Below are 68,506 nucleotides of genomic sequence, written 5' to 3'. Positions count from 1 at the left end.
TCCTCTATGTAACCCATTTTTCTCACAGATAAGGAGAAAAAACACGTAAGTGCATCAAATTTCCAGCACAACTGCTGGTTAAACCTTGCTTTCATTGCAGAATTCAAGTAAGGAAAGATCAGGCTGCAGGCAGAGGCAGCTGCTGCTGCTGGTTGAGACAGGCACGAGCAATGACTTAAGGATGTGAGAGGAAAACTACCCGATGTGAAAAGGCACAAAATCGTAAAGGAAATCTGGTGCTGGAGGGCAAGAGTTTGGTACCACTGGGGACCTGTGTAGGGAGCAGCGGAGTGGATTGATGCCTGCTGGCCTGCAGGGGCTCTTTGGATGTCTGCCCTGGGAGTGCTGAGCATCTTCATGCTCAGTCTCTCAGGCTTTGTTGACTTTTATCTGTGTGAATTTCAAAACAACAGGTTTATGCTTTCAGGTTGAGCGTATTCTGCGTGCAGGGTCTGCACACAGTAAAAAAGACCTGTCCTGTGTCACTGGGCATTTGAGACGCTGCCTGTTGAAACATGGTGTTACCCTGGGGCTGGTTTTGCCTCTAACAGGTGAAAAAGTGGCAGGGAAGGAAAAGTTCATTAACGGCTGGATAAACAATAAATGCTTGGCACTCATATCTTTAAAATGAGTTCTTGCAAAATTTTGGGCAGGGCTCTGAAACCAAGTAGCATGCCAGCTTCTTCTGGCAGGACGCAGGAGCCTCCAGGCTGGGGTCAAACCGACTGTGCATAAAAATTAGAGGTTTTGGATTTCCAGAATAGGCTGCTATTCCTACTGAGCCTTGTAAAACGGTTTTTTCAGTTTATGCAGAAGTTTTTCAGTTGTGAACAGTAAAAAATCTAATGTAGGACAACATGCAAACAGGAAAGGCCATAAAGTAGCAGTAATGCAGCATCAAGGGACAGGACCCCCGAAGCTGTTTGGCTTCTGAAAAGTGGACAAGTACAGAAAGCGACACAGAGCCTGCTCCAGGAAACACAAATCACAGAATCACAGAATCAATCAAGTTGGAAGAGACCTCTGGGATCATCGAGTCCAATGTGCTATAGTGTGCCGTTAGCGACCATCAGTCTTGCAGATTAAGCTCTTTTGATTTTGAAGAGTCACGCAAGGGCTCTTGAAAGGGCAAAGCTTTATTTCTTAGCTCCTCTCTCAAGTGGGGGGAACCCTCCATTAAAAGGACTGTGTTGTCCCTGTGTCCTGCAGATTATGAGTATGAGCCATAGGCTGTAATGGGGCAGTGAGGGGATACACATAATATGGGTGCCCAGAGCTGTGGGGATGAAGCAGTATTGGGAATTTTTTTAACAATGATCCCTCCTGTGAACAGATCTGTGCTTCCTCCCAAGACAAACAGCTTTGTGGCTTCTTCCAGTAATGTGTTCAGGAGCAGACAGGTGAGACCAGAAATGGTTCTTGGGGTATGTCACGGTTTAAAGCTGGGCCGGCTATTAAACCTGTGGCAGACGGTCTCTGTTAACCCTCCCCGCCCCCCCCAAAGGGAAAGGGAAAAGGGAGAGAGACTTCCGGGTTGGAAAGTTAAAACAGTTTCAATAAACTATAATAATGAAAAAGAGTATAATAATAATAATAATAATAATAGGAATAATCAAATATATACAAATATATATACAAAACCAAGATCGAGCTCCCCCGATGTTGGCCACGTCACCCCCGGCACTGCAGGGCAGGCTCCGGGAAGGCCCAGGCTGGGCCTAGCGACGGTCGAGAGCTGGATTCAGGGATGCACGGATCGGGATCGGGGGCAGCAGGAAAACAGACGGAGTCCTCCTTGGACACCGGCCATAGCAGAAAAAAGAGGGAGACCCTCGTGATCCCCCCCGCTTTATACTGAGAATGACGTGTATGGGATAGAATACCTTCGTTGGTCAATTTTGGGTCACCTGCCCTGTCCGCTCCTCCCTGCAGGTGCGACCCCCCTTCGGCTCTTCACTCGTAAGCAGTGAGGAATTTAGCAGTGACCTTGGTTTCTCTAAGAACAAGTACAGCAAGAGCCTTTCTGCACAACATCCCTACTGGTGCCTCAGTGATAACTACAAACTTCGAGCGTTATCAGTCCTGGAAGCTGACACTGTCTGCAAAACATGCAGTTAGTTTCAGAAAGTGCAGTTACTTAGAAAAGACTTAGCTGAGAGTAAAAATCACTGAAAGGAAAATTGGCCTGGTTTAGGCCAAACCAGGACAGGGTATAGGCAAACTCCCCAAGTTTTCTTGCAGAAAAGTAGAGACTATGAGGTATACAAAAAGCTGCAACCTTGGTCAATGCAATACGTGTAGCTGGCATGATGAGCTCACTCAACAAATTCATGTGAGTAGCCCACAATCAAGTTTGGAATACTCCAAAGGTGAGATAAAGGCAAAACCCTGCATTCTCTTGCTTATTATAGCACTTCTGCCCATATTTGCCTTGTCTGCAGACAGTCAGCAGGCAGGAGTGAGGGGCAAAGCCTACTTAAGTTTTGCAAGGGGCTAAAGCCTCTCCTTGCCTGTAGCGGCTGGGAGGGGACCATGCATGGCCACCTCCCGGAGCTGTTCACCTGCGTGAGGATGCCCGTCCTGGGACTGGGGAACTCTCCTCATCCCTGTGCCTCTAGTCACACAGGTGACTCCAGGAAATTGCTGAGAATCACGTTAAGAGTTTTACTGCAATCTCCTCTTCAGGTCAGGAAAATGCAGCAAATCCTCTATGGGGCATTCCTTGCCTTTTGAAATATTTCAGGTATTGCAGATATTTACACCTGTCCTTCAGGAAATTTTTTGAGTAAGTGAGCAAGTAGTGCTCACTTAGTGCAGGTAGTGAGCAGGTCGAGGGAGATTTTTCTTAGCTATGGAAAAAAGTTACATACTACAAAAGTAAAAGCTTCTGCCTAGCTTGTTTTTCTTTGTTTTTTTTTTTTTACTTTTGGCACTGGGTATTAATATCCCAGTATGTCATGTAGGTGTCACCTTTGATGAGCACAGTAGATATAGGAACTTAAGTGGCAATGAGTGGATTTGGAAATGGGAACTTACATTAACTCCTTAGAGCCTGAGGATACTTATTTGTGTGACAACAGATGAGTATGCAGCACTTTGCAGGAAAATAGTTTGGGTAGTTCTTTACCTGCAAATGTTATCTAATGGACTTTTGGTAAGAGAGAAGATTTAAGGATATACTGAATTACAAACATAAAAGGAGTCTGGAAATGAGCTGAAAATTTTAAGAAAGTGAGCTTCTTAAGAAAGAAAAAAAAAATAATAGTGGATTGTTCCCTGGATTTGAGACTGGAAACTAAATATGTTGAATTGCAACCTGCCAACTCTATGAAACACTGTCCAGTCAGCACAAAAATATCTTGAATTATTCTTGCTTAATTTTTGGGTCAGCTGCTGCTAATCGTCACATAAGTTATGCACAAATGGGGCTGAATTTGTTTAACCCTTTCAGTCTTGATTGCTCTGATGGCAATAGTCACTGAGAAGCCTAAAGTAAATAAGCAGGCTTTAAGAAACCAAAGTGTGCCTTGCATGAAGCCTCTTAGGGCATGGATGCTGTGATGGATGAGCTCTGAAGGAACCTGTTAGGACACACTCCTCTTATGAGGAGCGGCTGAGGGAACTGGGGTTGTTTAGTCTGGAGAAAAGGAGGCTCAGGGGAGACCTTATCGCTCTCTACAACTACCTGAAAGGAGGTTGTAGTGAGGTGGGTGTTAGTCTCTTCTCCCAGGTAACAAGCGATAGAAAGAGAGGAAATGGCCTCAAGTTGCGCCAGGGGAGGTTTAGGTTGGATATCAGGAAAAATGTCTTCACCAAAAGGGTTGTCAAACAGTGGAACAGGCTGCCCAGGGAAGTGGTTCGGTCACCATCCCTGGAGGTATTTAAAAGATGAGTAGATGTGGTGTTTAGGGACATGGTTTAGTGCTGGACTTGGCAGTGCTGGGTTAACAGTGGACTTGATGATCTTGAAGGTCCTTTCCAACCTAAATGATTCTATGATTCTGTGACACGAACAGGAACTAGTTAGGACTAAACAGAAGGGAAATTTTGGACACATGACCCCTGCCACCACAAAAATCTCTTGTGTTACTGCAATGACAACATGGCTCAAACCCACTGCAATTACTTAATCAAAGCTATTCCATCTCAAGGTTCCCACAGCAACTTTAGCTGCGACTCCCTTTGTTTCGATGCAGCACTGGGGCCTCTCCTTTACCCAGTCACTCTGACTTGAAGTCCCGTTCAGTGAGCACCATGTAAAATGAAGCAATGGATTAATAATTTTTCTGCAAAACGTCTCACGTTATAGAGTTTTGTATAATCACAGGGTATACCGTCACCTTTGCTCTCCACCGACGACTCCTCCACTCAAAAGCAATGCAGGTCCCTCCCTGCTGTGGTTCTGTTCCCCACGGAGTGCTCACTCCTGCACAGCAGCAGTCCCGTGCCGCAGCAGCACCCAGAGATAAGGTACTCTGTAATGCCCGGTGTTTGGCCGGTGCTGCCCTAGGAGCTGCAGTGTTCACACATAGGAAGGGGTGGGGTGGGGAAAGGGGCTGCAAAAAGGAAAACTTGTAAAATTTTAAACTGGCTATTTGGTTGTGTGTGGCCTTGTGGAAAAAAACACTGCAGTTTCTATATATTTTTTTTTAATTTAGATGAACCAACCAAGAACCCTTCGACTGGAAATACTTGGAGAAGTGAATAGTTTAGTTAAAGAAAAAACCATGGTGGATGGGGATGTAACACACTCAAAAGTAGGAGGTGGGTCACGGTTTTGAATCATATTTCTGTTTGAAGTGCCATTTTCCAGAATTGGTATCCAGTCACCAAACAACTCTTCAGTGTCTCCAAGCCAAGGATCTGAAGTGATTTACTTTGCTATAAATACCAGGTTGTGGATTTTACCCAGGAGGTGGCACTGTCTGTAGCATTTTGTGGTCCTCTCACCTCCCTCGTCCTGCGTCAACAAGAGGCAGCTTGTTTGTGTGCAGGGCTAGCAAGCCTTCCAGAGGTGATTCATTTCCTCGTATCGCCAGTATCTCATACTAAAATTGCTTTTAATTTCTGGGCAAATTAGAACTTATTTCGAGATAGCCTGGTGTCCGAATTTGAACATTCAGTCCTTAGAAAAGGGCAGCTCAGCTCAGGCAACTCATCAGTGACTCCCATGGACATTTTATTCCAGAAAACTAATGAAAGCAAGATCCAGACTGGAATGCCTCATTATTTGGGGGCTTAAAGTCTCCAGATTTGGAGAACACCAAACTTCTTTTTCTGCTATTTACCGAATTACTGACTTTTCCTCTTGTTTCAGTCTCTCCAAGGAACAGCAAGAGATGCAGTGAAGTTTGCCATCGATGTTGGGTACCACTACTTTGATTGTGCCTACCTGTACCAGAATGAGAGCGAGACTGGGGCTGCACAACAAGAAAAAATTAAGGAGGGGGTTGTGAGGCAAGAAGACCTCTTTACTGTCAGTAAGGTGTGTCCTTGGATACCTTGTCTCATGTGAGGCCAGCTCTCAGGAGGACAGACAAGGTCCCAACCTGCAAAGCGCCAGGGGATGAAGATGGTCTGGGAATTAACTCCTCTCTATCAGGGCAAAGCATTTTGCAGATGGAGGGAAGGAAGAGGTCAACTCTTAAAAAAAAAAAAAAAAAAAAAAAGGCTTGATTTGAGAGGGATTTTTTTATAGTCCATATCCATTGTCAGCCACGGAGACAGGAACTGAGGCTGTGCTCTCAGTTGCCTGAGATAGGAAGCAGGGCTATTGTATTCGTGGTCACTCCTGCTGCGCTGCCGGCCTCAGCCTGTTAACTCCTGTATGTTATGTTTTGTTTTGTTTTTTCCCCCAACAACAATGGTAGGAAAAATAAAGTAACTTCTATCTGCTGGAAGCTGGCGGGTCGATTTTCACCAGTTTTCCTTTTTTTCTTCATTTTGTTTAATTGATGTATGAATTGATGGAATGTTAGAGTATCTCAATCTCATCTCACTTAACTGACAGTACCGCAAATAAAATAAGGTGCACAAAAGTGGCACTTTCTCAAGATAAGACGATGTGCTATATCGTGAGCTGCATCTGTGTCTGCACCATGTATTTCCCTGCCAGCGATGCTCTGTGGTTGTGAGGCCAGGAGAGCAGCTCCCAAGCTTCACGTTACCCCCGCAGCTGTGGTCCACCTTCCACAAGAGATCCCTGGTGAAGGAGGCATGCCAGAAAACACTTGCTGCCCTCCAGCTGGATTATTTGGATCTCTACCTGATGCACTGGCCCATGGGATTCAAGGTATTGAGACTTTAACTCCTGGGAGCTGTCTGTCAGAGCTCTCCACTTTTTCCTTTGGGTCTGGACATGCCCTTAGTCCTCTCTAACAAGGAGTGATGTTGAACCTCATTAGGACATAATGACAAAGCCCTGCACAGAGTGCCCTGGAGGAAAGGTAAGGTCATGGCTACTTATACTAAGTCTTGTAGCACAAAAATCACCTTATTTTACCCTGCACAGCATTTCCATGTCATGGATCAAATTATCATCCAACTCACATTCCTCTTAAAGCCTGGGATTTGGCTGTCATTTGCTTATCCAGGATCAAACATCTGTGAATTACTTAGTTCCTGTTTTTTTCGTCTCTCTTTACCCCCAGGTTAAATAAAATCCCCATCGTGTCACATCCCTGGCCTTCCCCCAACCTGACTGAGGCACATAAAGGTGTCTGTCCTCCCTCTGCCTGCAGGACAGATTCTCAAGAAGCCAAATATTACTCTGTTTGTACAGATTACTGTTTTTGGCCACCTCTCTCCCTAACACAAATGTAAGCCAGGATATCCAGCACGTCTCCAGCTCCACTCCTTGTAGAATTTCTAGGTCATTTCTTTAACTACTTAACGATTCAGCCTGCCTTAAGCCTGCTTTTGTGATGATAAGCAGGAGAGGAGTTTTTTCCTGCCGATGGAAATGGCATGATCATTCCCAGCGATACAGACTTTCTGAATACATGGGAGGTATGTTCATGGAGAGGCCGAAAAATTCTAGCTAGTTTGAAATAACAGCCTGAAAACTTTAAGGCTTCCAGTCTGGGAATATGTTTTGAGAAGATTTCTGATGCAAAGTATTCCAGATAGCTCAAGGGCATGTAGAAATTGGCAACTTTTTGTGTTACTTTGCCAAAATTGATGTATTTACTGGAGTTTTGTATTTAGGAGAAAAAGGATCAATTGGTTGGTGAAAGTAGTGAAGATAACTCTTAATTGAGCTGGGGTGAGCTTATTAAACATGTAACAGAACTTCCAAACTAAAAAAAAAACTAAAAACAAAGCAGCACATGCTTATGAAAATAGCAACTTGGCAGTCCTGCTGAGACAAATGGGTTAGGATTTTAAATGGATGACTTGAATAAATTTTGCTTTTACGCCAGTCTTCATGGCTTTCTCCGACCTGGGACAGGGTGTTTCCCAAAGCAGGTGTGCTTGTGAAGGACATGACAGCTGCCCATTCTCAAGATGGAATTTTCTGGATCTGGACCAAAGAAATTCCCAGCCTGATCCCAGGCTGGACTGAAATGTGTTACAGTGACCTGTTACACTAGAAACCACAGCCCTCTTCTCATCTGCCAACCTGCGATAATAGAAAAAGAATGAAGGCAGGGACTGGAGCAAGGAGAAGATAGTGAATCAAAGTGTGCAAGATAATGCTTTCTTACAATTTAAATAATATTCTTACACTACAGTGCTTGAGGGAGAAGACAGTGGGCCATTCAAATGCTGAAGTCTGCTTTTTATTTTCACAGGTCCAAGCCTGAGGATATTTCCCTTTTTGATGATTCACAAATTAAAGAAATTGCATTCAAGTACAACAAAACCCCAGCTCAGGTTTAATACAGGTCATAGTATTTTCCCTGGTGACATGTATTTTTCCTACTTGTGCTGAAGTAACTATTTACAGAGGTCTGATGGAAAGCTGAGTTCCAGCTGTGTCTCACACACATTGTAATGCTTTAAAAAATATTATCTCTACTCTAACACTGGTTTTAATGATGGACAGAAGATTACCAATGGCTTTAGGCTTTAATTGGCACACTAACCACTTCTACACACTCTGCCAGTGGAACAAAGTGCCCCCTTCATACTCAGAAACGGGAAAACACCTTGTCTGTCAGATACCACATAGGTTATTTCTTTATGAATGCAAAGTTACTTTAAGGTCAAAATATATGCTATATTTTAGTTGTTAATATATGACAATCCCTTTAACATCAGAAGATCTTTATGAGATAAGACAATATGCTTCTTGAGATTCTTAGTTCAGTAATTTCAGTGTAACAGACTGAAAGCTCTTTGGAGGACACTGCTGAATAATGTTTCAGGAGCCGTTTTCTTAATGAGGTTTCCTATTTATGAACTGCTAAAAACTAACAAACTGGTAGGAGATTTGTATGTTTGGTTTATCATATCTACAAGTGTATATAAATACTGCCTTTATCAGTAGAATGGCTGCAGTTAGGACTGTGAATCTCTCCCAGCAAATCCAAAGTCTATAAAGGAGATAGAGGAATTATTTTGTTTGGCAACTGTCTTATTTAACAAGCAAAAAAGTTTGGCAGCTTCATACAAGCCAACAGTAGATTTTCACTCTCTTGCACTACTGCCTCGATACTGTCTGCTTGTGTTTTGATTCAAAGGATGTCACTGGATCTTTTCTTCTCTGGTTAAAAAAAAAAAAAAGTCTGTGCTAGTGCAGCCCATGCATCTGCTGGAGTTTTAATGAGGTGTCTGTTAATCAAGACTTCATGTGACTTAAAACTCCTGTAATTGCTTTAGGCTGTTCCAGCCCCGTAGAAGAACAATGTGGATCAGCACTGCCTGCAGAGAGGAAGGATGATTGTGTAATTAAGGTTCAGGGCTAGGATACACAGTTCATGGATATCCTTTTCCAAACGATTTTCTTTGTAGTTGAGGTTTTTAAGTCTATAAAGGAAATGATGATATACCTTTGAGCTACTTTGGACTTTTGCAAGATGTCCAAAGGTGTCCCAGAATAACAGGTGCCCCAGAAATGGCAAAGCAACTCCATCAAATCGGATTTCCTACAGCAACTCTTCTAAAGAAAGAGGGCTGAAGAGCACATCAGCAATTGATGCCAAACAGTTATAGTGCAGTGGTATGGACAGGAAGGTGCCTATAACAGGTACTCTCTTTCTGCCCCTGAACATACTAAATTGAAAAGGTCAGTTATAGGACATCATCATAGCTGCAGTTAGAACATGAGCTATGTGGAAGGTGCTCTGCTTCCAGGCATTCAGACTGTGGTCAGGCTGTCACTCTAAAGCAGTAGGAGCAATACACGCTTAAGACTGTGGTGTACAGCCTATCTTGAAATATTCTCTACTTCACAGGAATTTTCTAACATTCCAATTTAATCACAGCTATCAGGCTTGAAGTTATTTACAGGATGTTTATAGACTATGGTGGGCAGGAAGTCAGACTAGATGATCACAGTAGTCATATAATAGTAAAAAATTCAAAACAAATTAGAAGCCAGAGATTGTGCATTTGTTTTAGAGACAATAGCTCTTTTTCAACTGCAGAGACTTTAGCAAAGGTAAAAGGAGAAAAATTTGGGTTATGTCAGTTACTGTTTTACTGCTACTGTAAATTCAGTTGACTAAAGAACAAGGGTTTTGTTGGTCAGATCACTGCAGCAGAAGAGAGGAAGGGACAAGCTACAACTGTCTTCTAAAGTTTTATTTGTTCTATTAGTGCAGGGACCTGCAGCAGAGGCATTGCCACACACTGACAAGCGCTGGAAACTTTCTAGTCTCCATCTTCAGATTTATCTGAAACCTGTGTTAATAAGCAAGTGTACACTAATAGCCATTTAAGCCACTCCCTTTTCTGTGGTTGTAACTAATTCAACTGCATGCTGCTACCTAGGTAGCCTCAAGGTACATGCAGTGACACTGTCTCCACATGCTTTGCAGTGGCCTATGGAGCATTTGTTAGTTACTAATGCCCAACACAAGGAGCAGATGTGCAAGAGGCCACAGGTCTGGCACTTCATAGACCTGAAAATGCCATCTCTTAAAGCCAGGAGAGAACACACCACACTACAATCAAAATGCTACAGGAAAAGAACATGAGTATTCTCCCAGTGACAGACAGTATAAACAGGCTCAAGTCACCATGACCAGCTCCATGGAGTGGAGTAAGTTTCTTGAAGGACTTGCAGCTTCTGTTCCTGTGTGCCTACTTCCTTGGCAGCATAATCATCAGCTTTCTGTTGGAATTACAGCAAGAGGTTTATATTATCCCCAAATAATTTTCAGTTTCCATCAGCTATGTAACAATGCTCTTAGACCAAACCCACAGATACATCTTTCCTAGTCAGCAGTGAGATTATCTGTGCCACTGGACTGAACCCAGTAAATGGAAAACACCTTAGCTCAGCATTTTGCCTTTGTCTCACAGCATGTTGTCCCATGACGTGAGCTTTTATTGTGTAGTTCATCCATTCTGGTATAGTCAGGCCTTCAATAAAAGTTCCAAAGCGTCTGGGTGAAAAAATAAAGCGTTATGTCCATGTTTTAGAGGGGAAACAGGATAACATAGGTAATGAACAATAGCTAAAATTCAAAACTCTTTGCTGATCATTGCTGCTCAGGTCTTCCATCTATTGTAATTCCAAGCTCTCTCATATTGAGCTCAATACCATTCAAAAAGGAAACAGAATGAGGAACAAAGCCGATAAGATAGAGACCTATTCCATGAACTTTTTGCATTCAAGCCTGCACGAAAATGTTCTGGTCTTTGCCTTGCTCTACATATTAAAAAAAAGATTTATAGAAGACTGACTAGGATGATCAATGGCCTAGGAATAATTTATACAGGTGGCAATTAATTAAGTAGGCTAAGACTTTCCTTGACCTGACACCAGTGCAGGGAGTTATGCCAGAAGTTTACCAAGTGTGCATCAGCTTTGGAAAGTGTGACTGGAAATAGACCAGCTGCCATCTCCTCCATTGTAAAAACCAGGACCATCAAATGAATCCAGCAGCAGACAAGCCCCAAAGAAATAAAATTGGTAACAATTCTTCAAGACATGTGGTTATGTAAAATCATTCCCTTGGAATGTAGCAGAGTCACAGGGTAACTGAACAAGAAAGAGTTAACTGATGGCTGTTAAGCACAAAAGACCTTAAACTGCTGTCAGAATATATAAAGAACACATCACTGCAATGCTCAACTTACCTTCAACAACTTGTTTTGGCCACAGTTGGAGACAGGATGCTGCAGTAGGTAGATATTTAGTCTGATTCAATTCAGCTGTTCTTATGAGCAGCAATTAGCAGGCTTTTAGTCAGGCTTATTTCAGTTCAGAAAAGCTAGATTGTATATTCAGCTTGATTTTGTTTTGCTTAAGAATTTGTAAGAAAGATGTAGTTTTGCAGATGTGTGTACTAGTGGTCCTGTATCATGCACTTTAACAAATTAAAATGCAAGAGCAGCATGGCCTATGAAAGAATTTTAAGAGTTGCCTCAGTTTAAATGAACAAGGTCCTGCCAGAATAAGGAGGCCTTGTACTTTTTAAGTGACCAAGGACAAGGCAGAGGGAGGGATGACAAACAGTTACTGACAGAATTTATAGATGACAAACTAGGGGAGTATTAAGCAATTAAAAAGATAAAATCATTTGTCCTGAGTCAACTGTTCTGTGCCCCAATTAACCAAAAGACTCCAGATTTCTAGTCATATCTTCAACATAGGGAATACAGATTAAAAATTCAAATACAGGATTTTCTTTTCCTTGTTCCGAATAACATAGTTTCCTGTGCCCCAGATTTCACAACTCTGCACAAATGTTACAGTATGCACTTGTGTCAGTCTCATGAGCCCAGCAAGAAGAGAGATCCTGCCTCCCCTTCCCCAGAGAGAAACAAAGGCCAAGTTACAGAGCATGGTATAAAAACTGATTCCAGTCAGGCAGGCTTGTGTATATGTTCCAATACCAGAAGTCAAGCCATTTTCTCCTAAAGGAACATCAACTGCAATGGGAAACCTACTGTGCCTTTAAGACTGTTTGTCATGTCCTACCTCCAACCAGCAAGATGCCAATTCCAGGTGCTTCTTGTATTCTCCTCTGCTACCCAAAAACATTCTCAAAAAAGGTCTCTTGCCTTCTCAAATGAGATGATTGCCAATTTTTTCTACCTGTTTTCCCTGATATATCAGTTCACCATCATTCTTTGCTACTATGGAAATGGATCTGCTCTGTCAGAGCCATTTTCTTTTAACATGAAAAAAAGAACTGCTAATCTGGTATCATCTGAAGTAGTGAGAGTGCAGTTGGAAGTGAAACAAATTTTGAGTACAAGTACTGATTCTACTAGTCCCAAGAACATGATTTTTCAGTCTCCTGCTCTTAATCTTTCCTGTAGAGGTTGGACTCCTCTTCCTAGGGTTTGCTACAGTATCACACTAGCTTAACTGCTGCAGCAGAGTCCCGAGAGCCTAGTAAGAGAGACTAGCAAGGTGGAGCTGAACTACAAGTTCTTAAATCAAAAAACAAAAAACAACCACTTTCCATTGGAAGAGCTACAAGATTATATTTGTCCTTAAAAATTTCTTTGATCAGAAACCCAGAGATCTGTCAAATCACAACACAAAAACAAATGCTGTGAACAGTAATAGCAGGAAGAGCTCAGTTAGCAGGAATGCTAGGCTCCGGATATCTAATTCTTTGATCTTTCCACTTTACCTTTTAGGAGATGAAAGGAAATCTCTACCCTTGTAGGCTGAGAGTGTGGCACAAGTATAGGGGTACAACAGCCGTTTATTTTACTGTAACAATCCCCAGGATCAACCTAGATTAAACAAAGATTTGGCTGCAGTCCAGAAGACTGGTTCTTCCTCTGTCTCAGCCTTAATTGTATCTGGCCTTGAAGAAGCAATCCAAAATCATTATGGGTGACAGGGTTTTCCATCACTCTCTTCCCACTCATCCATTCTGACAGCCTGCTTTCTGCTTGAGCTTATGCACCATTGTCCCTTCAGCTCAAGTGCTTCTCTCTTTTTACTCTATTCCCACTCTCATACTTCACCAAGCATCCAAGCCCTCTCTGCTGGTTAAGTGCTGCGCTGTGTCCCAGAACGACCCTTTCCAAATTCTTTCCCACTAAGTCATCCAGCAAAATACAGAGAGAGCCTGTTACAATACCACTCCACCCTCAGTGCTAGCTGGTCTTCCTTCTGCCGTGGAATGGTCTGAAAGTCTTCTCCAGTAAAATTCCTACTCTGAGAATGGAAAATTTCAGGCACAAACTTTCATAAAGTTACAGTGAAATGAAAACAGAGGAAGTTAACAGAACCAGATGTACTATTTTGGAAACCCTGACCCTCAATGTAAGTTCTTGCCAGAACACACTTGTCACTAAAATGTTATTTCCAAGCAAGTCAACATTGCCCCAAACAGTTTTCTGTCACTGCTCAGACTAATCTAAGAACATTAGCTGCTCTCCTTTTTTAGATGCCTTTGGGCTTTTATTTATTACAGTACAGATACACAAAAGCCACTTGCAGAGTTGAAGCTTTTTGTATTTGCTTTTAAGCCCAGAATTTAAAGTGATTATAATCATGTAAGGAGAATCAGCATTAGAGGAGAATATTGCTTGGAGTCAGACATTGATTCTCTCCTCTCTCCTCGCTGTGTTGTAAGTTAACTCAGTATTATCTGTTCAGCCTATTGTAAGTTATTCTGACCAAAAACATGTTGCATGTAAAGTCTGGCCTCAGCAACAGCGAAAAGATTTAAAAGCAGCATTTGAAGATAAAATCTGTTTTCTCAATATAATGGTTAGTATTTATCAGAAAGAAGAATTTTAAATCAGTATGACTCCTTAGTACCTTTTTATCAACACCAGGAAACAAACCACCTACTTCGCAAGCAGTTTGAGAACAACTGCATTCATGGTGCATTTTAAGCTCACAGAGTTCGCTGTAAGGTATGCTATGCTATGCAGTTACAGAATCCCAATTCCACCTTACATTTACCATTTAGGGGTGGTTATGCATTAACAGTTCTGGTGTCTCCCTTCTTTCATCTGTTGAGAAAGAACCCTTTTTCTGCCAGGCCCACACAGCCTGCTTCAGAGGTCAGTTTACACTCTAGATCAACTCAGACCTTGGAAAAAAAATTTACAAGAACACACAAGAAAATCACCCCAGCACTAGCCACTGTTTTCCAAGTGCCCAAATGCATTTTCTGAATAGTCTTAAGGAGCTCTCAGAAAGCAACAACTTTAAAACTATTACCTGCAAGTATTGTGAAAACCACAAAAAACCAAAAGATAAACACACCTCAGATGTCAAAATTTGGGTATAAGCCTACTTTTCTGTCCTCCCAGAACAGAGCAGTAAGTTTCTGATCTGCTAGCTCATGACACAGAAGTTTCTTGGAAACCCATTTTTACTGTATTTGCAAAGGGTTGCTTGTACAAGCACAGCAGTCTTTCCCACATTGTGTGCTGCCTGCTTGGAAAGGGCAAGTGTTCTACTGCTTATTAAGCAATCCCACGGGATTCTAAGCAGGCTTAATGTCTTCAATTGAGTAAGTTTTCTTAGAGCCAAAATACATGATCACTTCAGTAAAATGAAGATTGATTAAAACATTAGTATATTAGCTGTCAGACATATCAGAATAGCTCTATTTAAAGAGAGGCTCAAGTAGACTCATCAGTGGCCACAGGTTCACCACACTCAGGCATTCTAAATGTACACTAGCATGAGAACAGCAGATAGCTAGCAGGAAAAAAAAAAATAAGAATTTAACGTCAACACCAGATGAGTTCTTGGGGGACAGTAATTTTCCTTGCTTTTGTGCAATCTCTAGAGACATTGATATAAAACAGCTACTCCAGCATTACTACCGCTAGAGCATTGCTGAAATAACCATCTCATTACACACAGTAATGAAACAATATTTTATTATAAGCAAAAACAGCTTTTATATCACCAAGAAACCAGGACCTATACATTTTTCAAAGAGCTACCCATGTAGAAACTGCTGTACTTCAAAATCAACTTGTACTTCCAGTTAGAGAAAAAAGCCTGGAGTGTTACAAAAAGAAACAAAACCAAACCGAACCTAAAAGTAATCAGAAAAAAAGCAGACCTCACATTATGTAAAATCTGCCATATCCTGGTCCTTCCAGACAACAATAGTTACTAGCTCCAATTCACAGTATTCCAAAATAAAAGTGACTGCTAGTTCAAACTTTCTCAGTGTTTTCTGCTTACCAGTTCCAGACATGCAGTTTGGCAAGGACAATGTACTAGTCCACACAGTGTGCTCTTCAGAACCATTTTAGCATTTCCTTCTTCCAAAAAATAAAACACCACAAAGTCACCGAGTACACATGCTGCATCTTTGTGGGGGGAAAAGAAAAAAAAGGCAGTCTGATGCAGTGAGAAAGCTAAAGCTACGTAGACAACTCATAGGCAACAGCAGAAGCATATCTGAGAAGTCTGGAGAAAGTCAGGAAACCATCTTCAGTATTCTGCATTGAAAGGGTACTCCTTGTGAGTTTTGCACCTGAAGGAAATCAAAGAGCAAAGATTATCTCATGTCTGAAAAATACTATATGCAGCTGTAACCACTGTAAAGAGCCACCAAGGGAGGAGCTGAACTGTATAAAAGCAGAGGCAGTTTGTTTCTGTCTTCCTTGGTGACATGCTGCATTTGTAAACAAAGATTCTTGGGTGGCTCCTGCTGTTCAGGCTCTGAGCATTTCAGGCAGTGCGACCTAGGTGCTTTGTAGAAAACTAATTCAGGTTTCAGTGTTTACTGCCAGGAAGACCTTTTTTGCAGCCTTCCAACAAAGACTTCGTATCTGGCTTTAGGCTTCCAAGTTGCAAATCTGCATATTTCTGAATGTTCACCCACTTTCCCAACCACTCCTGAAGAACATATAGTCAGTCTTTATAATATACCTAAGGGTTATGGCAGAAAGACAAAATAAATTCCATAAGCAAAATTAATCAAGAATTTGAGTCTGCATCATGCTCGTTTCTCCAGTATGGACAAAATGAAAATTATTAATAAGAAGCCTCCTGTTGCAATTCCTGCCACAAAAAGTTTATTGGAGATTGAACTGAAAATGAAGTTTGCTTTATGCTTATCATGTTTTGGTTCATAATATGAACATTTAAAATCTTACTCTGAAAAGTTATTTTGAGGATGACCCCTTTGGAAATCAAATTTGGCTATCCTGAATTTCAACCAAGCCTAGTATCACAACTTCATACACTAAACTATGACAGACTGGTAACAGCTTAAAAAAAAAAACCCCAACACTGCCACTTACGTGCTCATTGCACAGGCTCTCCAGTTTCTATTAAAGCTGAGAATAGTTGCCATCTCCTCTTTAGTTAATTCAAAGTCAAACACCTAACAAGAGAAACAGCTAGAAGTCACCTCTCTGAACAAATTAGAGATTGTAATCAAAATTCACAAAATTAAAGAACAAGTCCACAGTGTAAGGGTGGACTTCTTTCATTAGAAGAAATGACTGCTTTGTGAAGGAGGGACAAGAAAAAGACAGCTCTCTGGATTTCTGGGACTACACTAGCTGGACTTGGGTAGGGAGGTGAGCAGGGAGAGGGAGGAACTAAAAAAATATCAAGTTGCAGTTACACGTGCCAGTTGTTTTAAGAAGCTTGGAGAGCACTCAGTGTTGCAGAATGCCTCCATCCTCCACTTGTGGAGGATGTATCTTTCTGTCTTATTCCAAAAGAAGCATTTACAACACTTCCATATTCTACCTAACACAACTAAGCGTCTTCCAAAACCCTAACACTGATTTCATCAAGGACCACTGAATCGAGAGCAGCGACAGGGTTTATGCACACCAGGACTATTTTCTTAACAGTGTTTGCTCTACATAAGCCTTTTGTGGTGTGCTACTGCACTTGGGCCCCAAGCAAGCTCCGTCAGCCAATTCATCCCCACGGCACAGAACAGTAAGCATCACATAACATGACTGCTAAGATTATCAGCATACTGTTGCCAAAAGCTTGGTTCACTCCTGCTCTCCAACTGTAACCTTAAGTTTAGCCCTCAGTAGACCATGAATAAACATACAGAGAAAAAAAGCCCAGTCCTCTCGGTGAGGAGGACTTGGGAAGGGTGAGAAGGGATCACTGCTTGCTCTGCTGGGGGAAGACATGCTGTCCTGGAACATGCCGTGCACCCAGGTCACTCCTAATGACTCACCTTGAAATTCTCCACAATGCGCTGTGGTGTGACGGACTTGGGAATCACAATCACATTTCTCTGGATATGGAACCGAATGAGAACCTGCAAAAGGCATATCACTGAGCCAGAGAAAGGACAGCTTTTGTTCTATGGCAAGCAGAGCCTGTTCCAACAGTTGTTTGCTGCAAACTGTACAACTCAGCAGAATTAACCCATTTCTGCAAAGCTGCATTTCAAATCATACCTGAATTCTAAGCATCACCTTCTGAAGTGCAAATACAGAAGTGCTGGATCCCCACACAAAAGGTATCCTTTCTCATCCAGTTTAGTGATACTCAGTTCCTTTCTTTCCCACCTAGACTTTTAATAGGCTACACAAGGGTTCACTTCTCTGCAATAGGACTTCAGGTGGGAAGACTGAAACATGACAGCATCTGAAGACAGGTCAAGAAAATGTTTCTTTTTGACAGTCAAAGAGCCCTTACAAGCATGCACTGAAGGCCACATAGTAAACCTGCACTACAACTTAACATCACAGAAAAGCACCACAGTTGACAGGGAATGAAGAGCCAGCTTGTCCTTTACTTTGTTATTAGCTGTCCTTTATGCTGTGTTACAGGAAGGGGTACCCACTGTACAGCACCTACATACCTGTGCTGCGGTTTTGTTGTGCTTGGCTGCAATCTCTTTGATCTTGGGGTCATCCAGAAGGGAAGGATCCTCTGGCTTAGCCCTACACAGAGGAAATATCATCAGTGGCAAGAAACCTCCATAGATCTAACCTAGCAGAGATATGTATCTGGATGAATAATTAAAGGTGCACTTGTATCCTCAAAGTTTCAAGCATAATCCATGCCAGCTCCCTTGCAAAGTGCAAAGCAATCTTACCATGGTCTGTCAGGAGAGCCAAGGGGACTGTACGCTGTCACAGCAATCCCTTTGGATTGACAGTACTTGATCAGCTTCTCCTGGGTGAGGTATGGATGGCATTCAATCTGCCAACATAACAGTACAGAGATTGTCAGTGATTTAACTGCTTTAACATGTTCCAGGGATTAGTTTTTAATCAAATCAAAGGCTGATTTTTGTTCCAACTTACAGTCTCTGTGCAATATTAGGCAGCCTTTGTTTTCCATATACCCCTATCCCCTTTCTACTATTTGTAGCAGTTCTCCTTGCAGTGAAGGGTCCAAGGACTGCAACACCGCTCCTTAAAACTTTGCTGATCTATGTAACCTCCAACATATGGAATCAACATGGGAGCTTAAATGGGACAGTTCGGTGAAATTCACACATGAGAACTACAAAATCATAACAATAGGACAGCAGACCAGTAAGTACAAAGTTCTCTTTCCATCCCTAATTAAACATGCTATATTTTTTTTACAACTACCATATTAACTTCAATGCCAGTATTGTTCTAGTCATTTTTATTTGCTTTGTGTCAATACTCACACTGAATACCTCCAGTTTGCAAATAGCGAGAATGGCTAACTGCTACAGATTTTACACCTTCAGCTTACTGTCCATTCTAGAATTCTATAAACACATGTGTGCTTACCATGAATTTACATAAGAATATCTACAGAACAGAATACAAACTCCTTTAACAGTGGATCTGTATTCTGGCAACCTAACACACAGACATGCAGTATGGAACAGGAATTATTCATGCATCAGGAGGCAGTGAAAGAACATGAATATTTGATACTTTGCATAGAGGGCCTTTCAGGACAGTCCCACACCAGGGAGCACTACTTTTCTTTCAGCAGGCAAAATCAAGAACATTTTTGACTACACTGTCATTTGAGCCTTCTGCAGCCTGCTGCTGCATTCTGAGCATAGTCCCTGGAAACTTGTCCTACTGGCAGGTGGAGCAAGAGAGCGCAAAACATTGGATCAGTTTACAGCCCTGAATGCTTTATTTGTGGTTCTAACTGCCTGCTGTTATCAGAAGCCTGCGTGGCTGTTTCCCTTCTGGGGCATGTTGGAATATTAGACAACAGGACACACAACTCAGTTTTTGCGACAGATTATACATATTTATTTTGCTTCAGCAGCTCCAGAAACACTCAAGAGTGTTACTCAAGAATAGTGTACATCTGGTTATTTTCTCAACTATTCAACAGGTAGAATTTAGGCAATATAAGCAAGGCAAAGTCACTCTTATCCTTCCACTGGTACTCAAGTTGAAAAAACTTCTGAGCTACATTATCTAGTCTTATGTTTGGACCAGGGTGAAAAGTCTGATGTACATTTAAACAAGTATCTTAAGCTATTGCAATCCATACTGTGTAATAATGATCAAGTACTTGAAGAGTCATATTTCCTTACTGAACTAAGTACTAGCATCATTGTAATGTAATTACCACCTTGCCAAATTAATTTCTCACCACAAGTGAAACCAATGTACATACTGACTGCACTCAAATTAAGAATGGGAATGACAGCAAACACAGGGGATTACTGTATCACACATGAGACATCTGCATAGAGAAAGCGTTTGCAGGAAGCACTATCACTATTAGGCCAGTTGGTAAGCGTTAATAACAGACAAGCTTTCAGGCTTGCCAGCATTTCTTCAGAAGTGGTAAATTTTGAAGGAGAGGGACTGAAGACCCATTGCTCTGAGCTTAACTTGCTTATAGTAACCAGAGAGTTTAAGAACATTTGCAAGTATGACAGATATAAAGTCAGTGACCTCTATGCAAGAGACAAGGGTAATTATAAACTACAGTGATAATGGCAACGAGGTGTGGCAGATGTTGAAAGGTACCATAAGACTTCTACTAAGTATCCTAAAAGTACATTGGGACTGACAGTGAAAATACACATAAGTGCAAGATTCATAAGTCTCTAGTCAGAATGTTTCAGTTTTATGGCAAATAGACTTCCAGAGAATAATCCTATTAGTTTTCTGAAAAAGGTGTTAAAATCCCTTTTCAGTACACATGCTGAAGCTACCACAGTGAATTAAATCAGTTCTTGTAATCAGGTATCAATAACTGAGACTGCAGTCCTTCAAACACCATAGCAATCAAGGACAAGTCTAGACAGACCCCACAGGCATCTTATCCTGGGATCTGTCCTCTTCAACAACTTGCCCCAGGCTATAATCTTGTCAAGTTTGCAGGTGATGCCACATTGGGGGAGTATCAGTCAATACACCCAAGGGCAGGGCTGCCACTTCAGGGGGACCCACTCAGGCAGGAAGAACAGGCCAACAAAAACCTTATGAAATTCAGCAAGGCTGCACACAAAGCTCTGCACCCGGCAAGGAAAAGCCCCTGGCAATAACACAGGCTGGAGCCTGACTGCCTGCAAAGCAACTCTGCTAGAAACAACCTGGGGGCCATAGCAGGCTGAGCTGAACACGGGCCAGCAGCGAGCCCTGGCAGCAGGAACACAGCCAGCAAGTTGTGGGAAGTGATCGTCTGCCTCTACTCAGCACTTGTCAGACCACCTTTATAATACTGTGTCCAGTTTTCCCCCTTCCTAGCCCCCTCAGTAGAGGACAGACTGACAGACTGTCATGAATTCAGCAGAGGGCCACCAGGATGGGCTGGAAAACCTGCTGTATTGGAAAAGGCTGAGGGAGCTGGGCTTGTTCACCTTGGAGAAGGGAAGGCTTCAGGTCTCCTAGTAGCAGCTTTTTAATACCTAGGAGGTCATCCAAAGACAAGCCAAGCTCCAAGTGGTGCACGGTGGGAGGACAAGAGACTACAGGCATAAGTTGAAACAAGAGAGGCTGAGACTGGATATAAGAAGACTCTCTCCCTCCCCCATACACCCAAGGCAGGGGCTCAGGCAGTGGAACACACACACTGCCTAGAGAGGCTGTGCAGTCTCCATCCTTGCAGGTTTTCAAGACAGATAAAGCCCTGGGCAACCTGGTCTTACCTCGCAGCTCATGCTGCTCCAAGTTGTGAATTACAGCAGATTATCTCCCAAGGTCTCCTGCCATCTCAATTTTCTTAAGATTTTATTCAAGTGCTGTCTATATGCCTGGACACTTCTACTCTATTTGCACTTGCAACTCCATTTCCTCCCTCCTCCCAACCCTCATTAAGTCTGTAAGCAGTCCATAAAGCATGTTCCTGTTCAATTCCCTCAGTTGTCAGCAACAAGAACTGACCCCTCCACAGAAGAGTTGCAAAAAGATCATCCAGATCTCTGTTAGGTCCTCATATACAGAGTATAAGATTTACTCTACTTTGAGAAAGTTTTTGAAGGTCATCTGAGTTCCTCCCCCACCAAAAAAAAAAAAAAGGGATTCTGGAGCTGCTCCTTGCCAGATTTCCCAGCAGCAGTGCAAAAAGTCCATAAAAACCCAGCACCTTGTGCATCCAGAAGTAATTAAAGGGTAAGACTAAAAGAACACACTGTGTCTACTCCATTCTCTTTCTATAACCTTATTTCATAATAAGATCTTAGCAATTCTTTAAAAAGCAAACAAACCAACCAAACACCACCACATGATCATTTGCCTGTTGTCACTTTGCAGCTTACCTGGTTATTTGCAGGTTTGTATTTCAGTCCCGGCTTGTTCAAGATTCTTTCAATCTGCTCATGGTTAAAGTTGGAGACTCCAATGGCTTTTACGAGACCAGCATCCACCAGCTCTTCCATGGCCTAACACAAACAGGAGCAAAGTCAGCATCTAGTTTACATGACAGGGCCTGAAGAATACATTCTTCCTGACACAGCTTGCTTGCTTCCTTCATGAGAAGCACAAAATAAGCATTCAGATTTTCAGAGTTCAAGTTTGAGGGGAAAAAATCCAGAGCACTAGTATATTTGTGCCATGTCTCCTATTTCACCAAAGCTCAAAGACACATTCTTTGAGATTGCAGAAATTCACAGCAAGTTAGAAGCAGAAGATAATGATACCCAACAATTAACTATTGTACCAATGAGTCCTTCCAAGTAGTTCTACATAAATGAGACAATTTAGACTGCTGAAGATAATGAAAACATGGAAGAGACTGCCAAGGACAGAAGATATGATTCTCCTGCTGTGACTAAACTCACCTCCCATGTTTGTAGAATGTCTGTGTTGCTGGGTATAGACATGCCTTTGTCATCTGTGGGAAACAGCTCCTCTCCTGCCTGTCAGTGAGAGAGAAAATGCTTGACACACTCTGTGGTGGGAAATTCAGTTAACACCAGCTGAAGACTACAATACTGCAAACTCCTACTGCAGGACATACTAATACTTGTTACCTACATACATATTAGATAACACTAATACTCATTATCTATATTCTTCAGTCTTTTCTTTTGCTTTCACACAGGATTATGGCATTTTTGCCTGTAGCCACCCCAATAAGGACAGGTACTTCTGCTGGACACAACGTCCTCTGGCTCATCAAAATACATATGGTGAAACATAACTGTCCACTTGTGGAATTATAGCCAGTTTACAAGTTTACTTTCTGTATTACAAAAATATACAGTCCTTAGGTGTACATAATGAAGTGTTTTATTAAAATGTGTAATAAGGACCCACTTAGGACCTGGAGCATGTTCAGTCTATACTGGACCAGATCTGCTGACAGGTCTTTCATGGGGAGATTCATTGTTTAAGTTGCTGGCATACGGAACGTTAAAACAGCCTGTGTTCCAGTTACGACTACATGCCAGATACCAACTTCATTCAAAACCAGTTCTTTTCTACTAATACATTATTATACCACAACACATTTCCACTTTGATAGTTCTGTCCATATGAAACTAATTTTAAAAATACAGATGCTATGAAAAACAGTTGATCTCCAAAGCAACAAGCAGAATGAATATATTGATCAGGCTCTAACAGAAAGACCTGAGCTTAGAAATATTCAAACTGAGACATCAGTTCCTTTGCATGCAGTCAGTAAAAGAGTTAGGAACTAAAAAGCTTCACCTTCTGAAATCCAAGGTCTGTGGAACACTAAGGCTCCTACAGCAATGGTCAGTTCAATCTGTACTGTATTAAAGGACTTAGTGATTAAAGACAGAAATAGAAGACACAAACATTATCTTGTTCTGTGATTCTGCAACATGCAGAGGAAAGAATTTCTGTCAGGCAGCAAAGCACAGCCCTCCTCCTCACAAAGAGGGACCATGTCATTGTCAGCTGAGCACACTTCAGATTTGTAGAAGACAACACACAGGCAGTAATCAAAAGGAGATCAATATAACTTATGCTTGCAGCAAAGAAACCCACCCCTAGTGCAAGGACTGCCATGATCAAAAGGGTAGAGGATGCTGTGCAAGCAGGAATCTCAGAGGTAGGGACCAACGGCCAGGCTCACAGGGCCAGAGTAAAGCCAAGCACCAGAGCAGTGGTGGTACACAGACACATGACGGTTGTGTCAGCTGGAGCAATTACTCAGCTGTAAAGCCATATAGCTCTTCAAAACTGCCAGTCACAACAAAGCCAAATGCACTGCTGTTACTGTACCTTAAAACCAAGGGGCCAATGGATGAGGTAAAGATCCAGGTAATCCAGTTTCAGGTCGGCTAGAGTCTTCTGGCAGGCTCCCTTCACCAGAGGCTTTTCATGAAACGTGCACCACAGCTAGAGACAACAAGCCAAGGCACACCGTGACCTCCTGGGTTAAAGCTCTTGGAACCCTTCTGTGCTGTTCGGGAGAGTGCCTGTCCCCTTTAGAAGGTGATGTGGAACCACATCATCCTACTGGTCTTCAAACGGGGCTTGCTCTGTGAGCAGGACTGGCCCACAATACTGAGGACTGTATGTGCAGTGGCAGCACACATGACTGAATGGTGTCATGGCAGACAGCAGAAGTAGTCTGGTTCCATTAATTAAGACTTCATTTAAAAACCACCCACTAGAAGGTCAGGTACTGCATGAAAGAGGACAGCATAACTTCACACCAGTAAAAGTTTAAAGCATCACCCATGTCAGAGGTACATGCCCTGCACTATTCTCTGTACAGGATGAGGCAAAGTAGGACATCTCAGGAGTGACCTGAATGATGTTCTGAATTGTTCCATGCTGCACCACAGAGTAGGAAAGTAAAGAACTGGTGAGTTACTATAAAAAAAAACACATCTCCCGGGATCCTGTACCACCAGATCCATACCTTACTGACAATGAAGAGATCTTCACGTTTCACAACACCTTCCTTGATTTTCTGCTGGATCCCATCCCCAACTTCATTTTCATTTTGGTACACGTAAGCACAATCAAAGTGACGGTACCCAGCATCAATAGCAGCCATCACGGCAGCTGTTACTTTCCCTGGTGGGGACTGAAAACATAATATCAAAGAAACTCTAATCAATATATACTGAAGACCTTTTTCCTAGCAAATGAAAATTAAGAAAGCCACCCCACTCAAAGCAATCCCACAATTAAAATAAAGCAAAAAAAAAAAACCAACCCACTAACAGCATCAAAAAAACCCCCCAGCTTTCCCTGCAGCATTCTTGAGCCTGTGAACATCTTGAATGCAGGCTCCCGAGCTCACAGCCAGCCTCCAGCCGTTCCTCTGTCACCCCACTCCCGGGCAGGGCTCAGCCCACCACCAGCACAGCTCTCCACAGCCGGGCCAAGGCCTCCTCGCTTCCCCACACCCCTTCGCAGAGGAGAAGCCCCCGGCAGCTGCCAGCCGGGGGGTTCAGCCCAGCGGAGGGGCCTCAGCGACCCGCGTCCCTGGGCAGAGCCCCGCAGGAGCTCGGGCTGGTGCGAGGGGGCAGCGAGGGACCCTCGGTGCCAAAGGCCGCAGCGGCACCGCCGCACCGGGAGGGGAGCCCCGGCCGCGAGGCCGGCGGCGCTGCGCACGAGCCCGGGCCGAGCTCCCACCCCGGCGGCCGCAGCTGCGCCCGCAGGGGCCGGGCCGCCCCCGGCCGCCCGCCCTCTCTCCCCAGCGCGGGGCCGGGAAGGGGCGCCCGTCCCGCACGGGCGGTGGCCGCCGCTGCCCTCCGGCCGCCAGCGAGACGCGGGGGGGCACCGCCGCGAGCCCCGTTACCTTCCACGTGCCCAGCCCCAGGATGGGCATCTTGGCCCCGGTGTTCAGCTGCACGTAAGTCGCCATGGCCCCACGCACCACCCGCCAGCACCACCGCGACAGCTGCCGACCCAGCGCCTTTAATAGCGGCCGGGCGCGCCCCGCCCCGCCGCGGCCCGGAGCGGGGGATGGCGGGGCGGTGCCGGCGCTGTACCGCGGAGCGCAGCTGCGGAGCGGGGGCCCGGGCCCTGTGCAGCCCAGGGAGGGGGTCCGGGGCGGCGGGTGAGGCGCGGCAGCTGCGAGCCCCAGACGGTTCTTAAACCGGGACTGCGCTGACCTCACACGAGAGGCGTTCAGTGTGCCGTGCTCGCTCGTGCCTCCCGCAGCACCTCAGTGCCTTGGTGTCACATCTCAGGCGTCCCCGGGATCGGGATGGCAGAGGGGACATGAGGCAGAGGTGACTCCCTGCGCCCTAAGAGCTGTTGGTGGGTTGCGAGTCTCAGGCCATGGAAGGGCTGAGTCCTTTGGCTGGAGCAGCGTGTCCCCACGGCAGGGATGGTGGCCTGGGCTGCTGCCCCTTGTCGGAGCTTTGTGACCCTCTGTGCTGATACAGTGAGATGGCTGGAGAAACCTTGGCGTGGCTGGCTTGTGAGAGCAGGGAGCACCCCATTCCCCTCTCCAGGTGGGAGAAATGCAGCTTCCACTTTAGGGGAAAGTGAGCTGTGGCATAGGTGTAATTTAGGATAAAGTGAATTTAAAAAAAGAATTTTATTTAGAATGTTGGGAGAGGTTTTTTCAAAGTATTTTGAAAGTTGCAGAAGAGGAACAGTGACTTTTTAATGAGTGACATAATGACCAAATTGTCCCTCCGTCTTTAGGAAGGTGCTGAGGGCATTTCAGAATAAAATGTGCGATTGTAATCATACGGGGTAGGTGGCCAGTAATCTCACGTCAGAAACTGGCTTTGAAATTGTTGCAGACAAGCGTATGCTGTTCTGCTGAGGAGGTTGCAGCGCAGTGGAAAAAAACAGGCTTGCCCGCGAGGCTTTGCTGCTTGCTCACACGTGGAAGAGTTTCTTCAGGTGCAAGCACTTGCTCTGGGTGCCTCTCCCACGGCAGAGGCCCGTGCTCCATTTTTTTTGCTCCATTTAACTAAGGGCAGGCAAGGTAATTGGTTTTCCTCTCTAACGTTCCTCCTGTTTTGTGTCAGCACCATCAGCCGTCCCCAGCAGGATGCGATGTGTTTTCGCTTGGATCACCAAACTGTTGCATAACTCGGCGCTTATCTCTTACTGTTCGGGTTCGGTTTTCCCTGGCGTTTACTTGTCAGAGAGATATCTCCGTCTTGTCACGAGAGGTTTCAGGCAGGAGTTCTGTATTGTGTTTCCGCTGTTGGCTCTCGTGAGTGGGAGGCTTTCCCCTCGCAGCTCTAAAGCAAGGTGGCTTTCTGCTGTTTACCTCTCCCGAAGGCCTGGTGGGGGCTGTCACATGGCGGCAGGGCCTTGGGGGAAGAAGAACTACTGCGTGTAACACCGTGTGACAGCCAGCCTGCTAAATCTTGTGAGCTGTGTCCTTGATAATACACAGCCAGCTGTTTTTTTATAGTCAGTGCTGGCGACGAGGAACTGCATGGGGGAGAAGGGGTTTTCCCTTTTTTTTTGGTCCGCATGTGAGGTTTTGCACTGAAACAGGATGCACAGTATCATGAGTTTTTTGATTTGTTTTGCTGACTTGGCATTTAGCAATTGTAATTTCACCACAAGTTGTGACTTTGGAGACCAGCAGTGTTTGGTATCTGAGAAGAGCAGAGTCCAAAATAATGGAGGTGGGTATGTCCTTGTGGAGACGCTCTTTACTGGCAGAGACCCCGTGGGCTGCCGAAAAAGCACAAAGGCAAAGTAAGGAGGTGACAGAGTGGCAAGGTGCGATCATCTCACCTCGTAAGCGGGAATGCTGCAGGGCTCTGCAGCTTTGGGGGTACTGACAGATAGAGGCATAGCTAACGCCAGTGTTGTGAGGTGAGGGCGTGTGGGTTTCAAGCTTGAATCCCAGGGAAGGGCAGCGGGAATTTCTCCCTTGCCTGGAGCCTTTAAAAGAGGAGGTTTATCTTCCTCAGTGGAGTGCTCCAGTTCAACCTCCGGGTGCCGGGAGGCAGATCTGAGGGTCTTGGCTGAACCTGACTATAGAAGACCTCGGCCTCTTTCTTGCTCTGAGCTCAGATCCAGCCAGGAGCATATTTTGGTGGGTCTCCCATCTTCTCAGAGTTAATGAGGCCTTTTGTTTTCGCACTGGTATTTATCTGTTAATCCCATCTGCTTAAAAATCACGCCCTGGGCACAGCACTGAGGGAGCTCCCCCGCTGCCTGTGGCACTTCATGGGTGGGGAGGGCAGGTTTGGCCTGGTGGGGGAGACCGGGGCAGCAGGGAGCTGCCAGCTGCCCTGGGCCGGTCAGAACCAGTTTCTGCCGGCTCTGGTGCTGCTGTCCTGGGCGATGGAGCTCCAGCCATGGGAAGAGCCTGTGTGGATCCCCCCTGTTCCCCTGCCAGGGGAGAAGGAGGGCGGCACCTCACCCTGAAGGGGCTGGCTGCTGAGGGGCTGGTGGCCTGGGCCACCCCTGCCAGGCAAATGGCAGCCCGCCTGCCTGGGAGCACTTGGGCCACCCCTGCCAAGCAAATGGCAGCCCTGGGGACGGCAGCCCGCCTGCCTGGGAGCACTAAGACACACTGAATGGTAAAGGGAAGGGTCAGGCACCCAGCCCACCCTCCAAGCTGCCCTCACCTCAAGGGAGGGATTGGGATGGTCTGGGTGTAATCTGTGGTGAAAATGGGGGAAGCAGAGTGGAGGACAGAGAGGGGATTGGTGTTTGGCTTAAACAGAGGCTGGGGAAGGGGCAGAAAGCATTTACTAAAGGGTTTTTTTCCTGTGTTCTTTTTTCCCCCCTCAGTACCTGAATAGGTGAAGTGAAGTTTGTGTTAATTGGTGATAAATCAGCTTAGATTGCCCTGAGATGAGACTGTTTTGCCTGGGATGGTAGCTGTTGGAGAACATGTGGGACACCCAGCCCTGTCATGGCCCAGAACGGCCTGAGTAATGAGAGGGACTCTGGAAGGAGCCATGATCCTGGTCCTGGGAATACGTGGTGGTGGAAGCGGCACAGCCAGTGTGTGCCCAGGGGTGAGTGCAGACAGTGTGCAAACAGCTGGAGGAAGGAGGGACCTGGGGAGACCACTGCTGGGTGGGAAGGTGATTTGGAAGAGGTAGACATGTGCTTCCTCCAAGCCTGTGCTCCAGTGGCCTGGTACAGTGCTGTCTCCACATGTAGGATCCAAAAGCACTAGCTGGGGAGCGGCAGAGGGATTGGCTGTGGAACATGGGGACAGAGGTGTGCTGCTGTGATGTGGCTGTGCGCTGGGGCTTGACATGTGCTGCTAATGGGGCTTCAGAGAGACCAGGACTGCTTAGCAGAGTGAGGGAGTCAGGCTGATGATCTTTGTTGGAGTAGTGTGCGTTAACAAGTGCTCAGGGCAAAGGGGAGGCCTTTGGTCGGAACTGAGCAGTTAATAGCACTGAATTGGCCTGATGGAAAGCTGTGTGCCAGGTAGGCCAGGCTGCAGCTGCGGGAGCAGCGAGTGGTCTTAAAGTGATTGCTTCAGAGGGGGACCCTGGCACCTCTGGAGGGAAACTGAGGACTGATGACAAAGTAAAAACAAAGCCCTTTCAGGCAGCCTGAGTTGCAAGGTTAAGTAGACCTGTGGAGATGGGAGTGCTGCTCCCCAGAGCAGGAGCGCTCTCTTGACAGTCCTTTGCTCAGAGTGAAATTACAGAAATGCTGAACACTTGCAGCAACTGGTGCCCCTGCAGTGGCTGTGACCGTGCTGCGAAGCTGGAGCAAATGGGATACAGTTTTTGTCTTGGGAGAGCAGAGTTCTGGGGAGTTTGGAATCTATGCTACTTGCAAGCACTGCCCTGCACAAGGGAGGAGGGCTTTGGGATCACTTAGTGAAGGATGGTGTGGAGCAATGGTCTGATCCTGCTCGTCCCACAGGGATGTGAGACATCCCCACAGAGCAACTGGGAAGAAGGAGGTAATCAACTGCAGTCACTTGGACTGCTGGATTGTGTTTACAGGCAAGGGGGAAGGGACCCTGAAAAAGTGGTGATCACTGATGCCGTGGCCTGAAAGCTCCAAAGTCTGAGCACAGTTACTACCACCCCTCTGGTATTGCCTGATGAGCTGGTGGGACGTCAAGGAGTGACTTACATGTATTGTACTGGAGCGAGCATGCCAGAGGACAGACAGAAGATTAGCAGCATGGCAAAGGGTAATGTTGGGAGTCCAGTAGTATGGTTGACCTCGGAAAAAGTTTTAGAAGGGGTTGGAAAGTCTATGTTCAAGATTGCTGCAGTGTTGATCCAGATAATTTTGTCTGCTGGGGAAGGGGTGGGTTTGTGATGTGTGTTACATTCACACTGATGAGATGTTAACTACGCTAGTCTGGTCTGCAGGGACAAAGGATGGAGTAAGATTGTAATGATGTTAAAGGTAAAGTTTATATAAGGATGAAACAATTCTTAATATATCTTTCAATGAGATGAAGGGTGGAATGTAAAGGTCATAAATTGCAAGGGGGATGTCAGAGGGTGGCAGTGGTGACCTGTGTGGAGACCATGAACTGCACAGTGCCAGCCAGAACCAATTCCAGCTACCTCTGAAACCGGTGTAAACACCCTATCTCATGCCAAAACTTAAGCCCACGGTGCCCTGGCTCAGAGACACTGTTAGAAATATAGGTGCACTCTTTGAAGGAGGTGCTGACAGGGCATACTTCTGAGGGGACTGCAGCTGGTGGATGAGCCATGCTGGAGCAAGGAAACGCCTGAAGGCACTGTGGCCACTGGATGGTACACCACTGAAAAGACAGTGGTCTAAACCTTTGTCTCTCCCTGCACCGTAGCAAATATTGTACCTTTATTGTTCAATATGAATGTGTATTTGGTCTCAGCAGAGCTGTCTCACCTCAGCCTGGGGATTGCTGAGGATTTTATGGGTTGCTTCCTCCAGGAAGCCACGAAACAAATGTTCTTGGATTACATGTTCATGAACTGAAAGTGGAAATTTTGGAGAGCAGGTCCTGAGATGCCTTTTTTTCTTGAACAATAGGTTTTACCATTTTCCCATGAAACCCAATGTGCAACTTTACGATTATGCATTTGGTCACCTGCCCAGTAGGAAGAAACAGAAAGGTGACACAGCCACAAAAGCAAATACCTCCTCATCTTACCTGTTGTTGTTAAAGGAACCTTGATTGTTTTGAGGGCTTGAGTTTGAGTGTCAGATGAGAAGGAAGTTTGGGGATTGATTCCTTGAGACCTACCCCTGCACATCTCCCCTGTGCCAGGTATGCTCCAGAGTGGGTGTCCATGCATGTAGGGGTGTGTGGGGAGCTTAGGTGCCTGGCTCTGCTGTCACTGGGACTTGTGTCTCTGCACCGTGCCCTCGGGGGCCAGAATCTGCTGGAGGTGAACAGGCCAAAGGGGTTGGTGGGCCCAGGCCCTGCTGCTCCCCACGGGGGTGAGCAAGCCCCTACTGCTGCAGTGCTGTGGGAGGGCTTGGGGCCCCCAGCTGCAGCCCTGGGGCCTTGGGGCCAGGGCAGTGGTGGGAGGGGGTCGCTGGGGGCTTCTGGAGGAGGTGGTTGGAGCCAGATGGGCCATCATCCCTGAGTGCCCGCCCTGGGCAGGGTGCCCTGCGCCCAGAGCATTTCATGCTGCCCAGGGAACCGGCCCTCGGGGCTGGCAGGGAGGCCAGGGGTTTGGGCTCAGCACCAGGGGTCTGAGCCTTCCCAGCCGGGGGGCGGACATCCAGGTTGTGTGGCGCCTGATGCCCCGGGGCATCGCGGGGGGCTGCGGCCGGAGGTCCGGGGCTGGGGGCCGGCGGGGAGGGAGCAACGCGGGTCTCCCCCGAGGGCCGGCTGCCCTCTGGTGCCCGCAGGGGAAAGTGCCGAGAGGCTTTGTTGTCCTAGGGAGAATCCGTGTCCCCGACGTGCAGGGGACAGCAGCCGACCTGGGTGTATTTCACCTTTGTTCACAGGGGAGAGGGTACATGAGGTCTGGAGAGACCGAGGAGGAAGTTGGGTCTGAACCAAGGGCAGCTTCCACCATGGGTGTAATGATCGTGCTGAAAGCTGCTGCCCTCGTTCAGCCCAAATCTCCCTTGGCCATGACTGGAGCTTGGCCCTGAGGTCAGTACCTGCAGTTAGGGGAGATTATTCCCCAGCAGAGCTACTTCAGCAGCTAGCTGTGACTTAGGAGCAAAGGCCAAATACAGCTGTGCAGAGAGGGTCTGGAATGCAAAGTGCATCTTGAAAACAGAACAGCAAGGAAATTCTAATTTCATTTGGCTACCATAGGCTAACATCTATTAGTTCTGTACAGAAGTACTCAAAGTACTGCATCCTTCTGCCACATTTTGTTCCTGGCCAGGGATTTGTATATTACCTTCTTTTGGAAGTTTTAGTTTGGGGACAAAAACCCAAACAACACAACAACAGTTTTATCTGCAACAGGCAGAATATTGAACTCAAAAATAATGGAGCTAGTAAAGAATGAAATCACTTCCTAAAGTCAAAGGGTATTGGGGGGGGTCTAGCATCCTGTCTCACTTCTAGCTCTAAGGTGTAGGCAAGAGCATAAACACACTTTCATAGCAAAATATCTTTTTGATGAAGCAGGAATCTTCTGTTTCATTGTTGCCTTTAAAGATTAGTTTTTCTCAAAGACTGGCATTTGAATGAAATGGCAGGTGAAAATTATGAGGGTTTTTTTTTTTTGCTTGTTAACAATTTTCCACATAAGAATAGAATTTCACAACTAGCAATAATCTGAAGCACATATTGAAATTGTGTTGGATCCAAAACCCACCCTGCTGTTGTATTTTGACACATAGGAAAAAGCCTGTGTAAAAATACTGCCCAGCAGGCATCTGTTTTCTGCATATGGATTTTTTTATTTTTTTAAGAGGGATAAATAGTAAAAAACCCTTTTTCAGTTAGTTTTGGAGTGGTGAAACTCCTGGTTGTCTCACTCATCCTAAGGAAGTTAGTCTTTAGTTCACATTTCTCAGATTTTTTTTTTTCCAGTGCTCACAACTGCTGATTATCCTCCTTAGCCTGTTGATACAAGATTGAATACAAGCGTGAATGTGTAGGCGTCTCTCCTCATTTTCTCCTTAATTCCACATTTTGGCAGAGAATTATTACAGCCCACATTGTTCTTCAAAACAATTTTACTGTGTCCTTATTTCAAAAAAGGGAAAACCATCCCCACCACAATCAATCACTGAATACATATGCTATGGCTTCACTGGCTGCAGGAGGAGAGATGCAATAAGAGAGCTAGATAAATTGATAGGAAGAATATCACACAAGCTCTGAAGGATATGAGGGCAGGATATGACCATCTTCAGTATTCTGCATTGAAAGGGTACTCCTTGTGAGTTTTGCACCTGAAGGGAATAAAAAACAAAGTATGAAATTAATTCCTTTATTATTTTAATATATCAAGCTGTAGTGGGTGCTTAGAGGAGCCACCAAGGCAGGATCTGAATGACATAATTGTAGAATTGATTTGTTCCATATTTGTTTTCCTGGATAGTGTGTGCCATTTGTACACTGGGAACACCCAAGTCACTTTGTCAGTGACTCAAGCTCTCAGCATTCTGTGATTCTGTGATTCCAGGCAATGTTTAGATGCAAAATCTGTGTATATAGTGTTCATAACTTAAGGGTTTGGAAAAAACAAATACTGAATGCTACCACTTACGTGCTCATTGTATATGCTCTCCAGTTTCTGTTAAAGCTGAAAATAGTTGCCATCTCCTCTTTCGTCAATTCAAAGTCAAACACCTAACAAGAGAAACAGCTGGTAATCACCTCTCTGAACAAATCAGGGACTGTAAGCAAAAAATCCTCTTGCCTGAGGAGGTGGGAATGGTGAGAAAGGATCACTGCTTGCTCTGCAAGGGGAAGGCATGCCGTCCTGGAACATGCTGTGCACCCAGGTCACTCGTAATCACTCACCTTGAAGTTCTCCACAATGCGCTGTGGTGTGACAGACTTGGGAATCACAATCACATTTCTCTGGATCTGGAAGCGAAGGAGAACCTGCAAGAACAGTAAACTGAATCATTCCTCCTGTTCTGGAGGAAGCAGAGCCTGTTCCAACGGCACGTTCCCCTAAGTTACACCTGCTTCTGCAAAGCTGCATTTAAATCATTCCTCTCCCTGCAGCCCAGGTGGCACTTTCTGAAGAGGGAAGTGGTGGAGCCTCACATGGAGGACCTCCTTTCCCATCCAGTTTTGGGACAACCAAGTCTTTTCCTTCCCACCTGGACTTTTATCAAGGTTTCATTCTCTGCAATAGGACTTGAAATGGAGACTGAAACATGACAGCATCTGAAGACAGGTCAAGAAAATGTTTCTTGTTGACAGTCAAAGAGCCCTTACAAGCATGCACTGAAGGCCACATAGTAAACCTGCACTACTACTTAACATCACAGAAAAGCACCACAGTTGACAGGGAATGAAGAGCCAGCTTGTCCTTTACATTGTCACTAGCTGTCCTGTGTTACAGGAAGGGGTACCCAATGCCTGGCACCTATGTACCTGTGCTGGGGTTTTGTTGTGCTTGGCTGCAATCTCTTTGACCTTGGGGTCATCCAGAAGGGAAGGATCCTCTGGCTTAGCCCTACACAGAGGGAAGACAGCAAGAGAAATCTGTATCTAAATACAGAATGATTAATGTTGCACTTACTGTCTCAGTGCTTCAAGCATAATCCATGCCAGCTCCCTCACAAATTGCAAGGCAGCTTTACCATGGTCTGTCAGGAGAGCCAAGGGGACTGTACGCTGTCACAGCAATCCCTTTGGATTGACAGTACTTGATCAGCTTCTCCTGGGTGAGGTATGGATGACATTCGATCTGCCAACACAAGAGTACAGAGATGATAGCAATACAACTGCTGTAACTCACTCCAGGGGTTATCTCCTAATGCACTTTTAGTTCATTTTTTGCCCTAATGTGCCAGTCTTTGCAAAGTATTATTCAGCCTTAGTTTTGTACAGCACCTGCTTTTACAGTAAGGTTTCTTGCATCTCTGGTTCTTTGCTCTGGGGAAAGAATATTTCATAAGACTTCTCTTCAGGTTCTTTGGCCCCGAGAAGGCGTGCTCTGAGGCGCTTCTCAGAGATTTCTAAGCAGTAGTTTAGCAAATATTGAAAACCCCAGTGCCTTCTATGTTCAGTAATAATGTGGAGTGGGATTAGAAGGACATGCTGTATCTACTCTGTTCTCCCTTCTTTGTTCTATTTATAAAAGCCCCTTTTCGTGAGTTTGTGTGAAGGGGTTCTGGAGATATCTGTCGTTTTGGTTGGAGATGCATTTTTTTCTTTTAGCCTGCTCTTTTTTTGGTAACTACATGCAGAGAAAGTGTTAAAGTATCCTTAGGACTGATAAGCTCTGGAGACTAGTACTCTTAGTGAACCTGCAAGAACTACTGAATTCAGAACTGTAAGAGATGTCTGAATGTGTACAAGGCCACTTGGAGAAATAAGCTTCTACAGCAGGTTATGTAGCTACTGCATACAAGAGGGCAGTGGCTGCTATGTGCAAAGACTAGGTGATTTTTTGTATGTGTGTATACACACATACACACACTTTATTTTTATTTTATATAGATAAAAAAAGTCTTCAGGGCAGATACCAGGAAGCCACTGGTGTGCCAATACATGCCCTGCTTCTGCATGTACAGTTAAAACTGACCTCCCATTTCCAACTGGCTGACTGAGCAAATTGCTCATGCATGAAAAGAAACACATATTGTGTGAACAGTTATCTGCTGTTAATAACACATTGATGCTATTACTAATAACAGAACAGATAAGGTATTTTAAGAAGTTATGATTGTAATTTGTGTACCACAACTTCATCCCCTATCAGGATACAGGAGATCTACAACATCCTCCTGTGTACCCAGAAATAATCATAGGGTGTTTGTTTACATGCTGTTATCTACTTTGTTCTCCCTTTTTCCATCTCCTCATTCAACTGGAATCAGATCTTTATAATCCCTGAGAACTATTCACCTGCACTCATTTTGCAGCTTACCTGGTTATTTGCAGGCTTGTATTTCAGTCCTGGTTTGTTCAGGATTCTTTCAGTCTGCTCACGGTTAAAGTTGGAGATTCCAATGGCTTTTACCAGACCACAGTCCACCAGCTCCTCCATGGCCTAACACAAAGGGGAGCAAAGTCGGCATCCAGTATACAAGACAGGGCCTGAAGATGTTCTTCCTGATATGGCTCGTTTCCCTTAACGGGAAGGGAAAGACAACTGTTTGGAGTTGCAAAGTTTGTCTCTTGGGGAAAAGTGTGCACTGGTGTCTTTATACCACATCTTCCATCTCACCCAAGCCCTAAGGCTCATTTCTTGAGATAGCAGAAACACCCAAGTTAGTTAGTTACACGTGGAAAATAATGATAATCAATAATGTGCTATCAAGCCAGCACTGAAGCACTGTACCCCAGGCTGTAGGCAAGATCACAACCTAAAATATCTTTATTCCTGCAAGTCTGTCTGAGCAGTTCTGTGGTTATTACAGTCAAGCAGTCTGATCTGCAGCTCCACTGAAGATTATCAGCTTGACTAAGCATTAGGTTTTGAAAAGCTATATTGTATACCATAAGATAAATACATAAGAACTTTGTGACTGCTGAAGGTAATGAAATCTTGTAAAAGACTGCCAAGGACAGAAGACACAATTCTCCCACTATGGCTGAACTCACCTCCCATGTCTGTAGAATATCAGTGTTGCTGGGTATTGTCATGCCTTTGTCATCTGTGGGAAACAGCTTCTCTCCTGCCTGTCAATGACAAAGAAAATGCTTGAAACACTCTTTGGTGGGAAGTTAACACTAAGACAACTGAGGACCATGATAGCTTTAACTTCTACTGCAGGAAATACTAATATTTGTCTACATAGTTCATGCAGGTTTATGGCATTTTGCCAGCAACCATCCCTAGTAGGAGGGACAGGTGTATCTCCTGGACCTAGCAAAGTGGTGACTCACTAAAACATACAGATAAACAAGTCACACCACTTGTGGAACAAAGCCAAACAAAGTTGCTGTGCTCCTCTATCGTGCCTGTTAAGGGAGAACAAGAACTGTTTTCTGAAGATTTGTTTTTTGGAAAGTATAAGGACCTGTTTAGGTCTGAAAGACATTTAATTTAGGTCTAGGGTGAGCCACATCTGCTAAACAATGTATTACATACACACACAGATCTTCTGTGAGAGAAGCCTCAGTTTAAGTTGGTGGCACTAGGAAAATCAGAACATCTCAGACATATGGGAACAGAGCTAAGTTCCCACATCTCCATATTGCTCTACACCTAGTGTGATGTACAGATGTCAGATACTATGCCATGACACTTTTACTAAAGGGCTTTGTTCCCATAAAACTAACCATGACAGCACTTTGTTCCCATAAAACTAACCATGACAGCTTTGAAAGTATGATAAACAGTTAATAAGCTCAAAAGCAACAGATAGGGTGGAGGTGTCAGCCTGTCTGTAGCAGAAAGGAAAAGCTAAGACTAGAAACAGACTGAGACATCAGCTCCTTTGAAGTACATGAAGTATGAAACTTGGATGTCAAAGTCTCACCTTTTAAATTCCAAGGTCTGTGGAACAACTCTAAGGCTCCTGCAGCAAAGGTCAGCTCAATCTGGACTGTATTAAGGACTCAGTGATTAAAGACAGAAATGGAAAACAGAAGCATTTTTTTTTTCCTCTGTGATTCTGTGACATGCAGAGGAAAGAATTTCTGTCAGGCAGCAAAGCACAGCCCTCCTTCCCACAAAGCAGGAGGCTAAGTCATTGGCAGATGAGTATACTTTGGATTTGTAGAAGACAATACATAGCCAAAAGTAAAGCAGCACAACTCATGCTTGCAGCTGGGAGGCCTGATCTTAGCACTAGGTCTGCATCTCCAGTATCAAAAGGAGAGAGGACGCTGTGCAAGTCTCAGGGGCAGAGATCAAGAGCCCGGCTCATGTGGCCAGAGAAAAGCTGAATGAGCAGCACTGGAGCAGTGCTGGTACACAAAACAGACACGTGGTCTTTCTGGACTGGAGCAGCAGTAGTGCTGCAAGCGTTACTGGCAGTTTTGAGGAGGTCTCCCAGGAGGGAAAACCAAGGGCACTGCTGTTGCTGTACCTTAAAACCAGAAGGCCAGTGGATGAGGTAAAGATCCAGGTAATCCAGTTTCAGGTCGGCTAGAGTCTTCTGGCAGGCTCCCTTCACCAGAGGCTTTTCATGAAATGTGCACCACAGCTAGAGACAACAAGCCAAGGCACACCGTGACCTCCTGGGTTAAAGCTCTTGGAACCCTTCTGTGCTGTTTAGGAAAGTGTCTGTGCCCTTTGGAAGGTGATGTGGAACTATGTCATCCTACTGATCTTCAAACGGGGCTTGCTCTGTGAGCAGGACTGGCCTGTGATATTGAAGGCTGTGGTGGCTTATGTGATCAAACAGGGTTGTAAACTGAAACACACTAATCCTGCTTCATTAGTCAAGACATGTAAAAGCCACTTATTCCAGGCAGATACTGGTTAAAGAGCTCTTTTTAAGTTAATGATTTCAGTGGTGAGCCAAATCTAGGATTTCCTGCATAACTAAGGAAAAAAAAGCACACTTTCTGGGATGGTTTGAGTTTAATACATATTTTGAACAGTCCCATGAAAATGGAGAATGGGGAGACAACTCTCTACAAGATAAGGTGGCAAAAAGCAGCTTCCACCAGAACATCATCAGGCCTGAACTATGTTCTGAATTACTCCATGCTATAGCACACAGTCTTTCCCCACTGCTCTGAATTTCCTCCTGTGAACACATTCTACACAAAGCAGGCCTTCCCCTGGAGCCTAGGGCACCAGATTCTCACCTTACTGACGATGAAGAGGTCCTCTCGTTTCACAACGCCTTCCTTGATTTTCTGCTGGATCCCATCCCCAACTTCGTTCTCATTCTGGTACACGTAGGCACAGTCAAAGTGGCGGTACCCAGTGTCAATGGCAGCCATCACTGCAGCTGTTACTTTCCCAGCTGGAGACTGAAAAAAAGAAGGTTAAGATCCCAAATCAAAGCATACAGGCCATTTCCTAGTTATCTAGAGAGTAAAGAAACACATATGAAGGGGTTTTAAGATGAGTTTTTCCATGCAGTGTTCTTAAAGCAATATTAATTTTACAAATGCAGGCTCCTGGGTTTGAAGCCAGCCTCAAGCTGTTTCTCTGTAGCCCCCCTCCCACAGAGGTTCAGCCTAAGAGCCAGGGAGAGCAGAGCCCCCCACACCAGGACAGTTCTCCAGAGCTGGACCAGGGGGAACAGAGTTTTGTGCTGGGGAGCTCTGCAGTGCCTCTCGCCCTGCAGTCCTCAATTCCCAGTGCTGTGTCTGAGGAGACCCAGCAAGTGCCCAGCTAGGAAAATTTTAGTTTGATGGAGGGGGCAGTGGTCTCCACCTTAGTCATCCCATTCACCATGGAGGCCTGTACCATGCTCTAGCCCAGTTCCTCCCCTTGGGCACATCCCACCTGCCATTTGAAAGTTACACCACCTGCTTCCTTCAGAGATGGAAGGGGTGTACATTTCCACGTGCTTCTAGACCCTGAAAGGGCACGTAGGAGCTGTGCCCAAAGAAACGTTGGCATATCTTGTTCAGGCAAATCCAGTAATGTTTGTTTTCTGGCACTGTACAGTTCACTGTTTGATGTTGCAGTCATCGTAACAGTGGTGCGAATCTCTGTCAGAACTTGCTTGAAACGCATGAATTGTCTTCTAAAGCCGTATCGCATTCCCAGGTGACTCAGGGTAACCTCACCCTGGGGTTAAGATACTCCGCACGGAAGCGGCAGGCGAGCCGAGTGCCCCTCTGCGGCAGCGCTGCGGGGAGGGACGGGGAGCGGCAGGGAGAGGGGCCGGGAGGCCGCCGCGGGAGCCCGGCCGGAGGGGATCCGCGCTCCCCTGCGGGAGGGAGGGACGGAGGGAAGGAGCCACTTCTCACGGACCGGAGAGGCCTCAGGGTCGCCTCTCCCCGCGGGCAGGGGGAGACAGGGGACGGCGAGAAGGAGGGAGAGCCCGCTGGGGCAGACAGCTCAACAGCAGCGCGGGGCTCTGCCCGCGGGCACCGCCGGACCGAGAGGGCGGCCCCGGCCGGGATGGAGGCGGCGCCGGCAGCGCTGCGCTCGGGCCCGGGCTGGCGGCGGGGACGGGTCCCCGAGCCGGGCCGGGCCGCCCCCCGCCCACACTCCCTCCCCACCATGGGGCCCGCCAGGGCGGTCCGGAGCACTCCGGAACTCGCCGCGGCCCGGCCGGGAGGAGGTAGCCCCGGGACTGGGTTCGGACCCAGCCCGCCGCGGCCGCCCCCTCCGGGACCGAAGGGACGCGGCCCGGCCGGGGGCACCGCCGAGATCCCCGTTACCTTCCATGTGCCCAGCCCCACGAGGGGCATCTCGGCCGCGGTGTTCAGCTGCACGCAGGTCGCCATGGCCCTCCACGGGAACGCTGCCGGGGAGAGTGGTCCGCCGAGCCCCTTTAATAGCGGCTGGGCCGGGCTCGCCCCGCCCCGGGACCCGCCCGGGGGCAGCCACCGCCTTACGGCAGCCGGCCACCGTTACACCGAACTCGGGTGGGTTAGTTCTGGCTCTCCCCGTGTCCTCGGAGCTGCTCTGTCCGCGGTTGGGGGTTGTGAGCCTCGGCCCGAGGAAGGGCTCCGAGCCCTTCGGCTGGAGCAGCGTGTCCCCACGACAGCGACGGTGGCCCCGGCTCCTGCAGAGCTCCCACAGTGCGAGGGGCCCATGTGAATTTGGGAGCTTTCAGCCTTCAGTGCCCCTCCGAAGGTGGGGTGAACGTAGCCTACGCTTGTGATAACAGGAGAGGAAAAGTGAGCTGTTCCGTAGGAGCGATTTAGAAAGCAGTGATTTTAAAGAAGAATGTTATTTTTAATGTTGGTGGAAGTTTCTTTTAATGTTTTTTCAAAGTTGCAGAAGAATAGCGAGTTTCTAATGAGTGTCATGATGATCACATCGTCCCTCTGTTTTCAGGGAGGTGCAGGCCATATTTCAGAATAAAATACAGAAGTGTGGAAATAAATGGTAGGTGGTCTGTAATTTCACATTACAAACTGGCTTTGAAATTTTGCAGGTAAGAGCATGCTGTTTTGTTGAAGTGGTCACAGCACAGTGGAAAAAAAAATATGTCCCTGCAGGATCCAATAGATAGTCCAGGGTATGTTGGTGCAAGCATTAGCTGGGAGTAAAACGGTGCATTTTTCTCTGTGTGCCTTTCCCACAGCCAACACCCAGCTGCTTTGTAGCTTTGTACTTTTTGCTCCGCTCACCTGAGGGCAGACAAGGTAATTGGTTGTATCTTTAATCTTCCTCCTGTTTTTTGTCAGCACCATCAGCCATCCTCAGCAGGATGTGATGTTTCCATTGTAGCAGGAAACAGTTATGTAATGCAGTGTTTGCCTTTTAGTTTTTTTCTGGATCCCTTCTCTGTAAATCTGCTCTGAGTGTGCTCAGACTCTTGGGGTTCAGGGGTCAGTGAAATCAATGGAAAGACTGTGATTAGCCTGAGCATGTTCCTCAGTTCTGTTGACAGTTATTAAGAGCAAGCTGTTTGCACAAGAGGCCTGCTGCCATCCCAGTCAAGGGGTTTTCACACTTCCTTGTTTCCTTCCTACTGTCCCTCCATCGGTTCAGGGAAACAGACACCGGCCATCTGCAGAGCTGTAGGAAAGCTCCCTGGGCCAGCCATGGCTTGGCGTCTGGTGGGTATTCCTGCCGGGTGCTGCTCATGGTGGGCGAGAGACTGGAGCTAAGGTTAACAGAGGTGCAGAGCTGGTGTGCAGAGGGAGTACTGTTGGGAAGGTGGACTATGTGGTGTTAGCTGGGCTCAAAGAGATCAGTTTTTCATTCCTGACCTCTCTCTTGGTCTTAACCATTAGCAGAAGTCACATGGAGACTTGTCCTTACAAAGACTGTCTCCCTCCAGAGAAGTCACCCTATTTTGAAACATCAAAGTGATCACCTGCACTGTTAGTAGGCAGTCCCCTTTTTCCTGATGACTGCTAAATTTTGTGCAATAAGCACTTCATAAATTTTTTTTCAAAATAATGTGTTGAGCCGTGCCTGTGATTTGCTTTTTCAGCGCAGCCTGAAGACCAGCTGAAGTACCAGTTTACCTCTGCTCTCCTTTGTATTTCCTGGATGCTCGAGCTAGTGGTGTTGTGCTGGTGGTTTATTAGTATCAGCAGTGTTGTGCTTTGACTCCAGATGTTGGTGGTCTTGGTGTAGGAACTGCCAGAATCAGTCAGATTTTGTACTGAGCAGCACCAGGGTGAACTGGTGCCGTCAGAGAGTCGTGCTCTGCGAGTCTGTGAAAGCTTGCAAAGCCCGGCTGTTTGGCCAGTAAGATGAGATCTCTTATGAGAAGGAGGAGAAGACCCTGCAGTGTTTGTTCTCATTCTTTTGAGCCTGTCCTTTTGGGAAGAGGTTTTAAAGCCTTGCGTTCATGTGGCAAGGAGCTCGATAGGGTGTGTGATGACAAATAATGAGACTTGCATTTCTCATCTGTGCTTTCCACCTCTCCACTTCCTCTCATTTTCTTCTGAGATTTTTGTGTCGCTTCCTCTGCGGCCTGTTCACGTTCTCCTGTGAAGGTGGGTGCTTGGTTTTCCCCAATGGTTTCTTGAATGAGACATGGCTTGGTCTTTTAACAGGGGATTTTGGGCAGAAGGTTTTCATTTTGCTTTGATGTTTGTGCCTGTTGATGTGTGACTTTCCCTGGATCATGCCAAGACACAGGAGCTGTGAGTTGTTCCTCTGTCCTGAAGGCATGGCTGGTGTTGTCAGATGATGGTGGGGCCCCTGGGAAAGAAGTACTGCATGCGTCAGTGGATGACAGCTAGCCTGGGAAATATTGCAAACTGTGTGCTTGATAAAATGTCCAAGGGTTCCTTGCATGAGATGAGGAACTGTGTGCGTGAGGAAGGGTCTGATTTGATCTGTGTGCAAGGTTTTGCACTAAAGCTGGATGCTTATGGTAACGCCTTTCAGGTTTGTTGTATTGACATTTGCATGTACTAATTCTAATTCACCAACGTAGCTTCAAGAGATCAGCAGCGTGTGGCACCTGAAGAAGACTCAAAATGATCAAAGTGGGTAGGTCCCACTAGAAACAACCTTTACCAGTAGGAAGGCTGCCTGGTTTGCTCCTAGCCTGCCGTGACAGAGAAATGCAAGCCTCCCCAGAGGGCTGGCTGCCCTCTGATGCCTGAAGGGAAAAGCACCACATAGTTTTATTGGTGGGAATTGTCCCAGGGAGGGATCATGTCCATTAAGTGGAAGTGACTGCAGCTGACTTCACCTCTGTTCACAGGAGAGGGGGAGAGAGAGAGTGCATTAGGTCTAGAGAGCCTGAAGAGCAAGATGGGCCAGAGCCAAGAGCAGGCCTGGCCCTGAGCGTAATGAATCACACTGAAGGCTGCTGCCTTGTTTTGCCCAAACATCTCTTGGCTGTGACTGGAGCTTGGAGGCTGGCCCTGAGGTGGGTGCCTGCACCTACACTGTGGACATCTAAAGTTAAGTGAGATGAATTCCCCCAGAGAGACTGCTGCATGTGACCTGGGAGTAAAGGACAAGTATGGCCAGTGCAGTGTTTCAAACATGGAAATGTGTTTAAAAAACAAACAAACCACAAAAAACAAACCAACAACCCACAAACACACCAAAAAACAAAGGGGCAAGTACTGCCCCTTGTAAATTCTGATTCTTTTGTTTGCCTCTGATAAGTTTTAGCATTGAGTTGTGCTCCAGTACCTCTTCCGTATTTTTTTGCCTCATCTTGATGTTGCACGTTACATTCTTTTGGAGGTTTTGGTTGGAAATACTTGGATGACCTCCATCTGAAAAGCATATTAGATGTATTCTAGGGACTTGTATATATATATTTTACAATATCTTATGTGATCTCAATATATGAGTGTACTGAGCAGTATATTTGTTGTGTTTTTTTTTTCTTCTGTTGTAAGGAGTGAGAATAAGTACTACCAACACCTAAAGCTGTAATGTGTCTGAGGTCCGTTGTCCTGTCTCTCTCATACCCCTAACACTCAAGCCAAAAGTGCAAGTTTTGTTCACGCCTCCTTTGAAAACAAAAACTTTGTGGTTTGTGTATTTTTTGTTTGTTTGTTTGTTTAATCACCAAAAAAGGCTAAGTTCTTTTTGCATTTGTCATAGGGTAAGGGAGCACCAGGCAATGTGACACTGCTGAGCTGAATTCAGCAAGTGGACCAATAGAGGAAGGGCCTGTCAGGGAGAATGTTACACAAGCCCAGAATGACAGTTAACTGAGACCACCCCTCATCTACCACTCCAGTGAGTCAGCGTGGTCTCCCCCTCTTCTCAGGGTGGGAAATACAACACTCAACTTGGGCCTGCCTTGGTGTCAGGTTCTGGGCAGTGGCTCAGCACCAACACATAATATTACACCTTGTGTCCTCATTATTTTGGGTATCTGCATAATGATGTTTCCCCATAGTCTTTTATTGCGGGTTTTTATAGCTAGATGTCAGCACAGGCTGGCAGTCAGATCAGTCCACACTATCACCATAGAGCTTTCCAGCCCTTCAAGGTATTGTTCTGTCACTTTCACATCCATAGCTCATACATACCAAAACTCCTCACACAATTCTTGTTTGCCCTGGCTGGTCAGATGTGGTTCATTATATCCAGTTATTCTACTCCGTATCAAGGCAGAATCTTGATGCTCCTGTGACACTCCACCTCTCAGCCTGTCATCTGTCAAACATCTTTCATACATGCACTCATGCTTACAAACAATGATGTACAATGCAAGTAGCTCAAGCTTGTATAAGTGTATTCACTTGTTGCACACTAAATTACAATAGAAATTAATATGGCACAAGCAGTAAGTCAGGCAGCATTGGGTCCTAATACTATTAACCTTTACAAAAGCAGTTTTTTGTTAATCATCATGTTCTCAAGGAAGTTTCCAGACAACGCAGTTGCTCAAGATACAACTCAAATTGCATATGCTTTTGTCAGACCCTACAGCTTGACCTGGTGTGGATGTTACGGATCAGAATGAAGTAGTTGTACTCCAGATGCCCTGTGTCCACCAGCCCAAGGCACGTTGCACTTATGGACCCCTGAAGTGCTACGCTGCTGGAACACCTTCTAGCTATTCTAGCACTGCCCAGTAAGGCTCACCTGCATCCTCCACCGCAAGGGATAGGCTTCATCAGGGGAAGGTTTTACTCATATAGTTACAGTTAGAAACCTGTCCCAGTTACCTTTAATAACAAAATTAGTCCACAGTGATACCACTGTACAGCTTTCCAGCAGTTTTGGATGTTGGTCTCCTCTTGCTTGTTGATCCACAGTCCATACTAAGGCTTGTCATACTCTATTGTTCTTGTCAGCATTGCTCTGTCACCCAAAGCTTATTATACCAAGTTATTCAACTTTTGATCAAGACAAGATCTTGATGCTCCTGTGACATTGTTTAAAATTGAATATGGATGATTGTTTCCAATGACATTGTTGATGCAAGTGGCTTGGTTTCTCATTTTTCTCACATTAGACTAGAACTTCCAAACCATCAGTAATCCAAACCAAAAAATGTTTAGATAGGAATAAAATTGAACACTAATCTCTGTCCAGTTTCAGCCTGTAAAAGCATGTGACTGAAATAAGGCCCAGTATGAGTTAGTATGCATCTGTAGTTCTGGACATCTCCTCCCATTCATTCTTCTTTCCAAGAAAGCTTTGGGGTGTGCTCTAGAAGAGAAGTTAATTGTTGTCTTTTCAGGCAGTGATTATGTAGCTCATTCTTTCAGGGTGGATCTTTTTTCTGTGCTCACATGCCCCTACCCTGCAGCCTTAAGTAGTGTCGATGCAAGACAGAAGATAAAAAAAAAAAAATCAGTTGCTAGTTCATTCTTTGTGTTTTCTGCTTTGCTATTTCAGCCATGCAGAGACACTCATATAATAGCCCATATTTTGTTCTTTAGAACAATTTTACTATTTCCTTCGACCAAAGAAGGAAAACCCAAACAGAGTCACTGAATACATACACTGTGCCTTTGCTGGCAGGAGAGATACAGTGTGCAAGCTACATAGTGGACAACTCTAGGCAACAGTAGAAACTCATTAGACACCAGAGGGCTGCAGGAGGGCAGGATAAAGCTATCTTCAGTATTCTGCATTGAAAGGGTACTCCTTGTGATTTTTGCACCTGAAGGAAATCAAAGAGGAAAGATTACTCTCAAGGCTGAAATAAATGCCATATAGAGCAACACTGGCTGTATAGAGGAGCCTTCAGGGAGGCTCTGAATTGTGTAACTGCAGAATGAGTTTAAGAGACTTATTAGTGTACAAGTGGCACACATGACCAACAAGCTCAAGTATTTTCCTATTATTCAGGCACTGAATAGTGGTGGAATCAAGTTACTTTCTAGATAAAGAGTTAAAGTTCACACTGCTTACAGAGACAAGTTTCTGTGGCCTTTCAGCCAAGGCTTCTTGTCTGGCTATAGGCTTCCAAAGTGCACATCTGCAAGCAGTTGTGCTCCATACTGTGCTTCAGATGGTATTCCCTCCCCCAACCACCTATGTAAGAGCTGGCATCAGTTTATAATGGCATTTCTTTTATTGTGAGTAATATGTTTAAAACTGCCTAATGCTCATTTCTCCAATATGGACATAGCCAAAGTTATCAACTAAAACCCTCCTCTTGGCACTCCAGGCACACAAAGTTTCCTGCAGAAAGGATTCACAATGAGTACACAGTATGGCTTATACTCATCCTTTAGTCAAAGTGAAAATATAACTCCACTAAGATGTTAAATAACAGATGCTTCATCCCCCAAATTATTTCATATTTCAAAATATACTCAATTGAAACAGCTATACAAGTACCTGTGAGATTAGAATAAAGATTATTGAAAACTTAATAAGAGTTTGAAGGAAACAAGCTGTCACTTACATGATCATTTCACAGATCCTCCAGTTTCTGTTTAAACTAAGAAGGGTTGCCATCTCCTCTTTAGTCAATTCAAAGTCAAACACCTAAAAAAAATCCAGCTCGAAATCACCTCTTTGAACAAATCAAATCAGAAGGAAGATTCACAAGATTAAAGAACAAGTTCACATCAGAAAGAATGCTGCTTAGAAATGATGGCTTCATGAGACAGGGAAAGGAAAAGAAGTCTCTTTGGAAGACTTTCATATTTCAGTAAATCCAGCTATGTTACTCCTGAAATCTTGATGTCCAGTATCAGGAAAAAAACCCTGACTTATCAGTCAGGGGAACCATGTGGTTTACTAACACCAGGACTCTTCCCTTAATATTGCTTACTCTATATTTTAAGGAATGTTACTGTACTTGGCCTCAAAGCAAGCCCTGCCCACCACTTCATCCACAAGTCACAGAAAAGGAGACACTATGTAAGGTGACTGAAAAGGTTATCAGCATACGGTTTCCAAGAGCTCTGTCTCTCTCTTTTCTCCAAGTGTAGTTTTCATTGTAGTCCTAGCTTCCAGACAGAGAGAAAAAAGCCCAGTTCTCTTGCCTGAGGAGGATTTGGGAAGGGTGAGAAAGGATCACTGCTTGCTCTGCTGGGGGAAGGCATGCCATCCCTGAAGGGCAGCAGCCAGGTCACTTGTAATCACTCACCTTGAAGTTCTCCACGATGCGCTGTGGTGTGACAGACTTGGGAATTGCAATCACATTTCTCTGGACCTGGAAGCGAAGGAGAACCTGCAAGAAGAGACCACTGAGTCAGAGAGAGGACGGCTCCTGTTCTGGAGGAAGCAGAGCCTGTTCCAGCAGCTGTTTTCCCTAAGCTATACCTGTTTCTGCAGAGCTGCATTTCAAATCATTCCTGCTCCTGTGGCCTAGGCAGCACTTCCTGGAGAGCAAAGAGGGAAGTGGTGGAGGCCCATATGGAAGGCCTCCTTTCCCATGCAGCTCTGGGACAGTCAATTCCTTTACTTCCTACCTGGACCTCCAGCAGTCTATACAAGACTTCCATTCTCTGCGAGAGGACTTTAGAGGGGAAGTGACATCTGAAGGTGGGTCAGGAATCTTTTCCTGGCTGAGGGCCAAAAAGCTTCTTCAAGTATATATCGCAGGCCACATACTAGACAACCTGCACTGCTACTTACCACCACAGAAGAGCACCACAGTTCACAGGGAACACTGACAGAGACTGTACTCTCTCTCTTCAGGTGCAGTTTCCTTAATGGCTGTGTTACAGGAAGGGGTACCCACTGTACTGTACCTATGTACCTGTGCTGGGGTTTTGTTGTGCTTGGCTGCAATCTCTTTGATCTTGGGGTCATCCAGAAGGGAAGGATCCTCTGGCTTAGACCTACACAGAGACAAAAAAGGAAAAAAATGGCAAAGAATCTCTGCAGAAAGATTTTACCTAGTATGAATACATATTAAAAAAATATATATAAGTGTGCACACACACCTGCACCATTACTCATTCAATTAGTCTGAATGCTTCAAACTTAAAGCCCACTAACCCACTTGGAAATTACCTGTCAGGGCGCCCAAGGGGACAATATGCTGTCACAGTGATCCCTTTGGATTGGCAATAGTTGATAAGCTTTTCCTGGGTAAGGTATGGATGACTCTCGATCTGCCAACACAGGAGTAGAGACTGTGTAGAACTACTGCAGTGTTCCCATGCTCCAGAGATTTTCTTCTGAATCTTAATTTCTTAATTACAGGCTGCCTTATCCTACCCTGCATGTGGTCTGTGTGACAATACAAGACTATAATTCTACAGGGCAGTAACTTCTATATTAAGTCCTTATGTGCTTTTTGGATTTTGTTCTGAGAGGCTTTATAAAAGTCATTGATTACAGTCAGAATGATAGCTCATGTCTGGATTCTTTATCCCTCCAGAGAGAATGCTTCATAGGGAAATACTCCAGAATTTGTAAACAGTGGTTTGACAAGGTGAGACAGAAAGGAAATATTCCAGTCCTTTTTGTACCAAGAAATATTCAGAGCACAGGATTCAGAGTACATGCTCAGTACTTTGTTCTGCCTATTTCCATCTCCTCATTCAACTGGAATCAGATCTTTATAATCCCTGAAAACTATTCACCTGCACTCACTTTGCAGCTTACCTGGTTATTTGCAGGCTTGTATTTCAGTCCTGGTTTGTTCAGGATTCTTTCAGTCTGCTCACGGTTAAAGTTGGAGATTCCAATGGCTTTTACCAGACCACAGTCCACCAGCTCTTCCATGGCCTAACACAAAGGGGAGCAAAGTCAGCATCCAGTACACAAGACATGACCTGAATACATTCTCCCTGATGGGGCTTGTTTCCCTTCATGGGAAGCACAAAATAAGTGTTTGGAGTTGCCAAGTTTTTGATTCTCAAGGGGAAAGTGGGTACTGGTAGTATCTGTGCCATGTCTTCTATCACACCAAAGCCCAAAATCATTGTTAAGACTGAAATTCACCAAGTTACACAAGGAAAAGAAGACTCTTAAGTCCACTAATGTGAGAGTACTGGAGGGCTATGCCTTAGGAGGATGGCAGGATCACAACTTCAGTGTCTATTTCTGCAAAATCTGTTTGAGCAGTTCAAGAACTGCATGAGAACTGTGGTGAAGAAAAATAGTACGGTTATGGTCAAGTAAATAACTTTGTCTAACCTCAGTCTCGTGTGCAGCTCCACTGAAAGTGACTGTGCAGCTCAGTGACTTGAGCTGCTAATCCACAGGGAATAGGAATAATAGCTTGACTGAGCATGCACATTTTTAAAAGGTACCACATACTTTTGTGAATTCTTTCCAACTAATTGTGCATACATGCGTGAGCCGTTCTGTGACTGTTGAAGCTAACACCACTGCTGAGGACAGAAGGCACGATTCTTCCACTGTGGCTGAACTTACCTCCCATGTCTGTAGAATGTCTGTGTTGCTGGGTATAGACATGCCTTTGTCATCTGTGGGAAACAGCTCCTCTCCTGCCTGTCAGTGAGAGAGAAAATGCTTGAAAATCTGTTGAGAAGTTCACTTAATACCATGAGAGCTCACAACCATGATAGCTTAAACTTCTAGTGCAGGCAAGAACACTAATTCTTGTCTACATTCACTCATTCCTTCCCGAGGAGCAGGACAAATTTAAGTAATTTTTGCCAGTGACCATTCCCATAAAGACAAGTTTTTCTGCTGGATCCCTCAAACTGATGACTCACCCAAACACCTACAGGGACACACACCACTCAGAACTATAGCCTCCAGTCTCATACATGCTCACTTCATATCATTCTTTTGTGCCCACTTAAAAAGAACTGTTTTGGTCTTTTTCCAGAAGGGCACAAGGGACTTAGGTACTGGGAACATGTAGCTTTGGTCTATACACCACCAGATCTGCTGAAAGGAGGTATTATGTGCAGTGACGGTTCTTCCATGACAAAGCTCAGTGTAAAGCTGCTAGTACTAGGAAAATTAGAAGAGCCTTTGTGTACAAGTTATGAAAAGGCACCAAGACTGAACTGTGTTTAACAGCTGTTTACTACTGTCATCATAAGACAGTTTCACTTTCATGACTTTGTTAACATAAAGCTAAAATAGAGTACAAAATAAAGATGAGCATCTCAAAAGCAACAGGTAGGATGGAGACTGATCAGACCATAGCAGGAAGGAAAGGCTGAGACTAAAAATGGTCAGCCTGAGACATCAGCTCCTTCACTAATCTGTGAAAGAGTTTAGGCCCCCAAGAAGTTTCATCTTTTGAATTCCTGTCTCAGTGGAGCAACACTAAGGCTCCTACATGCAAGGTCAGCTCAACTGGACTGTATTAAGTACTTGGTGATTAAAGAGAGAAATGAGAAACAAGCATTTTCTTTCACCCTCCGATTCTGTAACATGCAGAGAAAAGAATTTCTGTCAGGCAGCAAAGCACAGCCCTCCTTCCTGCAAGGGGTAATCTCCAGATGAGCATACACTGATTCATAAGAGAAAGGCAGAGCAACCTATCTTATTCTTGCAGCTGGGAGAGCTACCCCTAGTTTTCAGACCATCATTCCCAGGATCAAAGGGGTATGCAAGCAACAGTCTTAGGGCAGAGATCAAGAGCCTGGCTCACATGGCCAGAATCAAGCTGAGCACCAAAGCAGTGCTGGTACACACAACAGACATGGGATTGTCTTTCTCAGCCAGAGCAATTGTTGGGCCGTAAAGCCATATAGCTCCCCAAAAGCAGCAGTCACAAGAAAGCAAGCCAAGGGCATTGCTGTTATTGTACCTTAAAACCAAAAGGCCAGTGCATGAGGTAGAGATCCAGGTAATCCAGTTTCAGGTCAGCAAGAGTCTTCTGGCAGGCTCCCTTCACCAGAGGCTTTTCATGAAATGTACACCACAGCTAGAGACAAAAAGCCAAGGCACACCGTGACCTCCTGGGTTAATGCTCTCGGGTGCTCTGCTGCACAGGAGAGAAATGCTCCATCTTCTTTGGAAAGTGACATGGAATGAGGCCATCCTCACGCTCTTCAGATGAAGCTTCCTCTGTGAGCAGGACTGGCCTGACACTGAAGGCAGTGTGCGCAGTGGCAGCACATGCATATGAGAAGGATCATAATACAAAAAGCCCCCTGGTTCCATTAATTAAGACATCATCAGTGCTACTCCCTTTTACACAGGGTCTGCCTTTGCAATGGGTGGCTTTTAAATGAAGACATGTATCTGTCATTCCTGACCATGCATAAAACTCCTGCATTGAATGTAGCAGGCAAACCCAAGAAAAATAAGACAAGCCACAAAGAAGTGGCTGGCATCAGCCTTTACCAAGGGGAGAAGTAACTTCAGAATCCAGCTAAACACCCTGTTTTCCTTAGTAAGCAAGAGAAAGGAAACCCACCAACCACACCTTCCTTGGGACATGTACTGAGCAGATGACACTGTGCCAAGGTGCCCAGAACCTCATCTTCCTCCCACGGCAGAGACACCCCTTTGGCAGGACTGCGAGCCCAGCTGCTGGAACAAGCACCAGCCACTGCCAGGCTCGTCTCCTCTGCTGTGCTTTAGCAGTCTGCGAGGTGCAGTTACCAAGTTGGTTCTGCCTCTGTATCAGTCCTTTACACCAAGTGATCTCAGACCTCTGCCTCACGGGTTTCTACCTTGCTTGGTGCTACCTGGCCCACTCTACCTTTTCCTGCTTCCCTTCTTCTGCACCAGTTGGTCTGCAGATGGCCTCTCTGCTCCATCAGAGCTATGAGATGCAGGGCCAGGTTCCACCTCATCCCTCCCCCAATGCTTCTGGGTCTCCTCATCAGAGTGCCAGACCACAGCAGGGCTGCGGTACTCAAGTTCTCAGGATTTTGGGGGGGAAACAGAGTCTTGATTTCCCTCAGTGTTATCAGATTGACTAGAGAAGAAAGGTGCCACCAGACGGTTAGGATAAGGGCAATTCTTCTCCCTGCTCAAGAGGAAACTCTCTCTTCCTATTCAATGGCTACAACAATAAAAATTGCTATCAGTGGACAGGAAAAAATCTAACCATATCACTGTGCTGATGAAGTGAAACAAGAAAGCAGTATCAGGAGTGATCTCATTTACATTATGAGCTTCTCCAATGCTACAGCATAAAGCTAGTTTAGTTTCCTGCTGTAAACATATCACAGGTAAAGCAGTCTGTCCATGATCCAAGATTATCTATCTTTACCTTGCTGACAATGAAGAGGTCCTCTCGTTTCACAACACCTTCCTTGATTTTCTGCTGGATCCCATCCCCAACTTCCTTCTCATTCTGGTACACGTAGGCACAGTCAAAGTGGCGGTACCCAGCGTCAATGGCAGCCATCACTGCAGCTTCCACCTTACCTGGTGGGGACTAAAGGGAAAAGGGTATCATGCACCTCGATTTGGGATTCTCACATGCTGCTCCTTAGGTAACTAGAGGGCAGGAAAACACACAAAGGGGCTTTAAGAGGAGCTTTTCCATAAAGCTTTCTTAGGTCCGTACACATCTCAAGCAGAGGCTCCCGAGCTCACAGCCAGCCTCCAGCCGTTCCTCTGTCACCCCACTCCCGGGCAGGGCTCAGCCCACCACCAGCACAGCTCTCCACAGCCGGGCCAAGGCCTCCTCGCTTCCCCACACCCCTTCGCAGAGGAGAAGCCCCCGGCAGCTGCCAGTCGGGGGGCTCAGCCCAGCGGAGGGGCCTCAGCCCAGGCCTCAGCGACCCGCTTCCCTGGGCAGAGCCCCGCAGGAGCTCCGGCTGCTGCGCGGGGGCAGCGGGCAGGGAGGGACCCCTCGGTGCCAAAGGCCGCAGCGGCACCGCCGCACCGGGAGCGAGCGGCCGCCACGGTTACCTTCCATGTGCCCAGCCCCAGGAGGGGCATCTTGGCCGCGGCGCCCAGCCGCACACAGGCCGCCATTGCCCCGCTCGGGAACGCGCCGCCCGCCGAGCGCTTTAACGGCGGCCGACCCGCCCCGGGGCTGCCGGTACCGCCCTTCCGGGGGTGGTGCCCCCCGCCCGTCCCGCCGGTTGGTAGCGCTCGGCCTTCCCCTCCTTAGCAGCCAATCACCGCTCAAGTCCTGCCCCGGTGGCAGCACCGCCCAATCAGCAGCAAAGCGGGGCAGCCAATGGGGGTCCCGGCCGGTTGCTGTGGTAAGGTATGGGGGGAACTACCTGCGTGCGAGGCGGGGGGTGTCCGGGGGTGCTCTGCACCGCCCCTGGGCCGCCCGCAGCGCCCCCGCCCGGCCCGGGCCCGTTTGGCGTTTGTCCGAGGGAGGCGCTTCCCACAGGAAGCGACGCAGCCGGGCAGCCGCTGTCCGCAGCGGGCGGCCGCGGCCGGAGGAGCCGTCTGCTGTAGCCCAGGGCAGAGCCGGGCTGTAACGGCCGTGCTGGGGCCCAGCGGGCCTCACCCTGGCGCCCCCGGGCCGGGCCAGCCCCGGGCCTTCTGCTGAGGCTGGGTTCTGTGGGCTCATGTGAGAGCTGAAGTCAGTTAAACATCGCGGAGGTGATGAATCCGCCGGGGTGTGCCCCGCGGGCCTCTCCTCCCGATGGAGTCCCCTATCAAAAGATAAGGGCTGAGGGCAGCTGTGCCCCGACCCGGCTTGTCTCTGTGCAGGGTTCAGCTCCTGCAGCGCCCTGTCCCTGTGCCACGGGTTGTCCGTGTGTATCTCACTTGTGATACGCGCTGGGGTGTTGCAGTGCCCTGTTGCAGTTCACCCCATCGGTTACCCCATGGAGAGCCTCTTTCATTCCGTGGCACTTTAGCCCACGACTTGTAAACAGTAAAGCCAGGGGGCTGTCCCGAAATGGGTCAATAAAGAGGAGTCCTGGGGTAGGGCATGAGACAAAGGTCTCTTGCTCTCAGTGCATGGAGCTGCTCCCTCGCTGCTGACTGTGTGGTTGCAGTCGGTGAGCCATGGGCTGAGGAAGGGCTGAGCCCCTTGGCTGGAGCAGCGTGTCCCCATGACAGGGATGGTGGCCTGGCCTGGTCCCAGGAGACTTGTGACCCTGCATGCTGATGAAGTGAGACGGCTAGAGAAACCTCGGTGTGGCTGGCTTGCGAGAGTGGGGAACACCCTGTTCCCCTCTCCAGACAATGCAGCTTTCACTGTGGGGTAAGTGAGCTTATGAGTAACTTAGAAAATAATGAGTATGAAACACTTCATTTTAAATGTTGGGAGAAAGCATTTTTTAGTATGTTTTCAAAGCTGCAGAAAAGCAGTGAGTTTTCATTGAGTGTCACAATGATCACATTGTACCTCTGTCTTTAGGAAAGTACAGACCACATTTCAGAATAAAATGTACAAGTGTAGAAATAAATGATAGGTGACCTTTAATTTCACATTAGAAACTGATTTGGAAATTTTAGAGAGGCAAAATATGCTGTACTGATGAGCTGGTCCCAATGCAGTGGAAAAAACCTGTTTTATGAGCAGGATCCTGTAAGTACGCCATAATGGTTTGTTAAGGCTGCTTGGGAGGCTTTATTCTTTGCTTATACTTGGAGGATTGATTCAGGTACAAGCATATGTTCAGAGTATGTACTATGGTGCATTTTTCTGTGGGTGCCGCTCACAGCAGATGCCGAGGATCTTTGTGCTTCGTTTAACTGAAGGCAGGCAAGATTATTAGTTTTTCTCTTTACTCTTTTCTCCTGTTTTGTGTCAGTGCCTTCGGCTGTCCACAGCAGGATGTGGTGTTTCCGTTGAATCACATAACAGTTATACAACTCAGGGCTTATCCTTCATCCTTTTTTTTGGGATTCCTTCTCCACAGACCTGCGCTGAGAGTACTCAGCTTCTTAGGGGCTGGTTTGTTGTTCACAAAAGTCAGTGAAAAACGCAAAATGACACATTTTGCCTTGGCTGCAATATATTTTCTCAAGTGAGTCTGAAGACCAGCTGAAGTGCCAGCTTGCCCCTGCTCTCCTTTGTATTTCCTGGATGCTCGAGCTAGTGGTGTTGTGCTGGTGGTTTATTAGTATCAGCAGTGTTGTGCTTTGACTCCAGATGTTGGAGGTCTTGGTGTAGGAACTGCCAGAATCAGTCAGATTTTGTACTGAGCAGCACCAGGGTGAACTGGTGCCATCAGAGAGTCGTGCTCTGCGAGTCTGTGAAAGCTTGCAAAGCCCGGCTGTTTGGCCAGTAAGATGAGATCTCTTATGAGAAGGAGGAGAAGACCCTGCAGTGTTTGTTCTCATTCTTTTGAGCCTGTCTTTTTTGGGAGAGGTTTCAAAGCCTTGTGTTCATGTGGGAAGGAGCTGGATAGGGTGTGTGATGGCAAATAATGAGACTTTGTGGAGAGCACAGCTGAGAAATGCAATTTGTCCTTCATTTCATTTTCTTCTGACATTTTTGTGTTGCTTCCTCTGCGGTCTGTTCACGTTCTCCTGCGAAGGTGGGTGCTTGGTTTTCACCAATGGTTTCTTGAATGAGACGTCTTTTAGCAGAGGATTTTGGGCAGCAGGCTTTCATTTTGCCTCGCTGTTTGTGCCTGTTGGTGTGTGACTTTCCCCAGATCCTGCCAAGACACGGGAGCTGTGAGTTGTTCCTCTGTCCTGAAGGCATGGCTGGTGTTGTCAGATGATGGTGGGGCCTTTGGGAAAGAAGTATACTGAAACAGGATGCTTATCTTGTTAAATGTTGTGCATCAGTTCAACTTCCAATGCTTTTTAAGGCAGGAATGCAGACAGGAGGATAGAGTTTAATCCAATTCTAAGACCTTGGCCTCTTTCTTGCATTGCGTTCAGATCAAGCCAGGAGCATCCTCTGAGGTCCCACCACCATCTCTGTGTCTTCTCAGGAGTTTTGTTGAAGACTTTTGTCTTTGGTAATTCTGGTATTTGGCTATTAATCTGATGAGCTGGCAAAGCTGCGTATGAAACTCCAGAAATGAAACTATGAGCACATGTCCTCACTCTCTGTGGCAGATCCAGGTCAATTTGCCTGCCCTAAGCAGGCAGCTCCTGTCTGTGCATCCCTGACACCTAGGCCTGATTCAGCAAGATGATGTGTCTAAACCCCTCTGATGTCTCCTTTCTTTCAGTAGGTTGTTGTCTGTGCCCTGGGATGAGAGGAGAGACCCTTCAAGTGGGTGCAGGAGAGCACTTCGGTTTGGGTGGAATGGAGCAGTAAGCACTGCCCTTAGCCAAGGAGCATCTGGATGGATTTGTGTGACTGTGCCCACAGTGATGGCTCTGCAGTGAGTTAGAGCAAGTGTTTGAGCAGGAGCTTTCCAAGGGAAAGAGGGTGGTTGTGAAGGGTGGTTGAACTTTCCGAAATCTTCCACTCCCACACCATAGAGTACCCTTACTGGGTTCAATAGCATGGTGTATTTTTTCACAGGATGGATATCTCAACTCTGCTTGGAGATTGCTGAGGGCTTTATGGGCTGCTTCCTTTAGGAAGCTGGGAAACACATGGGCTTGGACTATATCTTTGTGAATTGAAAGTGGAAATTTTGGAGAGAAGGTCCTAAGGTGACGGCGGTTTGGGCTTAGCATCGAGGGACGGAGCCTCCCCAGCCAGGGGGCAGACACCCGGGTTGTGTGGGGTCTGAAATGCCCCCCAGCACCACGGGGGTGGCCGGCTGCCCTCTGGTGCCCGCAGGGGAAAGTGCCGAGTGGCTTTGTTGTCCAGGGAGGATCCACGTCCACCAAGCGCAGAGGGCTGCAGCCGACCTCTCTGTGCGTCTCTGGGTGGGACGGTTTTGGGTTTTTCCTACACTAGATGGAAGACTTTCAGCCAATAATGTTTTTGCATTTTAAAATTAATTTTATTTAAAATATGGGACACTTCTGATGAAATAGTGGATGCATGGGGTTTTTTTTTGGTTTGTCAACATCTGGTTTTTGCTGATGCAAGGCTCAAGGCAATCACTGAATGGTGGTACAAACTCTCCCTGTTTTCTGCTTAGCAGCTCTGCCTAGGCTCTTCAGTAGTAATCCTCTCTTCTAATAAGCAGAAAATTATTACATCCAACATTTTGTTCTGTAGAAAATACTCCTTCACTCTTCGAAAAAAAGAACTCAAATTTTACGGGATAAACATCCCATGTCTTCACTGGCATCAGCAGGGCAGATGCAGTAAGATAACTAGATAAATAGACAGCTCAAAGTTAGAGCAGAGGCACATGAGACACCAGAGGTCTAGTGAAGGCCGTGTTACAAGCATCTTCAGTATTCTGCATGGAAAGGGTACTCCTTGTGATTTCTGGACCTGAAAGACATCAAAGAGGGAATATCATTTTCATAGGTGACCTAGACATTATATAGAGGTGCATTGGGTGCATGGAGGAGCCACCAAGGGAAGGTCTGCATCATGTAATTACAGGAAGAGTATGTGGAGATATGTGTCATTTCTCTAATACAGACAAAGATGAAATGAACATCCAGAACCCATTTTGTGTAACTCAAGTTACAGAGAGTTTCCTGGAAATGGAATTCAAAATAAGAATGTTTGTTTTCATTTTTGTTTTTTTTTATATTTTTAAAATGAAAATATTATACCCTCTCCTGAAAAAAGTATTTCTGGGACAAACCAGTTGGAATTTCAGTTGGAATGATTTTGAAATAAACTGAATTTCATGCTACCTAGTAGCTGTGATACAAAATTCCTTGTAAAGAATATTAAAAATTTAAAGAGTTGGAAGGAAGCGAGTGGTGTCACTTACATGCTCATTGCACAGATCCTCCAGTTTCTATTAAAGCTGAGAATGATTGCCATCTCCTCTTCCGTCAATTTGAAGTCAAACACCTAGCAAGAGAAACAGCTGGAAATCACCTCTTTGAAAAATCAATGTGAAGAAAGGCAAGATTAGAGAGCAGCTCCACACTGGAGGGTCCATTTTCAGTCATGGACCACTGACTTAACAGGTAGAGGAACAACTTGTTTTATGGACACAAGAACTATTTTATAAACATTGTTTATTCTATATAAGACTTTTTTGGCATGTTACAGTGCGTGGGCTCCCAGCAAGCTGTGTCTGCTGATTCGTCCACAAGCCACAGAACAGGAAATATCATGTAAGACCTGTTCATCTGTCCTCTCCAAAAGTAGGCCTGGCTTAATCCTCAGTAGAGTGTAGGTAAGCATAAAGAAAGAAGCCCAGTCCTCTTGTTTGAGGCAGACTTGGGAAGGGTGAGAAAGGATCATTGCTTGCTCTGCAAGGGGAAGGCGTGCTGTCCTGGAGCATGCCATGCACCCTGGTCACTCGTAATCACTCACCTTGAAGTTCTCCACAATGCGCTGTGGTGTGACAGACTTGGGAATCACAATCACATTTCTCTGGATCTGGAAGCGAAGGAGAACCTGCAAGAGACCACTGAGTCTCAGAGAGGCCGGTTCCTGCTCTGGAGGAAGCAGAGCCTGTTCCAACAGCTGTTTGCCATCGAGTGTATATTTCAGTAGAACTAAACCCTTTCTGTGGAGCTGCATTTCAAATCATTTCTGTCCCTGTGGCCTAGGTAGCACTTCCTGAAGGGCAAAGAGAGAAGTGGTGGAGGCCCATATGGAAGGCCTCCTTTCCCATGCAGCTCTGGGACAGTCAGTTCCTTTTCTTCCCACCTGGACCTCCAGCAGTCTATACAAGGCTTTCATTCTCTGCAAGAGGACTTTAGAGGGGAAGTGACATCTGAAGGTGGGTCGAGAATCTTTTTGATGGCCAAAGAGATAATAGTAGCATGTCTTGCAGGCCATATAATAAAAAATGGTCTTTGTTAGGGAAAAATCAAAGGAGTGCCACAGTTCATGGGGAATGAATGTAGGTTCTACCCACTCCTCGGCTCTGTTTTCCTTAGTGGCAGTGTTACAGGAAGGGGTACCCACTGTGCTGCACCTACCCACCTGTGCTGGCGTTCTGTTGTGCTTGGCTGCAATCTCTTTGATCTTGGGGTCATCCAGAAGGGAAGGATCCTCTGGCTTAGCCCTACACAGAGAAAAGAAATCAGTGACAAGAAACCTCTGTAGAAAGATCCAGCCTAGCAACAGAGATCTGTGTCTAGATGAATGATTAATAGTGAACTTGTATCCTCAAAGTTTCAAGCATAATCCACGCCAGCTCCCTTGCAAAGTGCAAAGCAATCTTACCATGGTCTGTCAGGAGAGCCAAGGGGACAGTACGCTGTCACAGCAATCCCTTTGGATTGACAGTACTTGATCAGCTTCTCCTGGGTGAGGTATGGATGACATTCGATCTGCCAACACAAAGGTATAGAGGCTGATAGTGGCAGAACTGCTGTAATATTGTTGTGCTCCATGGATTATCTCCTGGTTCAATTAGAGGCTACCTTTTCCTCTCATTTGCCAGTGGCCTGTGTGATAATATGCCTCCTTACTATTGAAGACACCTATTTTTATACAAAGTGCTTATGCAGTTTTCCTGTGGGGGTTTCACAAAGCTCATCTCTGAGTTCTTTATTCTTCCAGAAAGAAAGTTTCCAGGGAAATACTCCAACATTCATAAACAGTTGTTCAGCAAGGTGAGACAAAACAGGAAGTATCTGAGTGCCTTGTGTGCTCAGAAATATCCACAGAGGGGGATGTAGAGTACATGCTGTGTCTTGTTTGTTCTCCCTTTCTCCATCTCCTCATTCAACTGTAATCAGATCTTTATAATCCCTGAAAACTATTCACCTGCACTCACTTTGCAGCTTACCTGGTTATTTGCAGGCTTGTATTTCAGTCCTGGTTTGTTCAGGATTCTTTCAATCTGCTCATGGTTAAAGTTGGAGATTCCAATGGCTTTTACCAGACCACAGTCCACCAGCTCTTCCATGGCCTAACACAAAGGGGAGCAAAGTCATCATCTGGTATACAACACAGGTCATGAAGAAGATGTTCTTCCTGATGTGGCTTGTTTCTTATCATGAGCAGCACAAAATAACTGTTTAGAGTTGCAAAGTTCTCTGAGGGAACAGCAGGTACTGTTATGTTAGTGCTGTCTCACCCAAGCCCAAATTCTCATTCCTTGAGTTTGTGGAAATTCACAGCAAGTTGCATGTGGAAAAGAACAATGACACTGAGTAACCCACTGTTGTGCAAGCACTGGAGGGCTGTACCCCTCGCTGTAGTCAAGACCACAACCTAAAATATCTTTATTTCTGTAAAATTTTTTTGAGCAATTCAAGAAGGGCACAAGAACTGTGGTGAGGACAATTGTACATTTGTTATGGTCAAGCAACAAACTTTGTCTAACCTCAGTCTGGTCTGCAGCTCCACTGAAAGTGATTGTGCAGCTCACTGTGGGTCAGGCACTCAAGTAAGGCACTCAGGGAATAGGAATAACTAGGTAATGACTAAGCATGCACATTATGAAAAGCTACTTTGTACTGCCTTGTGTTCCTTCCAACTAACTGGAACAGGCTGCCCAGGGAAGTCGTGGAGTCACCATCCCTGGAGGTATTTGAAAGACATGTAGATGTTGTGCTTAGGAACATGGTTTAGTGGTGGACTTGACAGTGCTAGGTTGATGGTTGGACTTGATGATTTTAAAGGTCCTTTCCAATCAAAACGATTCTATGATTCTATGCATGAGACAACAGTTCTGTGACTCCTGAAAGTAATAAAAACATCGAAGAGACTAATGAGGACAGAGAACATGTCTCTTGTGCTGTGGCTGAACTCACCTCCCATGTCTGTAGAATATCAGTGTTGCTGGGTATAGACATGCCTTTGTCATCTTTTGGAAACAGCTCCTCTCCTGCCTGTCAGTGAGAGAGAAAATGCTTGAAATAATCTCTGTTGTGACGCTAGCTTTGTAAAAGAACCAAATAGGAACGTAAGGAGCTAAAGCTAATACTAATAGTGCATGAAAAAAACTCAAGTAATTCTCGACTTAATTAATTCTTCAATCATTTCTTAGTCTTAGTTCATGCAGGGTCATGGCATTTTTGCCACCTACTATCCCAGTAGAGACAGGTATTTCTGCTGGACCCATTGAAGTGATGATTCACCAAATGCATGAAGGGGAGCAATTTACTCATAGAACAATATCCTGGAGTCTTACATGAGTTCACTTCATGTGTTGTTCCGTTATGCATATTTAGGAATAATAGCTTCTTTAGTTTTTAAAAAAGGTATGTGGAGGATTGACTTTGGTCCTGTGAATGTACACATTTATCCTGGAGTACATCTGCTGAAAAAGGTACTGCTGACAGATTACCCGTGGGGAGGCTCACCGTTTAGGTTGCTGTATTAGGAAAATTAGAACAGCCTGTAACTAGACAGTATGGCCAAAGTGTTTTGAAGGATTGGAATTTTCTAGATGCCACAATATGCAGTTTCACTTGACAGCTTTGTCCACATAAAGCTAACTAAAACAACATTGAGAGAATGAAATGAAGTTGAGCTCAAAAGCATTAGGTAGAATAGAGAATTTGATCTGGGTGTAGCAGAAAGGAAAGGCTAAGGGTATATGTGTGTATATATATATACACAAACTGACATAAATCCTTTGAAGTACATGTAGTCTGTGAAAGTTTGGTATCAAAAAGCCTCATCTTTTGAAATCCAAAGTCTGTGAAACAACCCTAAGGCTCCTGCAGCAAGGGTCAGCTCAATCTGGACTGTGTTAAGTACTTGCAGATTAAAGAGAGAAATAGAAAACAGAAGTGTTTTTTTTGCTCTGCAATTCTGTAATATGCAGAGGAAAGAATTTCTGTCAGGCAGCAAAGCACAGCCCTCCTTCCCACAAGGGGTAATTTTTGGATGAGCATGCTTTGGATACGTAAAAGAAAGGAAAAGTGGCATAGCTTATGCTTGCAGCTGGGAGGCCTGATCTTAGTGCTAGGTCTGCCTCTCCCACTACCAAAAGGGCAGAGGACACTGTGCAAGCAGCAGTCTCAGGGGCAGAGATCAAGAGCCCGGCTCACGTGGCCAGAGAAAAGCTGAATGAGCAGCACTGGAGCAGTGCTGGTACACACAACAGACACATGGTCTTTCTGGACTGGAGCAGCAGTAGTGCTGCAAGCGTTACTGGCAGTTTTGAGGAGGTCTCCCAGGAGGGAAAGCCAAGGGCACTGCTGTTACTGTACCTTCAACCCGAGAGGCCAGTGCATGAGGTAGAGATCCAGGTAATCCAGTTTCAGGTCAGCAAGAGTCTTCTGGCAGGCTCCCTTCACCAGAGGCTTTTCATAAAATGTACACCACAGCTAGAGACAAAAAGCCAAGGCACACCGTGACCTCCTGGGTTAAAGCTCTTGGGTGCTCTCCTGCACAGGACAGAAATGCTCCGTCTCCTTTGGAAGGTGATGTGGAATGAGGCCATCCCAGTGGTCTTCAGGTGGGCCTTACTCTGTGATGGGACTGGCCTGTGACACTGAACGTATGTGCAGTGGCAGTACACGTGATCAGACAGATCTGTAGTAAAAACTCCTGTTGTGAGGTCAGATTTGTGTAGAAGAGGATGGCTTAGCTCAGAAAGCTTTCTGTCAGATTTGACCATTTGTACATTTCCTGAAAAAAATTTAGCAGGCAAAGCCAAGAAAATGTAAGACAAGCCACAAAGAAGTGGCTGGCATCAGCCTTTACCAAGGGAAGAAGTAACTTCAGAATCCAGCTAAACACCCTGTTTTCCTTAGTAAGCAAGAGAAAGGAAACCCACCAACCACACCTTCCTTGGGACATGTGCTGAGCAGATGACACTGTGCCAAGGTGCCCAGAACCTCGTCTTCCTCCCACGGCAGAGACACCCCTTTGGCAGGACTGCGAGCCCAGCTGCTGGAACAAGCACCAGCCACTGCCAGGCTCGTCTCTTCTGCTGTGCTTTAGCAGTCTGCGAGGTGCAGTTACCAAGTTGGTTCTGACTCTGTATCAGTCCTTTATGCCGAGTGATCTCAGACCTCTGCATCACGGGTTTCTACCTTGCTTGGTGCTACCTGGCCCACTCTACCTTTTCCTGCTTCCCTTCTGCACCAATTGGTCTGCTGGTCGCCTCTCCTCATCCATCCCCCAGCACTTCTGGGTCTCCTTATCAGAGCACCAGACCACAGCAGGGTGCAGACACAGTGTATCCTTCCTAACTCTCCGTACACTGTGAGGTGAAGCAGTAAGCTTGTATCGGGAGTCACTTGAATGATATTATGAATTGCTTTATCCTACAACATAAAGTTTGTCTCCAGTGCTTAAGCTTCCTACTATGAAAATACTATAGGCAGAGCATTCCCCCACCCCTGCTCCAGGGTGGAAGATTATCAGAACCGTACCTTACTGACGATGAAGAGGTCTTCTCGTTTCACAACTCCTTCCTTGATTTTCTGCTGGATCCCTTCCCCAACTTCGTTCTCATTCTGGTACACGTAGGCACAGTCAAAGTGGCGGTACCCAGCGTCGATGGCAGCCATCACTGCAGCTGTTACTTTCCCAGCTGGGGACTAAAAACAATGCATAAATCTTAAGAATCTCAAATCAGTAGATGTTAAATACCTGTATCCTAGCAAAATAAAAATAGGAAAACCACCTTACTGAAAGCAATCCCCCCCCGGCCCCAGGTTTTCTTTGCAGGAACAGTATTTTTTGCAGTCATAAACCTGGGCTCCAGGGCTTGAAGCCAGGCTCCAGTCATTTATCCATAGCCCCACTCCCACGCAGGTTCAGCCCAAGAGCCAGGTAGAGCAGAGCCCCAGACGCCAGGACAGTTCTTCAGAGCTGGACCAGGGGGAAAAGAATTTTGTGTCAGAGAGCTCTGCAGTACTGGTGCTTTTCTCTGAAGTTCTTACCTTCCAGGTGCCCAGCCCCACGAGGGGCATCTTGGCTGTGGTGCTCAGCTGCACGTAGGTCGCCATGGCCCTGCACACCGTCTGGGCAGCCCCACTGCAGCTGGCTCTTGCCCTGCTGGTTTAATAGTGACTGGTCGCTGGGCAGGGCAGGGGAAGATGGCAGAGCCGTGCTGGCGCTCTGGGACCTCCCATATCCGGCAAACAAGGCTGCGGCTTTTTCTCTGTAGACCCAACTCACACAGGTTAATGTGAAACCTGAAATAAATCAGAACTCGCGGAGGTGATCACCCACATGGGGTGTGCAGTGGTGTGCCCTGTGGACCTTTCTTCCTGGTGAAGTCCCCTATCAAAAGATAAGGGCTGAGGGCAGCTGTGCCCCGACCCGGCTTGACTCTGTGCAGGGTTCAGCTCCTGCAGCGCCCTGTCCCTGTGCCACGGGTTGTCCGTGTGTATCTCGCTTGTGATACGCGCTGGGGTGTTGCAGTGCCCTGTTGCAGTTCACCCCATCGGTTACCCCATGGAGAGCCTCTTTCATTCCGTGGCACTTTAGCCCACGCCTTGTAAACAGTAAAGCCAGGGGGCTGTCCCGAAATGGGTCAATAAAGAGGAGTCCTGGGGTAGGGCATGAGACAAAGGTCTCTTGCTCTCTGCTCATGGAGCTGCTCCCTCGCTGCTGACTGTGTGGTTGCAGTCGGTGAGCCATGGGCTGAGGAAGGGCTGAGCCCTTTGGCTGGAGCAGCGTGTCCCCATGACAGGGGTGGTGGCCTGGGCTGGTCTCCCCTTCAACAGAGCCTTGTGACCCTGCGTGCTGATGAAGTGAGATGGCTACAGAAACCTTGGCGTGAGTTTACAGAGGAAGAAGTAGTTGCTTTTCACCCACACACGAAGGTGATATAGTATTGACACCACAGGCTGGGAAGTGAGGCACAGGGGAGAACAGGGAAGTTCACACAGGGTGTGCGTGACAAAGGAGAGAAGTAAAATTAAGTCCCCATTTTTTCCTGATCTTAACAGGACCATCCCTCTGGTGAAACTCCAGAGTTGCCTGTTTTTTCTTCTTACTTTTACTTTTCCTTGTTTTATTAGTACAGGCAACAGGCGTATCTCTATGGCTTGTATTTTAGTGGCCAATGCATTCATAAAGGAGAGTTTCATAATGCAGAGAGAGACATGTGAGTGTAGAAGAGAAAAGGTTTCCTGTAGCTATGTGGTCATCGTGGATGTCGTGTATCATTAGTGTCATAAACTAATACATCCTTTTGCACAAAAATAGAAGAGGATCCAGGTAATGGATGGGAGGGTGTATTTTAATGTTTGCACACACGGGGGCAGAATTAAACTCGTGTGTGACTGCTGCTGCAGTTGAATTTCTTCTATAATCTCTCAGCAGATTGAATTGCATATTGCATTCCTTAGATTTTGTAATAATGAGAAGGTGGAAATCTCTCTTCCTCTGTCTCTTTTCCTAAAGGATAAGAAGAAAAAAAATGAAGGTGGCTTACATTTATAATAAATAAATAGGCATTAAAATTCTCTGGTAGGGACTCAAAAGATACAATCTGAGTTTTGAAGAGGAAATTAGCAATTATCACTAACATACTGACTTTCTGAATGGTCTGATCCTTAAATTAAAGGCACAGAAAAGAATTTCCTTTTCCCTTCTGTCTTTTGCACTGAAATGTAAGAGATTACTTTTCCTGCCTCAACTCACCACACTCTCTCAAAGATGTTCCAAAACTTGCACTTTCAAGCATTGTTGTGCATGGGGTGGAAGTCAGGTCTGTTTTCTCCCTCCTGTTAATTGGACACTTACTTACAACTTGTTGTATGTCCCAGGGGAAACAGAAAGACTGTCTAAAATTTAGAATGGTAGGGTTTACTACGACTGGTAGCACTCTAATGTGCTCAGCACCTCCAGCTTGTTTTTGACTGCAGCAATCAATGGGGACTGTGGGCTGTCCCCAGCTTGTAGGAAGCAGTATGCACTGTACAGAGTTGGGTTGTTAACTACACATTTGCAGCCAGAGGCTACTTCCATTGGGAGATTTGCCATTGATTCAGCAGCATCGGAGCAAGCCTGTTGTTAAAATGTCTGCCAACAGTGTCAGCTGTCTCTTTTCTTCAGCCAGTCTAATACCAAACTCTGTCTAATGTATTTTGTATATTGGCCCTGATGTCCTCAGAACGGTTGGACATCACGGTTTCAACACTGTGTACGTTTTCCAGTGTTTCATCACCAGAGGTCCCCTCTGCAGCTCACGATGCAGCTGTGGTGGTGGCTCTGGCACAATGGGGGAGACAAAACTCCTCAGGATCTGCATCCTAGCCTTGGCCTGAGCGTGCTGGCATCTGGGGGAAGGAACCAAGAGGAGCAAGAAGAGTAAGAACTGACCTTTTCCCAAGCACTTTCCCCACTCTAGTGTAAACCAGTGGGTTCAAGCTGTTTGAACAGGCGCTGGGATATCATGCCAGGCTAAGAAAGCAGAGCTGCTAAAATGGTTTATGGCCTTTTTTATACTTTTTCTCAGTCACTGTGTGTCACCCTCTGGAGAGAGATGGACTTCACAGAAGGAGTAGTGACCTTCTGTCATTTCCACAGTGTTGGACACACGAGAAGCCTGAAGGGATATATTTTGGTTTCTGAGGAAACCCCAGCCAGTCTGGCTCTGAGGCTGTACTAACTATTAGTGTTACAAATAGAGGAAACAGGGGAAAGTCTGTGGAACATCAGCTTGAAACTACCCTGAAGAGGAACCTTTTAACTTAGCAGAACTGCAGGAAGCTACAGTTTTGAGAGCTACATCAAATGGGGTGGTTTGGTGATAAAGAGAAGTGTAACTTGCCAACAAGTGGGTACCTGAGGGTAAATAAGACAGGAAGAGATAGTTAATAAAACTGCCAGGCAGTGGGGAACAGACCCCTGGAGGCAGTGGAGGCGGTGTTGACAGCAGACAAGGGCAAAACAAGGCATGTTCACAGTATTCCTAAAGTGTAATATGGTTACATTTTCTTCTGAGTCTTGTCTACATGAAAATCTTGCACTGTTTCATTATGTTGATGCTAATGCCTTTTTTGGACTCGTATCAGTTAAAGTACATTGTATATTGATTTAGCTTAAATCCGTTCCTTACCACTTCAGTTAAAACACTAGAAAGTACTCTTCAGCAAAATAACATCTGTCCTCCCACAGACTTAGCATTAATTTAACAGCATCGGTTTTTGAACTGGTTTAATTAAACTGCAACTTCCTTGCACAGGCCAGGACTGGTTGCTGCGGAAGCAGAAGCATGTCAGTGTCTTTTGTGTCTTTTCTCAAACTTGTAAGAAGAAACTTTCTGATCACAGACTGGAGAGGTGACTACTTTGCTTGATTTTCTCTACGTCAAGCCCTGTGAAAAGAGCAGCTACCAAATCATCAACAAAGACCATACCTTCTCAGTTGTTTCTGTGGAAGAATGGGCTTTGTTGTGAGGGGATAAGCAACTTAAGTTAAAGAGGAAGGACACCATGGCCAGCCTCCAAACCCAAGTCATCTACAAATGGAAAATTTGCCCATCCCAGACCTACATTCCTGTCCAGTTCTGTTGGTAGGCATGGTTATCACAGGAATGAGATTTTCCTCTCTTGTATATGCAGACTGTAGGCTTTCCGAAGCTCATGACTATTGAGAACAGTCTACTATTTTTCTTGCCAAGTGGAGGCTCTTGTCCTGGTGGAAAATTATTTTCATGCTCCATTTCAAGTTTCAGCAATCAGCCGTGTCTAGTTTTGACAAGAATGCCTTAAGAGAGGAGGAAGGGATATGTTTTCCATTTGTGAAACACAAAAGTGTTGAAAATATTTTCCTCATGTTTGAAAAACAAAACAAAATGAAGCACACAGCCAAACCAATGAGTTCATCTTGATTAGGAACAACATGAAAAATTCCACTGTGGAATCTGTGCAATTAGAGCTGAATAGAAATTGCTTTATAACCTGAACTCGTACACAACAGGGGAGCCAGATTGTTTTAGCTGACGGAGTTACTCAGGTTTTGTGACTACGAGAGCAGAACCTCATGTGGTCTTTCTCCTGTCACATGGCAGGACCTGTGGGCGATATGAACATTTAGTGGGAATGTGGAAGGTCCAGTGATTCCCACAAAAGTTTGGCTTATTGTCCTTCACTAATCCATGGATCTGCAGTTATTTCGCTGTGTGCTTCAGGTTTGCTGTAGGGTTGGTCAGATGGGCTTTCTCACTCTCAGCATCTGTCATTTCCAGAAGTAATTCAGGGCATGCAGGGAAGAGGCTGTGAGCTCCAGATTGTTCTGGCAGGATGCTTCCAGCTATTACCTTGTCTGGGGACTCTCGCTTGTCCTGTAACCAGAACATGTTTGTAACCCGAGGGGCTGGGAGAAGATGGTGGCTAGATGTGGGTCGCTGCAGAAGCCAGGAAAATTAATTTGGCCTGTGTGTGCTCCCAGCTGCCCCCATAAACTGGATGTAACCCAGAAGACCAGATAAAGTGGCTTCTTCATGTCTAAAGTTTGTGAGCACCTATATCTTTAGAAGGGCAAGAGACCTTGGTCAGGTAGCATGGGTCTCATTTCATGGTATCTTTCTAGAGACATTATAACCCCCTACCCCCCCCAAAAAAAGAGACATAGTTTGTTACCAGATATACGTTACTTCTGCAAATGCCACCTTAAGAAGGGCAGGACCATACTGCCCAGGCTTTGTACTCACAGATCATTGATTGATCTTGGCTCAGTTACTTATTTGGTATATCGCAGATGCAGACTTCCTCAGGGAAGAATAATGACAGCAGTACTGAATGTTTAAACAAGTACTTGACCTATTCAAAATGCTAAATGTTGGATAGTGCCTCGTGTCTCTGTGAAGCACAAAAGTGTCTTTTTTTTTGTAATAGAAAAAGGAGATGCTGAATTACAGGCAAAATATTTTTTCCAGGCTCTT

General features: G+C 45.8%; 4 protein-coding genes across 5 annotated transcripts; all 4 read right to left on the bottom strand.

Moving 5' to 3' along the window:
* Positions 1 to 14,965: 14,965 nt before the first annotated feature.
* On the bottom strand, positions 14,966 to 25,369 carry LOC137664444 (aldo-keto reductase family 1 member B1-like). The gene is made up of 10 exons (XM_068402479.1): positions 25,232 to 25,369; positions 24,344 to 24,511; positions 23,698 to 23,814; positions 22,284 to 22,361; positions 21,762 to 21,884; positions 18,141 to 18,247; positions 17,904 to 17,985; positions 17,271 to 17,354; positions 16,363 to 16,445; positions 14,966 to 15,590 (listed from the first exon to the last, which is right to left on the bottom strand). The coding sequence occupies exons 1-10, from the start codon at positions 25,295 to 25,297 to the stop codon at positions 15,548 to 15,550; spliced, it is 951 nt and encodes a 316-aa protein (XP_068258580.1). The 5' UTR covers positions 25,298 to 25,369; the 3' UTR covers positions 14,966 to 15,547.
* Positions 25,370 to 32,252: 6,883 nt separating this feature from the next.
* LOC137664167 (aldo-keto reductase family 1 member B1-like) lies at positions 32,253 to 39,819 on the bottom strand. The gene is made up of 10 exons (XM_068401950.1): positions 39,746 to 39,819; positions 38,210 to 38,377; positions 37,483 to 37,599; positions 36,050 to 36,127; positions 35,373 to 35,495; positions 34,081 to 34,187; positions 33,872 to 33,953; positions 33,287 to 33,370; positions 33,030 to 33,112; positions 32,253 to 32,712 (listed from the first exon to the last, which is right to left on the bottom strand). The coding sequence occupies exons 1-10, from the start codon at positions 39,809 to 39,811 to the stop codon at positions 32,670 to 32,672; spliced, it is 951 nt and encodes a 316-aa protein (XP_068258051.1). The 5' UTR covers positions 39,812 to 39,819; the 3' UTR covers positions 32,253 to 32,669.
* Positions 39,820 to 44,188: 4,369 nt separating this feature from the next.
* On the bottom strand, positions 44,189 to 52,843 carry LOC137664166 (aldo-keto reductase family 1 member B1-like). 2 transcript variants are annotated; one of them, XM_068401947.1, is made up of 11 exons: positions 52,689 to 52,843; positions 52,042 to 52,209; positions 50,626 to 50,742; positions 49,269 to 49,346; positions 48,495 to 48,617; positions 47,898 to 47,998; positions 47,633 to 47,722; positions 47,351 to 47,446; positions 47,202 to 47,260; positions 47,026 to 47,109; positions 46,332 to 46,418 (listed from the first exon to the last, which is right to left on the bottom strand). In XM_068401947.1, the coding sequence occupies exons 1-11, from the start codon at positions 52,752 to 52,754 to the stop codon at positions 46,411 to 46,413; spliced, it is 990 nt and encodes a 329-aa protein (XP_068258048.1). In that variant the 5' UTR covers positions 52,755 to 52,843; the 3' UTR covers positions 46,332 to 46,410. The 2 variants fall into 2 exon arrangements, with proteins under 2 accessions (XP_068258050.1, XP_068258048.1); XM_068401949.1 differs by lacking the exons at positions 47,202 to 47,260; positions 47,351 to 47,446 and adding an exon at positions 44,189 to 45,585 and having other exon boundaries at positions 46,336 to 46,418; positions 47,641 to 47,722; positions 52,689 to 52,841.
* A 4,165-nt stretch (positions 52,844 to 57,008) lies between these two features.
* Positions 57,009 to 63,614, bottom strand: LOC137663326 (aldo-keto reductase family 1 member B10-like). Its single transcript, XM_068400433.1, has 10 exons — positions 63,549 to 63,614; positions 63,036 to 63,203; positions 61,866 to 61,982; positions 60,459 to 60,536; positions 59,489 to 59,611; positions 58,921 to 59,027; positions 58,678 to 58,759; positions 58,060 to 58,143; positions 57,506 to 57,588; positions 57,009 to 57,051 (listed from the first exon to the last, which is right to left on the bottom strand). Exons 1-10 carry the CDS (start codon positions 63,612 to 63,614, stop codon positions 57,009 to 57,011), a joined length of 951 nt encoding a protein of 316 aa, XP_068256534.1.
* Positions 63,615 to 68,506: the final 4,892 nt, after the last annotated feature.

Source organism: Nyctibius grandis, chromosome 5, assembly GCF_013368605.1.
Source record: "Nyctibius grandis isolate bNycGra1 chromosome 5, bNycGra1.pri, whole genome shotgun sequence".
Lineage (NCBI taxonomy): Eukaryota > Metazoa > Chordata > Aves > Nyctibiiformes > Nyctibiidae > Nyctibius > Nyctibius grandis.
The sequence above is the reverse complement of the archived record's forward strand: the minus strand, read 5'-3'. Positions and strand labels throughout refer to the sequence as shown.

Bases quoted from the DNA above. Each gene is read 5' to 3' on its own strand.
- LOC137663326 (XM_068400433.1), bottom strand. From the start codon at position 63,614: ATGGCGACCTACGTGCAGCTGAGCACCACAGCCAAGATGCCCCTCGTG. The intron at 63,204-63,548 runs GTAAGAACTTCA...CATTGTTTTTAG, and splicing joins TGGGGCTGGGCACCTGGAAG to TCCCCAGCTGGGAAAGTAAC. The intron at 57,589-58,059 runs GTGAGTGATTAC...TTCTCTTGCTAG, and splicing joins GCATTGTGGAGAACTTCAAG to GTGTTTGACTTCAAATTGAC.
- LOC137664167 (XM_068401950.1), bottom strand. From the start codon at position 39,811: ATGGCGACCTGCGTGCAGCTGAACACCGCGGCCGAGATGCCCCTCGTG. The intron at 36,128-37,482 runs GTACAGCAACAG...TGTCATTGACAG, and splicing joins ACTGGCCTTCTGGTTTTAAG to GCAGGAGAGAAGCTGTTTCC. The intron at 35,496-36,049 runs GTGAGTTCAGCC...CCTTTGTGTTAG, and splicing joins ATATTCTACAGACATGGGAG to GCCATGGAGGAGCTGGTGGA.
- LOC137664444 (XM_068402479.1), bottom strand. From the start codon at position 25,297: ATGGCGACTTACGTGCAGCTGAACACCGGGGCCAAGATGCCCATCCTG. The intron at 22,362-23,697 runs GTACAGTAACAG...TCTCACTGACAG, and splicing joins ATTGGCCCCTTGGTTTTAAG to GCAGGAGAGGAGCTGTTTCC. The intron at 17,986-18,140 runs GTAAGATTGCTT...TCCTCTGTGTAG, and splicing joins GGCTCTCCTGACAGACCATG to GGCTAAGCCAGAGGATCCTT.
- LOC137664166 (XM_068401947.1), bottom strand. From the start codon at position 52,754: ATGGCGGCCTGTGTGCGGCTGGGCGCCGCGGCCAAGATGCCCCTCCTG. The intron at 48,618-49,268 runs GTAAGTTCAGCC...CCTTTGTGTTAG, and splicing joins ACATTCTACAGACATGGGAG to GCCATGGAAGAGCTGGTGGA. The intron at 47,110-47,201 runs GTATAGCTTAGG...CTCTTCTTGCAG, and splicing joins ATGCAGCTCTGCAGAAACAG to GTTCTCCTTCGCTTCCAGGT.